The 72,089-nt window shown below is 32.6% G+C and overlaps 1 long non-coding RNA gene across 1 annotated transcript; it reads right to left on the bottom strand.

Moving 5' to 3' along the window:
* Window positions 1-42,231: 42,231 nt before the first annotated feature.
* LOC127729691 (uncharacterized) lies at window positions 42,232-44,735 on the bottom strand. The gene is made up of 3 exons (XR_007994765.1): window positions 44,479-44,735; window positions 43,219-43,304; window positions 42,232-42,351 (listed from the first exon to the last, which is right to left on the bottom strand). It is a non-coding gene; the product is annotated as an uncharacterized LOC127729691 (long non-coding RNA).
* Between the last annotated feature and the right edge of the window lie 27,354 nt (window positions 44,736-72,089).

A 72,089-nucleotide genomic window follows, 5' to 3' on the forward strand; every position in this document is an offset into this window, starting at 1 on the left:
CTGACATCAGACTCGGACTTCTCTTGAACTGAATTTTAATGTGCGTATTGTTATGCGTTTACTTTTCTACATTGGCTAGAGGTATAGGGGGAGGGTTGAGATCTCATAAACATGTTTAACCCCGCCGCATTTTAGTTTCTTGTGTACAATTTGGAGATAAGTATGGCGTTCATTATCACTGAACTAGTATATATATTTGTTTAGGGGCCAGCTGAAGGACGCCTCCGGGTGCGGGAATTTCTCGCTGAATTGAAGACCTGTTGGTGACCTTCTGCTGTTGTCTGTTTTATGGTCGGGTTGTTGTCTCTTTGACACATTCCCCATTTCCATTCTCAATTTTATATCCGATATCATCTGTGAAACGGTTATTCCATAACGGTCAACCAACTCCTGATGGCGTCCGTAAAATTTACGAAGGGATGATTTCAACTTCACCATTTGGAACTCTTGGTTTAATAGCTTCCTTGTGAGCAGCAATCTTCTATCAAGGAAATCATGATAGGAAATACAAGCCCGGGAATATCGTATCAATTGGGAGATATATACTCCGTATGCAGGCGCTGCTGGAATGTTGCTACATAGAAATGGAAAGTTCACAATTGGGAAGCTGAAATCATCTCTTTTGTCGTGAAGTTTTGTTTTCAACCGACTCTCATTGTCAATTTCTAGATGTAAGTCAAGATATGAGGCAGACTTAACTGTACCTGTAGTATCCTTTATCTCAAGTTCGATGGGATAGATTCGTTCAACATAGTCACCAAGTTTTGTATTATTTAGTGAGAGAACATCATCTATATAGCGGAACGTAAAGTTAAAGGATATTGCTAACTTCTTATCTTTCTTCCTAAGAAGTTCCTGTATGCAGTCAGCATCATAATAATAAAGAAACAAGTCGGTAAGAAGAGGGGCACAATAGGTTCCCATTGGAATTCCGACAGTCTGTTGAAAAACACGTCCTCAAAACGTTACAAATATGTTGTCAATCAGGAAATCAAGCATCTTGATAATGTCAGTTTCAGAGAATTTTTTGTTTGAATCAGAGTGATTCTTTACAAAGTAGGATTAATCCCTCCCCAAGACAAGATACTTGTATCTACGTTCGCCATTCCTCTTAATGAAACAAAGTAATACCAACTCTTTCAATTTGTCTTTTAGTTTGGAATGGGGAATACTTGTGTAAAGTGTAGAAAAGTCAAATGTTTTAATACTATTGCAAGATAAGAGAGTCTTAGATTGTATGTACTCTAAAAGATCTTTGGAATTTTTTATTATCCACATCTGATTCACGCCACCCCTAGAATAGGCAGTTTCACAATAACTTTGGAGCCCGGCTTTGATTGCTGATGAAATAGATGTTAATACTTTAGAAAGAGGTTTCGTGGAGCACTTGGAAGACCCAGCAATATACCGTTCTTTGTAAGGACACTTATGTAGTTTAGGTATCCAATACAGTGATGGAAGATCCAGTTCTTCATCTTTGGTTGTATTCTAAAGGAACATAGAACAGACCTATGATTATCCCGGATTTCCTCTTTGGTGAGTGTCGTGATGTTATATGTTGAGTTTCCAAATGAATTGTCAATACCTAATTCATTTATCAAGCAGTTTATGTAATGATATTTACACACAAAACGATGTTGTTTGGGGCTTTATCTGCGGGGACAACAACATATTTGTCATGGAGGTAGGACAAGTGTTTTGCAACATTTGGGTCTTTAAAAATTGACGTAGCGTGGGTATTGATAGACCCATTTAGTTTCTTAATTCGGATTTGTATCAACGACCTGACAGCCTTAATCCATTCGGAAAGAGTATCTACGTCTTCTTTCTCGCGTTTAGCCCATTGCCTGGCATAATCCTTGACTGAACCCATCAGTATTTTGAAGTTGTATTTCCAATTGATGGATTTAGGCTCACGATATTTCGGACCTTAGGATAACAAAGGACAAGGTACGATAAGGCCTGTTTTTGGCCCCCCATTTTCTCATTTTTCGAATTCTGTTTTGGAAAGCTACTTATTATGTTAAAACATTCCCTGAGGTTTGAAGTTTGTTTGGATGAACTTCAAAACCACTAATTTTAGCAACTGGGTGAAGTGAGGGGGGTTAACTTTCTGTTATTATTAAAATATTGTAATTATTATTCATTTTGCAGGTGATTTTACAACATTTTTTTATTTTTTTAGTGCCTGCGCCAACGTGACCCAGGAATTTTTTTATTCCAATGTCATGAAAACTGTTTTTGCTGTCTAAATCGCCATATTTTTTTCTGGGTCACGTAGGCGCACGGTATTAAATTTTAAGAAGCAATGGCCAAAAATCGTTATATATCCTTCTTTTGACGTTTTTGATACCCTTTTACCCCCCTAACCTCACCCATTTTCTGAAATTAATGGTTTTGAAGTTCATCCAAACAAACTTCAAACCTAAGGGAATATTTTAACGTGATAAGTAGCTTTCCAAAACAAAATTTAGAAAATGAGAAAATAGGGGGGCCAAAAACGGGCCTTATCGTACCTTGTCCTTTCGCAGTGAAGTGTTATTGACAATGTTGAGGTCTCCGGTAATAACGTGGCCGGCCGGATTATATGTGAATTGGGAACTAGCACAGGTGCAATCAGGAGGTTTAGACTTGAAGTCGTCAATGTTTAGATCCTGCAAAAAGTGTTTGTAATTGAAAATTTTAGTTGCAATTGGTTTGGTATAGGTATAAGAAATTATTGGTACAGACATATCTTTAAAATAAGGAGGTATTTTCGACTGAACTAATTTATGATGAAGGATATTGCCTAAGTTGACGCCATCGAGACCTTTGTTGGAAAGTTTAAGAAAAGATCTTTTCTCTTTTTCATCTTTTCCAATGCGAACTGGTTTGGAAAGTCTGTGACTAGCAATATCCGAAATGATAGCTGTAAGTTTGTATTGGTTTGAATGAGGGTTTGTAACAAGTGGTTTCCAAACATAAATTGAACAGAGAATGAAGTTTTGAAAGGGGTAATGAATAAAGTTGCGTGCGAATGTGATGAATACCTAACGGCTTTTGTATAAATGGCAGCAAGTCATTAATAGAGACATCATGCAAAGAAGGTGATGTATAATGACAATGACCATGACTGCGTCTACGTCGAGGAGTAGAGTTGAAAATATTCATCACATTCACCGAGCTACAAGAAGGACTAGATAGAATACCTATACCATCAATTTTGTCATTGCAACCATATGGTGTCGCAGTTCCCAATTGTCGAATCCACTAGTCCTCTTTTTGTCTACGGAGAGGCGTTGCAAGTTGAGGATTGTTAGTTTTGTGGTATATTATAAACTATACCTCCTCTTGTTTCTGTTTTTTAATGTTGAAAATCTTAATAAGATATCTGAAGATGCATTATTGTACAAAATTCAGCAATTTGAAGCATAAAAATGTTATTTTTTTATGTGTATTGCATACCAAAGTCTTGATTGAGAAATTTGATTTCGAACAGTGGAAAGAACTATCCATTTAGTTTATGCCAAAATGTAACATGAAACCTTTTAAAAATAACCATTTGATATATTCGCAAGAAAAAATACAAAGCGTTCAATACTAAGGCTTCTACATACAGTGAAATTCTTCAGTAGCAGGGGTTAAACCAATAGAGTACAAATATAAGCTTTTGGTCAAAATGTATAGTTTTGGTTGCTAAGGACTGTAAACAATAAAATTGACATGTATTGTCATTCTAAAACACTTTATATCCTCAGAAATTGATTTAGAATTTAAATATCAATAGATTTAGGGTATGAAAAGTCTCAAGTTATGCAATTCTGAGCTTTGTAAGTATGCCAAAAGGTAGCAATATACAGTTAGGAAATAAAATTAAAATTTAACCTCATGAATTTTAACATCCCCTTTTCCTTTCTTTCTCACAAATTAAGCTTACTGTTTGTGTCATATATGTGCATATTTATATAATCGGTATCTTCCATAGATTTGATATCTAGGAGTTAAAATGGTCAAATATAATTTCTTTTTGGTGTATCCATGGCAACAATCTGCCTTTGTTTGCAATAAAATATTGCAAAATTGGTGGTAAAGATGTCACATATTTGACCAAAATTTGGCCAAAATTAGAATTTCAATCCATTGGAGTGACACATTTTCTGAAACTGTATAAATATATCTTTGAAGAGATCAAATAAAAATCATATGTCTTTCGTCTCATTTTTTTTGTAAAATTGCGTCAAAAAGTTCGTGTGAAAAAAAAAGTGCTTGTAAACATTACAACAATTTCTGGACCTATGGCCTTCTGGCTATAAAAATATGGACAGTCAATCAGAAAATAGCCCATAAAACATGTAAACAATAATATTTATGTTCTTATAAACCCACTTTGAAGGCTAAATTACTCATCAGCTGTCTAACAATGAATCTTATTGCACAATAACTTTCATATTTGAAAAATCCACAGGGGCCAAAATGCGAAACCACACTCCTAACTGTGTATTGCTACCAAAACCATACGATGACACCATGTTACGGGTTCGCCGACTGGAACGGGCTCAATAACACCTAACCTGACGTCTTGATCTAAGGATGCTTTCACGTCGTCCTGTCAGTGGAAAGGAACTGGAACCGGAGTATGGCATGCAACTCCCGTCGCGTTAGGGTCGATTGCAAGTTTCAAAGGTAGACCTTCAATTAATGGCGGTTATTTATGTTGACAGGTATTAAAAGTGCTCGACTTGTAGTGTTCAAGTATAAAGTCTCTGATTTTCGGTACGTTCTCCTCTGTTGGTTGGAACGGAAGTTTCATTGGTATCGAAAGAGGTGTTTGCTCTGTAGACAGTTCCATTTAGCCTGTTCTTATCATTTGTCGGAAATAAAGTATCAGTGTCGCTTCCGGTATTTTTACACATAGGAGGGATGTTCCCAGATAGTATTAAAGTGTAATGCAAGTCTCTTTGCTGAGAAAGAACTTTTCTGAGCTGTTTGTGATGTACACAATTCGTCTAGTTTTAGTTCGTGGCTATCTCGGTCCTTTTCTGAAAGTCTGAAAATGACGGTCCGAAGTATAACAATGTCTTGTTGTTAATGACGTGAATCTGCATGATCACTGGTATGAGGTCACATTTTGTTCATCCAAATTTGCTAAGCATTGTAATCCCAACTAGACAACTTTGACAACCAGTGTTAGTCATTGCAAGGATGATTGTATTTTTCTGTTCACACATTAAAAAGTTTTGAAAACTAACGACATCATTAATAAGTATGTTGATGAACGTTTTCAAATGCATATCCTTATTGTTGTGTTTTTTATCTTTAATACTTGTAAAAACTGGAAAGGTATACATCTTCAAAAATATATATAAAACTTTATAAACTACCCTAAATAATGTCATTTATTAACTTAATATTGTATTTTTTATATTATTTTTGTTTGCCCACCGTTTTGTTATGTCCATGTATGTACTGTATTATGATGTTAATGTTATCTTAGTATGTAAATGTCAAATCATATATGTATGTTCATGTTAAATGTATTGTTATTTCGGTGTAATAATATCACTGTATAAACAAAATTCAAAAACGTTATATTTGTATTGTTCATGATAATATGGCATGTGCGGCGCAATAAATATTCTTGTCACGATCGAGTAAGCAAATTACTACAAACCTTTAATAGTGGTTACCGATTGTCTGCCACATGACATTTCTGATTGTAAATATACGAAGTGCTCTAATAATAAATTTGCGGGCAAACGCAAAACTATTTTTAAAATAATATATGAAAAATAAAAGTACTTTTAGTCAAACAAAACTCATATATGTTACGCCATTAAAAAAAGCAATTTAATTTTAGCGGATTAGGTTTAAAAAATAAATGCAATCGTATATTTCAACGGTTAAGTAATAGAAATAACGACATCATATGTTTACAAGAAACTCATTCTTGTAGAGAAACAACTGAATAATGGAAAAGGGAATGGAAGTGATGGCAATAGAACTTGGAACTGCAGTTCAAGTGACTCCCGTGGTATTGCTATATTATTGAAACAAAAATGCAGTTCAATTTTACCGAGTGCCTTCAAGTATTTAATGAAGAGATAAAATTATCATTACGATGTATTTATTACCCAAATAGCGAACTCAGAACACGTTTTTTTTTTTAAATCACTTTCATTTGATAATTCCACTGAAAATGGTATATTCTCGTAATGACATAGGTCACGATGAACTGAAATATTTCATTGATAAAAACAATTTATGTGACGATTGGAGAACCTCAAACCTTGAAGCTAAAAGGTATACCTTTAATAGGACTAATACGAAATCAAAAATTGATTATATGTTAGTCAGCAAAGATCTTCTTCATAAGATGACAAAGGTAAAAAAGTACTCACTTTCCGTTTAGGGACCATGATTTAGTAAGTGCTAAAATAAGTTTGAATGAAATAGAAAGGTGGCCAAGTGTATTGGTTTTGAATGAAAATACTATTAAGAGTGAAAAATTCAAAAACGCTTTTCTCACAATGTTGGAAGATCGTAAATCTGAAACTGTTCATTACAAAAATAATAAGAAATTGTAGGAGCGTGTTTAAGCACTATATACGGGCATTATGTATGGAGATATCCGCAAAATTAAATGTAAATGATAAAAAACTACTACAAATGGAATATGACATTGACCATCTCAAATCTGACACTGTCAATAACAAATTATCAAAGACTAATGAACTTGAAAAAAAACATTAAAGAAATTTACGAAAAGAAATCTGAAGACGCTTAGATAAGATCTAAATGTAAATGGTTTGAAAAAGGGGGAAAATCTACGAGATATTTCTTTGAATTAGAAAAATCTAACGGGCAAAGTAAATTATGAAATAGGACACAATGTGAAGATGGAACATTTTAAAATTGATCTCGATTCTATTCTAGATGAAGAGCCAAAAAATACGAAAAATTATTTAAAAGCGAAGGTTGGGACGAGAAAAAGGGTAACTGGCTACTACAGTTCGTTGAAAGCACATTAGATGAAAACGAAAACTCAAATTTAGAAAAATAGACTATTAAGAGATTTTGCAAACTGTAGAAAGTCTTAAAATCTACAAGTCATCTTGTGAAGATGGTATTATAGCCATCTTTTATCAGATATATTGGGATGTTTTAAGGAAAAATTAACTGATTTAGTAAATTCAAAATTTGAAAGTGGCTCGCTTTGTAAATCACAAATTAGAAGGATGATATCCTTTTACTTTTTAAAGGGGCGAACACAAGAACGTAGAATATTAGAGATCATTAACTGTACTTAAAAGAGGGGCGAAAGATACCAGAGGGTAATTCAAACTCATATGTCGAAAATAAACAGACAACGCCATGGCTAAAAAGAAACAAAACCAATAGACAATCAATAGTACACAAAACACAACATAGAAAACTAAAGACTGAGCAACACGAACCCCACCAAATCTGGGGGTGATCTCAGGTGCTCCGGAAGGGTAAGCAGATCCTGCTCCACATGTGGCACCCGTCGTGTTGCTCATGTTATTACAAACCCGGTCAGAAGTCTAATTCGATAGGTCAAATTCGGAAAATGGTACGGGATTGTAGTTACGACATTAGGAACATATCCGTTATCATCTGTGAAACGGATATTCCATAACGGTCAACCAACTCGTGATGGCGTCCATATAATTTTGACTATAAAATGAGAGCTATAATCTGTAATCTTACCTAATTTAATACATCCAGACCAAAACGGTTTCGTAGGAGTAGAAATATCAGTAAAACAAACAAACAAACAAACAAAGATACAATACATTACATTTATGTAGAAGACGAAGAGGATGTTATTTTTTCTTACATCGCGAAACGCTTTCGATCGAATAAATGGATATGGCTCATAGCTTGTTTGGAAAAATTCTATTTTGGACCGAAATTTTGTATGTGGATAAACATGTATTAAAACAAATGGATTTGTTTCTAAATATGTTACAATTTCACGATCAGCATGGCAAGACTGTCAAATAACATCTCTGATTTATGTTATTCAAGCTGACCCAATGGGTAGCACAATAAGGGCTAATAAAGACATTGAAGGAATGAAGATACCCGCCAATACATATACTCATGAAACAAAAATCAGTCTTTAAAATTAACTACGATAAAAAAAAAAAACAAAAAAAACCTGCTTATAGGGAGGTTAAAAAGCAAAAACCCTAGGTTTACTAAATTTAGATGGGTGAAACACATTGCAAAAACTCTAGAGGTCTAGATGGCTAAGATAATATGATTAAGAGTGATACAATAAATAAATAAAAAGTTTTCTGGAGGTCTGTAAAACCAGAAACCTGATCTTCACCGGCAAACACTCATTGTTAAATGTATGATTTTGTCCTTAATAGGGTTTGAAATTGACAGTCGTGGGATTTCAAAGCAATATTTAAACGAAATAAACAAACTTATTTCGGTGTTTATTTGGAATAATAAAGTTAGCCAAAAAGATAGGATCGTGTGTTGCTTCGATACTAAAAAGAGGGGATAGGTATGAATATTTTTTTTTCTTTTGTAAAGAGTAGACAAACAAAATTTTTATACAAGAAAATTCACTCGGATGAAGAAACTTGGAAATTTCTTTGTAAAACTGGTTAAAAAAATGACATAATAATCGATGAAGAGTACTCACTATGTAGATGCACAGATCTATCTAAATTTAGTCTGTTCATTCCATCATTCTATATATATATATATATGCCCTCTTTATCATAACTAGGAAAAAATATATACCGCTAATACGGAGGAAGAAATACTGAAAATAAACACATCATAGATACCAAGATTGTGTACGTCAGACGCTCGTTTCCTCTACAAAAGACACATCAGTGACGCTCGATTCAAAAAGTTTAAAGGACCAAATAAAGGATGAAGTTGAAGAGAATTGAGGACCCTAAATTTCGAAAACTAGACTTTTCTGTAACTCTGATATTAGATTTGAAAGAGAATCTCTATGTTTTAAATCGTTTACTAAGAGTAAAATAACAACTGTTGGTTACATATGGAATTTTGAAATGGCAACTTTCCAAAACTGTAATTCTATAAATAAACGACTTATTGATCAAAGGAATTGTGCAGCCGAATATTCAAAAATTAAAAATGCTATACATTAAAATAATATAAATATACTAAAGGGTGTACACATTTTACCCAACCAGCAGCCCAATTTGATAATAAAATTAGACAACTTAGATTACACAATTAAAGGTATTAAAATAATACAAAAAAAAAAAAAAATTAAAACCGAAAGATATTCGACACGTACCTTATCGAAATACCTTAACTTATAGCACAATTAAAATGGGAAACTGAGTTTATTGTACGTTTTGACTGGAAATCGGTTTTGGGGTAATTTATTAAATCTACGTATGTAGAATACAATTTGTGAATTCCATTGGAAGTCCATGCATTATTTACACCGAATCTAGACTACATCAATTTGAGCATTCTTTAGTTCAAGGTAACTGCCATTTTTGCAAAAATTTTTTTTTTATAACTGTAAACAGATCTACCCATTAATACATTGTAATAGTAGAATTGAAAAAGTATATTCACAAAAGTACACTTGACACAATCAATTCTATGAAAGAAATATGATCCTCGGTTTTTATGACAGGCAAAATCATATTTAGCATTATCCTAATATGCATGGCCAAAATGGATAATTTAGAAACTTCGAAATCAAATAAAATTTGAAAACATCACTTGCCATAATCAACGAATTGTTAGACAATTGTATTGTGAACTAAAAGAAAACATCGTTTTACGTTTAAATTATTTACAAAATAAAGAACCAGATATCAACAATGATGAGGTACACTTATTAGTTTAGATATGTAATTGTTAACGTTAACAGTTTTTAGTTAACGTATCGATATATTCAATTATAAATAAGATGGTAATTATATCCACCAACTTATTTACATTTACATTGATTATCTACAAAAGGGTATCACTGTTTAAAGATCTGGAGTAATCGAATTAAGTATTGTGCTAGGTGTATTTGACTTTTGTTTTAATTTGATATAAGAAAGTAGAGAAAGGAAAAAAAAAGAAAAAAAAGTTTATTGATCAACGGCTGCGGCTGTGATGGTCGTTTAACCCGTGTGTTATACATCTGCGAATAAAGATGATGGTCAAGTTGGATGAAACTTTTCCCTTGAGGGACACAGTTACCACAAAATCGAATACAAACACTTTTGGCTTACTGTTATTGCTACCACATACCGGTTTAAAGAGGTTTTCGGGTACACAGTTTTTGCAAGTATCTACTTATGATGCAATTCTTTCCTCCTTGTCTTTGGTGGAGCACTTTTTCCGTGTCCTTTTTACCACAGTAACCACACAATTAAACCTTGTTATCATGTTTTCGTGTCTTTTGCTATACTGGCATTTCGTCTTCGACAGTACGAAGTAGAGTGGGTTCAGTACCTTGCGAATCAAGAAGGTGTGATGCAGAACGCTTACCGGCTTCCTTAGCTTCAACGAATTTGAAGGCTTCATCTCGTGTCTTGTGCTGTTGTTTTGTCTCATAAGAGATCTAATGAATACCAGGGTCACTTTGTCCGCGGATAAGAACATCGAGTTAGATGGTTTCTGTGTAGATGATCACATCCTGGACATTGTAATGTGAATTTACAAACGCTGGCTTGGCCTCAAGGATTGGCTCCAAATGAACGAACTATCTTGTTGCGTTGATTGCAAGTACTCCCTGTTCAGATCACAACAATCAATTAGACGAATATCAAGGTTTTTTTATGATGACCTTAGTATCTTGAACGTAGTCTTTTTATAGAGAGACAAATTATGTCTTATCTTCACTGGAACTACTTTTTCCATTTCGATGAGACCAGTGGCTTCCAAATTAACTGTTGCCTGAGTTGTAAGTAACGCTTCAACCACACCAGCGTCGAGATCATCTGTATCGTACTTTCAATTCGGTACTGGGCAATTCACTACGAGCAAAAGACACCTCAATCATAAATGAGTATAACACTGATTTCTCATATCTTTTATTGACATCAAATGATAGAGAACTGAAACAAAAAATCAATCAATTAACAATACTGATATTGATATTCCTCTAATTGACTTATTTGTTTGACAGATAGTTTGATAAGTTTCAGGTGCATTGTAGACAACTGAAGCTCGACATTAGCTCAGTAATCAGTACTTTGGTACTGAAATTATAACAAACGTTTCTTAAATTGTCCATTTATAAATTAAAAAAATATTAAGAAAACAAGGTTTCAATTCCCATCGACAAATTTGACCTTATATGGATTTGGCTGTTATTTTTATGTCCCTTTTTGTCTTATGGATCTTCAACTGTTTCTTTTTTTTTTCAACTAAAAAGTTCATATTGAATCAAAAGACACACCACTTTTCTGGATCGGGGGTTGCGGCCAAAGTTTACTTCCAGTATTCTTAAAACTGTTATGGAAAATTGGACCAAAATTGAAATTACAGCACAAATAAGGCATTATTAAGGGGTTATATTAACTTTGCAATATATAATAGGATGCGCTATAAAAAGAAGTACGTTTATATAAATTGTTATATCACAACCATTTCTATGCAATATTGGAAGTATTCTGGCCAGATAAAAAAATATTAAAATCTTGTGGCAAACTGTAACCCTGCGTGAACCTATTCCGTTCATGAATTTGTATATTTAGTGGATTACTGTTGAAAATATCTTTCAAATAATGTGCCGTTTGGTCATCGGATACTTTTGCCAAACCCTACTGCATATAATAGTTGAAACACATATCTACACAATTACACAGTTGGTCGGCATTTGAATATCATTCATTATTTGTCTGAACATATTAGATCCGCAAGGTTTTGAATCGATTATCAATTATAAATAAGCCTGAATATCAAATATATTTAACTAATTATTAATTAAGTCTTGTATGTTTGTATTTTTAAAAGTCAAGACAACAGAAGATACAATTACATTCAAATTTATCGCACGTATATCTTTTTTAAACAAAATCTGTCTTTTGTAATAGAGTTGTATACAGAGTTATTGTCAATTTGAATAAGCTAACCTTCAAAAGAACATTAGCATACAACAATTCAAAATAACTTAAGACTATTCAAATAAAAATTGACATTGACATATATTTATCACTGGTTTAAACGACATACTAATCGGTGTAATTTTCAACCCCAATGCAAGCAAACAGTAGTCACTGTGATAGAAATATACACTCCAAAAAAAAAAAATGAAACACATAATGGATTTTTAAGAATTTCAGTACATGTATTTTTAATGGAAATTTTACAATTACTAATGAAGATATTCCCTTAAAACGTGTTTGATTGAGAAGAGGACAGTCTATTCCTTCGAGATTGATAAATAAAAGTCAATTTATCACAATTATAGTTACTTCCGGTGCCATTAAAGTACCGTGTATGACCACCTCTCTCTGCTAAGACTGCTACGCATCTCCTCGGCATGGATGCTATCAATGTTCTAATGTTGTTGCGTGGAATTGCTCGCCTTTTCTGTTGCAATATTTGTCGGAGCTGATCCAGGGTCTAAGGCGGGGGTTGACGCTGGCTCACACGTTTATCCAGTTGGTCTCGTAGATGCTCAATAGGATTCAAGTCCGGTGATTTGGAAGGCCAAAGTAGCACATTGATGTTATTCTGCTGAAGATGGTCCATTGTTAAACGCGCTGTGTGAGGCCTAGCATTGTCCTGCTGGAATAACTCTTCCTGACGGTCAATAGCATGCATAAGGTGAGGTTGGAGAATTTCGTCTCTGTACCTTTGAGCCGTTAAATTACCCGGAACATGTACCAATTTCGTTTAACGGTCATTAGAGATAGCCTCCCACATCATGACACTTCCTCCACCGAAGCTGTCCACTTCTTGGACACAGGAGGAAGCAAAACGTTCATTCATGCGCAGGTTACGAGTTCTTCCATCACGTTTCTTAAGCATAAAACGGGACTCATCACTGAACCAGATTCTGCGCCAGTTGCGGAATGTCCAGCCCCCGATCTGTTGCGCCATCGGACTCTATTCCGTCTATGTAACGGCCTCAAACGTGTCCAAAATACGACCTCCTTGGTCGAATGCCATGTTGTTGCAGTCGATTACGGACTGTTTGTGAGCTGATTCTTCTCAATCCTTTATCCCAACTGCAGTGGCTGTTGCGGCAACGGTTTCGTAGATAAAATACCCGGATGAAGCGATCTTGGCCAGGAGTTGTTTGGCGAGGTCGTCCGCTCCTCGAGCGGTCCTTAGTACAGACAGTCTGCTGGTAACTGTTCCAAAGTCGCGAAATTGTGCTCTGGTTAACATTTTCAGTTCTATCTACTTCTCATTGGGACACTCCGGCCTGGAGACGGCCGATGACGATATTTCGAAGAAAAGGGTCCAACCTTGGCATGACAGCGTTTTAAAATGTGATGAATTAAATCTTTAAACAAGGTCATTATATGCGCAAAAGTGTAACAGTTGAGTTGACCACAAAATTCTCGTGAATAAAGTTAGCAAAAGTTCTCGGGGAGAAAGGTCATATGCACTTTTAGCGACAGAGAGCTAAATCAAAACAACGGGCATTTATAGTTTAAAGCTTACCTGTAAAAATTCGAAGATGCAATTGACCGTTTCATTTTACCTTGTAAAATATATATTTTGGATTTTGAAAAATTCAACCCAGCTAGGCGTTTTATTTTTACAGTACACTTATACGACCATTATGAATTTAAAAGCGTAGTCGTATTTAATTAATATCAGTAAATAATAAATTTCTACAATTTAGTAATCCAAATAAAAGCTATCAAAGTATAACACTTAATTTTTGTTAAAGTATTAAAAACATGATAGAAAAAATAACTCTTTGTGCTAGCTATAGGATTATAACGATAATTGTTACATAGGTATGATATACTAAGGTGGTTAGGTTGTTGCCCTTTGTTATATTTCAATGTTGTTTTTTTTTTGTTTGTTATTTGTGTAATTCGGTGGTAACACAAGTTCTTTGATAGTTATCTATTCAATTATTCACAACTTTTACACCCGGGGCAATTTAAATGTTTACTTATGAAAAGACACCTTTCTATTGTTATTGACCGCAACTATGTTTACCTCTACATGTAAAATGTTCATTTATATGTCTTTTGATTTTATATCTCGTTTGTTTGCTGTCTAATGGACATATCCGCAAAATTTTTATTCATGTATCCGTATTAACACAAAAATGTCATGGTCTTTGAAAATGAAATCAGCCCAGAACAAAAGTATTACTTACAAGACATATAATGTTAAACACAATAATAACCCTTAATGTTCATGACCCCTTCTGTAGCCGTGTATATTTCGAAATTTTCAAAGAGCAATAGTATCAAAACAGCAAAGATAATGAATAATAGAGATGTGCCATTTTAGACATATACCAGAGTGAAACTTCGTTCAAACCAATATATTTTCTTGTTTTATTGACTTCAATAGAAAACGAGGATTTTGTGGCAAATAAAGCCAAGATTTTGCAGAAAATCCACCGACTTTAATACAGAGATTTTAGTTATAAAATTTAAAACAGATTACTCACTTGTTTTTTCATGATGTGCTAGCGTTTATTGTTTACCAAAAGTCCTAAACAACCTTTACATTCCAAAAATCCTCGTGTAGAGTGACTAAAGTCGAGATCACACTAGAAGGTGTACTTGAATTGGTCCATATTTATATTTTTTAACCAATATCTTAACTTATAAACTTGTTTTAAGGAAATCATTTCTAGCAATGCATGCAATAATACTCTATCTATCAAGCACCGGATTGTCAAAAATTAGGGTACAAGGGTAAAGGCTGTAGATTTTCTATAAAATTTCCATATGTTTAGCATTGAAACAACAGAATGGTACATTATCCTTAATAACTCTTTAATTTTAGCTTATGTACTTTGGCTATATGCCATTTAGTGTTTCTTTTTTGGAACAGTTATTTGTTTTTATAGTGATTAAAATTATACTACAATGTTGCCTGCTGTGTCTTAATTTATGACATTTTTACCTATTATGTCTGGTTGTTTTCAATATAATGGAATTCTATGCGACTGTCATACAAGTGAGAGGTTTAGCTAGCTAGCTATAAAACCAGGTTTAATCCACCATTTCCTACATAAGGAAATACCTGTACCAAGTTAGGAATAAGACAGTTGTTTTCCATTCATTAGATGTGTTTGAGCTTTTCATTTTGCCATTTTATAAAGGTCTTTCTGTTTTGAAATTCCCTGGGAGTTCAGTATTTTTGTTATTTTACCTCATATTACGCCTTCATGAATTAAAGGTGCAAATAGTACCTAAATGTGTTTGTTTTAAATCAAAAATTTATATCTAGATGGGGGTGCGTGACTGTGCTGTTGTAATTGTAGATAATTTTTTTAACATTGAATTGCAGCACAGCATTTCAGAAAAACCGTACTACTTTTCAAAACAAAATGTTTCATTGCTTTAAGGAATTCAGATGGAATGATCAAAGTGCTGTATAAAAGACGAAAAAGCTGACGATACAAGATTCAAGACACTGACAAAATGTCGACATTATCGGACAAAGAAGAAAATTATCTTCAATTGATCAGGCTGTTAAACAATTTTGCCATGCCAGCTTTGAGATTAAAATTTAATCAGTATTTTCCTCCATCATTACTGACTGCCATATTAAAAAGAGAAGAGTCTAGACTTAAAGCCATGAGAATATTAACTGGAAAGCAGATGAAACTATTGTATCCAGCAACAGGTATATATACTTTAAGTTATCTGATTAAAATCGTCCACCTGTGTCAATATTTAGGAAAAAATCAAATTATGAGGCAGACTTTTAAGTGTCGGTAATATCCTCTTAAATGCATTTGGTATAGGTTATTGAGTAACTGGACATTATCATTGTATCTGTAAAGGTAAATTCAAACACTTTGAAAGATTTGTTTTGTCATTGAGAAGGTTTTGTATGAATTCTGCTTCACATGAGTATAAAAAACAAGTTAGTCAGTAGGGGTACACAACGAGCACACATTGAAATACTTCTGTCTGTTGAAATATCAATCCATCATACACAAATATATTGTCGAAGAAGAATTCAAGAATTTTGATGGTACCCTGTATCATCTTCGGTGTATTTGCTTTTGGAATCGGTGCGGAAAGAAACTGCAACGTTTTAAAAAGATTGTGACTGAAAAATTTTGGGCGACCTTTTTTTTAGAATTTAAAGAATCCACATCTGATTGACACCACAGGTTGTATATACCTCATCACAAAATTCCCGACGGACATTTTTTTTACTATAGAAAGAATTGTGGAATGAACTTCAGGAAGATGTTTATTCGAACATATTGACGACATGGCTACATGTATATACTATTCTTTCTAAGGTTTTTGATAAGGGTTGAGGTTTAGGTACCAAGTATAAAGACAGGATTTTTATCGTCCTTTTTATGTTAAAACCAAAGGAAATGAGAAATGATTTGTGATTTTTGGTAAATCCTTACTTTCGTTAATTATATTGGAATCCCAGTTTGATGTGAATTCCCAGTTCTTATGATTCAAAATAATGATGCATGCATATTAAAACAATATTGTTGGAGTATTTGTCTGCTGGAACATCATCATATTCGTCCTAGATGCATTGGAGCATGAACAACCTAGGGTTTCTTAAAAGGGTATGTCGTATTTTTTTAATGTGCTTCTGAAAGAAGACCGAACAGCTTTGATCTTTTAAGATAAAGTGTCCAGTTTTGGTTCATCTGGCTTGCGCTTTTCCAATTTTCTAGCATCGTCATCAACAGCATCCATCATTAACCTAAAGTTCTTCTTCAAGTTGGATAACAACTCTCTAACTTGTTCGCTGTTTACGATACTAATGTATACAGTAATAACATGACCGGCGAGACTATATTTATTTGGGGACGAAGTATAAGAGCAAACAAGAGGTTTGGATTTTACATCCTTGAGGGTATAGGTCTCTTATAGCATTATTTAAGAGAAAGAATGGTCTCCTTGAAGGAGAATATTTAAAAAAAACTATTGTCCATTAAAGATAATTTTCTTTTAAGAGCTCTTAGTCTTAAAAAAACCAATGTAATCTTTAAAAAGAGAAGAACCACTCTTGGTGATATGATGGTATACATTATCATATGTATTCCATGTTTTGATACTATTACTTTTTATGGTTAGTAATTTGCGTGCGTTTTGTATTTTTGCAAGTTTGTTCGTCTTTTGTGTCAATAAAGATTTTTGTTTTGAAAAAAAAAACCAGTAACTCACTATGAGACCGATGTATGAAACACGACGTAAAACGATTACCATTTCTGACCAGATTTTTCTGATATTGACCATAATGTACGACAGGCGTTTCAACCTAATGCAATTGCCAGTAATTGAAAGAAAAATTAAGCGGTCAATAATTATTTCATGTTAAAGAAATCATTATTATACAGAAGGATAATATGGTAGGAACAAACTGCTGTTTAGGATAAAATAAATAAAAGTAAGAATTACTAGAATCGCGATCACAATTATAAAGCTCTTAATATAGGGTGCTCGGGGAAAACTATTTGCATTCAGTAAGCATCAGATCCTAAACTTTGTGATCAATTCATATTTACTTATTACTTCTGTCTCATTTAAAGGTGTGTCAGTTTCTGACGACTTCGACATCACACTAATGGTATGTCTCTTGCGTAATCTAACAAACATTGTACCACCAGTCAATGGATTTGATGTTCTTCCTCCAAATCATGATGTATGTGAAGGAGCAGACCTAGCAAGAATAAAATATTACCGGAATTTTGTATCCCATGAAAACAGAGGCAAACTTCCAACACACCAGTACAACGATATATGGGCAGATTTAGTGTCGGTATGTTTTGTCTGATATAAAGTGACACAAACAACAATATCAGTTGGCCTGTTATTGTCCTTTGATGTTTGTCCTCCAAAAAAAGTCCCTGGTGTAGACCGTGTATTTCTTTTTTTGTTTTTGTACACCTTCCTTATTTAATTCCAAATGTTTTATGCCTCGAAAAGCAAGTATGGGATGTAAGTACACTGTAAAAAACAATGGGTCATTGCCTTTTGGTTCTCATTGGTGGTTGTCTCAAACGTTACAATTAGAACTGATGTGATTGAAATATGCCCTATAACACGATTCCCCTGAGTTTGTTAGGTGTCCTCAACTAACAAATGACGAAAAAAAAAATCTTACATCCTTCTCCAAGTCAGAAGTGAGTATCGACAATATAAGCGTCTCCTTCTAGGCATATTCAACACCGATCTTATGTTTAATAGTTTAATGCATAACTATACTTGTATTGTTATCCAATTTTCAATACATATGGTCCTACATCCTGTCCATATTTTAGCATTGTATAAGGTTCTGGGTGGTACGACCAGTTTTGAATGAATTCTCTAACAGGGACTTGGTGAGCTGAATTTAAAATCAATTTTGGCATTTGGGTCAACTGTCTACTTCATGATTCAAATATTCAATTTTCAAAATGGCAAATATTTGTAAAACCTTTATCAGTAGATATATATAATTTTTGTCTGACCTTAAAAGTAAAGAACCACTAATTAGGGCCCAGTAAGAAAGAAGATACAAGAAAGTAGTACATATTGTAAACAAAATAGTTCCTGCGCATAGCTGTAACTTTGTCAAAATATTTGGGTAATCTTGGTATCAAATGAAAGCTTGAGGACTTGGGATCACTGTATAAATAAAGGCAACAGTAGTATACCGCTGTTCGAAATTCATAAATCGATTGAGACAAAAACAAATCCGGGTTACAAACTAAAACTGAGGGAAACACATCAAATATAAGAGGAGAACTACGACACAACAGAAACACAACATTAAAATGTAACACCCACAGAAACGAACTATAATATAACAATGGCCATTTTCCTGACTTGGTACAGGACATTTTAAAAAAAAAATGGTGGGTTGAAACAAGTACAAAGTTGAAGAGCATTGAGGACCAAAAGTTCCAAAAAGTTGTGACTAATACGGCTAAGGTTTTCTGTCTGAGATAAGAACATCCTTATTATCTAGAATAATTCATACTTTTGCAAACAGTAAATTTATAAAAATGACTATATAATAGATATACATGATAACACCGAAGTGGTGACTAACTACAGAATAAAAACGGATACATAAAACAACATAAACCAGCACATAAAAATTCACAGCCGAGTTAGCCAAAGAAACCAACGCACAAAGCGACGTCACATTTGAATTTCTAAAAATTTCCCCAAAATAGGATAAAATTAGGATAGAATTCAAGATTAGGTTTGTAATACTCATATAACATTTATTATTAACAATGAAAATTACAATACTAATTAATATAAAATTGTGGTAGTAATTAGATAATTAATTGTATTATCTAGCTATGTCGGTGTTTCTTCTAAATCAAACTGTAAACCAAATATATCGTATAAGTTTAGTTGACCCAAACTAAAATCTAATAAATGAACTGGGTGATTAATTATCTTTACCATAACACCCGAATACAACAGAAGAAAATAAGATTTACAACTACAAACGATAAGACAATTGACAAAATCCGATGAGAATAACAAATATAACATCAAAACTAAATACATGAATTTTGGATAGAAAAGTACCGTGACACGTACCCGCGTCTTATAGCAATGCGAATTCACACTCAGCAAAACAGTCACAATCGGGAATAAGTCACGTTCGGTAATTAAAAGATCAGACGACGTAATGTCAAACCACAATCTAACACGTGGTAAAAATGTCCTTAGTTAGTTTGGACAAAGACAAATCGTATGGATCAACCTATTCGTGATGGTGTCCGTAAAATTTACGGAGTGTCATTTTTAATCTGTCCTCCTCATAACTTTGTTGGAGCAGTTTCTGCGTTAGGAGCACACTCCTGTATATGAAGTCCGTATAGTGTGAACATGCACGAGCATAACGTATCAACTGAGATATGTAAACACCATACGAAGGGGCAGAGGGTATGTTACTGCTGAGAAATGGGAAATTGATAATTGGGAAGTTGAAATCGTCCCGTTTATCATAGATTTTCGTGTAAAGTCGTCCATCTGTGTCAATATTGAGGAAAAGATCAAGGTATGAAGCAGTCCTTCTTGTATCAGTAGTATCCTTAATTTCAAGTTCACTGGGATATATGAGATGTAAGTATTTCGCAAGGTGCTTTTTCTTTTTGCCTTTTAGAAGGTTCTGAATGAATTCTGCTTCATACGAGTACAAAAACAAACCGGCCAGTAGGGGTGCACAATTAGTACCCATTGGAATACCGACTGTCTGTTGAAATATAAATCCTCCAAACTCAACAAATATATTGTCGATCAAAAAGTCCAGCATTTTGATAATATAATCTTCAGTATATTTTCTGGTAGATTCAGTGTGGTTCTTCACAAAATATGAATTATTGTAACCGAAAACAAGAAATTTGTATCTACGATTCCCATTTTTTATAGAAAAAGCTCTGTTTAATGAGATGGTGAAGTCGATCTTTCAATTGAGCATGGGGAATAGTAGTGTAAAGCGTAGAAAAATCAAAAGTCTTTATGTTGCTGCAAAATTGCAAAGATTGTGATAGAAAATTAAGCAGTAGATCTTTCGAATTTTTGAGAATCCACATCTGGTTAACACCACTATACACATCACAATATTTTTGAAGCCCATATTTAACTGTAGAAAGAATAGTACTTTAGAAAGATGTTTAGTCGAACATTTTGATGACCTAGCTATGTATCGTTCTTTATATGGAGTTTTGTGAAGTTTTGGTATCCAGTATAATGATGGTAAATTTTCTTCGTTTTCTTTGATGTTGATACCCCTTGTTGAAAGTTTGTTTTGATAATGAAAAATATATAAAATCTTAATAGTAGGGTACATTTTCCCTGTTGTTTAGATCGGAAGTACATGTTTTTGTACTACCAAACTTCCAGGAACCAGTGCGCTCTAATATGCATTTAAAGCAAATTAAAGGTATGTTGAATTTTCCAGCACAAGCCATTAATAAGGTATAGTTTTGAAATGAAATGACTGCCACTTTATTTGAACTTAACGAGTCTTGTGTAGACAAAAGGCACGTTTGTAATTATATCTTTTATATTATTGTCAAATAATGTGTTTAATCTAGATAGAGATTTATGAAACCTACTACATGTAGGTACTATTTCAATCGTTTAATATGTAAACAGAATAATGTTTAAAGTCCTTCACTGCAAATGCTTGGTCTATGTCTGACTTCAAACAATTAAGATCATAGTGGAGAGTTTAACGGAAATTTTGGGAATTTTAAAACAGAAACGAAATCCATTTGCATACATGTTTATTTAGATTGATAGTCTTTATGTTTTAACAAATTAAATATATACATAAATAACTTGAAACAAAATGGAGCGGCGTCACTAAAATGAGATAATTTTTAAAAAGCAAAATAAAATATGCTATTTTTATGGAAAACGAATGATTTCCTTTTGTGACAAAGTATGTTAAGATTGTGTCGTATTTTATACACTAGTTTTCATCAATTATGAAACATGTACTTATAGGCTGTGGCTCGTCTCAATCCTACTATGCAAGTACTTTGTGATAGGTTGAAATTAGAGAAGCTGAAAACAGAGTGTCAGTGTCATGGTAAGAAATATATAGCTTGAAAACAACAACAAAATTAAACACGTCGATAAAGTTTCGCTTATTGAGACCTGCCGAATTGCATTTCGGGAACTCAATTTGATTTCCGTTACTTTCCCTAATTTTCCGACGCCTGTGCCAATCATGTTTTCTAGATTTATGTTGATTTATGGTAAGAAAAAAGACATTCATAAATCTTCGGTTATATGATGCATAACTTCCTTCTGATGACTTACCGAGGTAGTTTTACATAGGTGTCATTTGTAGTAAAAGAACTGCTGAATGCACTCTGATGTTGTTGGTGGTGCTTGTGTTATTCACAGTCTAGTTTTTTGTGGAATGCTGATTGTCTTTCCGTAGTTTTACTTTTAAGCAATCCAGTCGTTTGTTTTGATACGGCTTATGGTTCTTTTTGTGTTTCCTCCCTTGGGATATTATACTTTTTAGGGGTTCAACTTGGGATTTGATTGACCGATGAATTGTATGGTCATCTCATGATTCGAAGTATTATGGGGCGCTTTGTATACAAAGATCTGTAATTCAATGTATACTTGGCAGTGACTCATAAATTACATGCTTAAAGAATAGAATAAAAAAGGATATTTAATGCTTTTCTACGACATTAACGAAGAATTACAAATTTGTCCTCTAACCGATGATAATATACTCTTAGCACACAGTCTATCATAAAACCATTGCAAAACAGTCCACAAGGGTATCATCCGATTTGATTGAAACTTAGTGTGCTTAAACGACATTATGAAATAAGTCCATTAAACAAATGTTTCATCTGGTTCCCATCACTGGAAGTTTAGAGATGCTATAAAGCATCAGGAACCAGTTTATCCCTGTTGAAAAAAGTATTGACAAACCCACCAAACTCCAAGGTAAATTCAAAAAGGGGAAGCCTATAAAACCCGACACAATCAAAAGTTAGGTAATATCAACCAACGGAACGAATGGAAAACAACTGCCATATTCCTGATGACTAGGTACATGTATTTTTCGAAGAAATGTTTTGTTAATCCTGAATATATAGCTAGCTAAACTTTCCACTCGTATGTCAGTTGTTTATATTTCTAATTATAATAACAATCTTTATTGTCATATAAACAAATGAAACATGTTAGTGACAAAAACATACATATATATATATATGAATGCAATATAAATTGAACATGGATTATTAATCATTAATGCAGTCAAGAAATATATATATATATATATATATATATTTAAAATATACTTTTTCACTTTTTTGGTGTTTTGGAAAATGTTTTTTGTGCTGTATTTAGATATATATATATATAAAACATGAAAAATTAAGCTGCTTCTGTCCTCAGTTCTAATGACTGTTTAACAAAATAGCCGATTAGTTTCACATGTTCTGTAGATATAGGGTTTAATATTTTAATAACTTTTTGGTCTTTTGGAAGTGACATAAATTCGTTTTCCCATTTTAATTTTGTAAACAGATCCAATCTTAATTTATTATTTATTCAACACTCCACAACTCTAAATTTTACAAAAGTTTAAATGAACTTTTTCAGTGGGAGTTTTGTCTATAAAATAGAATGGATCCAAATTTTTCCCACTTTTTTCAGCCCGAATTGTAGCCCTGTGATAGGTCAAATAACTATTCATATATGAAATTTCTGAGTTGTAAGTCAACACAGGGCGTACTAATGTGTCAAAAAGATTATTTGACACATGCATAGGAAGATTTGCCAGAGAGGAAGATTTAGCTTTTATAGAAAACACGTCAAGACTATTTTGGCCTTTCTAGCAGATCCTCTAAACTATGATTCAGGGTACCATTACTTTTAAGTAGCGAACCTAAAAACTTGTATTCAGTAACATTTTGTAAAAAAATATTTTTATAATTAATAAATGATTCCACATTACTATTACTGTAATGTTGAATAACCATACTTTTGTTTTTTTTAATATTGAGCGTGAGCTTCCAGTTATCACAAAAAACACTCAGGTTATTTACACTGTTTTGAAGACCTTCTTTACTCTCTGAGAGTAAAATTAAATCATCAGCAAATAAAAGGGATCCAACGTTTAAATCAACTAATTTAGGTGGCTTAGAGTCTTCATTTGTAGTGACTTGCACTTAATCATTAATAAAAATATTGAAAAGAGTGGTACTGATAGAGTCCCCCTGTTTGACTCCTCTGAATGTTTTAAATGAGCTTGTACAAAGATTATTCAGTTTCAGAGCTGTTTCAGTTCTAGAAAATTGATTTTTTATTACATTAAATAAATTCTTCCAAACCCCAATTTTTGCTAATTTATTAAGCAATCGATTTCTCCATACTGAATCAAATGCTTTTTGTAAATCTATAAAGCATATAAAAAGTTTTCTTTTATTCTGATGTATATATCTATTAATGATAGTTTTCAAAATCAATAAACTGTCTGAGGTTTTGTGATCTTTCCTGAATCCAAACTGAGAGTTTGAATATTTATCTTTCATTAAAGATGTTAGCCTCTTATTCATGACAGCACTAAATAATTTTGAAATACAATTCACAAGTGATATTCCTCTATAATTAGATGGGTCAGACTTACTCCCAGACTTATGAAGAAGAGTTAAATAAGATTTATTCCACTGTGCTGGATAAATTCCAGTTTTCAATATCAAGCTAAATAATTTTGAAATAGAAGTCAATGTAACAAGCCTGCTGTGTTTAATTATTTCATTTATGATGCAATCTGGTCCACTGGTTTTCCCTTTCTTTAATTTATTCAATACAAGCTTAATTTCCATTATTGTTATAGATTTATCTGTCTCAGAATTGTATGAGAGACTTTTTTCAAAGTTAAGTAAACTATCATTTATAGTAATTTCAAAATTTTTATTTTCATCAACACAAATTCCTTGATCTTGAACATGTTTTATAGTTTTATCAATATCTTCAAGTAATTCTTTTATACCGTCCTCTTGGTCTTCATCTTTATCTTCAAGAGATCTCAAAATTTTCCAAAATTCTGCGGAATTGCTCTGTAGAGTATTTAAAGGTTTAGCACACTACAGTTCTTTATATTCCCTCTTTTTCTGTTTAACATTTTTCTTGAAAGACTAAGTTATAAAAGTATCTCTGTTTTAGATTGTTATTAAATGGCTCTATCCTTATTTGGCTTGAAAGTGAGTTAGGAACTTTCTTTTGTTCATAAATAGAATAATTTGACCATTTTTGTTTTATTATTTTCCTTTTCTTTTCTTTTTTCTTTTAGGTCTTACCATTTTACAAGACTCATCCGCTATATCACAAAACAATTAATTTAGATCTTCTGTAGCTTCGTCGACTCCTTTTTGATTTTCAGAAAAAGAATTATTTTCAAAATCAATAATTTTTCATTGCATATTTTCACTAGAAAGTGCATCAATAATTTTATAACTTGATTCATTTGACCACTTATAACCTTTGGTTGCATTCCAGCCAGTAAAAATTTAGTGTTTAAAATTTTCTTGTTTGAAATTGCATTTTACCATCACTTTAATTTGAGCATGGTCGGACAAATAGTTAAAATCTTGAGTAATAAAATAAAGAACTGAGGAAAGAAGACTTTCACTTATTATGGCATAATCAACACTACTTAAGCCATTTTGAGTCAAACAAGTTAAAAATCCTAATGAGTCACCTAAATACCTGCCATTTAGTATTCTGAGTCTAGAAGACACACACATATCTAATAAATGTTTACCATGATTATTAAATTTTTTGTCTTGATTATTTCTTTTCAGGACTTAATCTATAAGATAATTTTGCGGTAATACATTTCTTTCACAAAAATCATTTAAATCTATAGAATCATTTGTGATATAACCAGGATTTAGACTTGTTCGTGAATTAAAATCACCAATGAAGAGAATTTTCCCTCTATTTGCAAAAAAAACCTAATTTCATTTTCTAAAGATTCGAAATAATTTTCATAATGATTTGAATTTGATGGGGGTATGTAAACTGTACATAAATATAAATCTTTATCAAAACCAAAAATGTTTCTATCAAGTTTTAACCAAAGTCTATTTTCAGATGTGGTTCCTTTTTCTACATATGTTATACCTTTAGATAATGTTTTTCTGTATAATACAATTATACCACTACTATTCCTTCTTGCTTTCTTTTTTTTTCTTTCTACATTTAGATATTGAAACATAATCTGGTAGATTAGTTTTTTGATTAACTCCAGTCCATGTTTCTGTAAGAATATTAATATCACTGTTTAATTTTTCCAAAAATAATTGATCATTCATTTTATCACCCAAACCACGAACATTCCAGGCAGATATAGATAGCTGACTCAAGTTTGTATTCATATTTAAACGATTTAGTATTAAACTTGTAATGGACAAGAAATCAAATATGACTGAAATCTATTAACCTATTAATTTTTTGTATACATTCATTTTTATACATATAAAGAGAGATAACTCTGTTTTTCTATTTGTTAAGTAACTTGGTATGTTTTGAGTAATTTATGAATATTTTTTTTAATTAAACAATTAACCATAAAAGAAATGTGATTACAAAATTATAAAATACAAACACTTTGAAAGAGGTTTTCCTACATTTCAAATCATCATGATCATACCATGGTGATTATTTCCTCTCAAGCTAAAATGCTATAAAAATATATATGTTTTTTTTATTTATTTCTCAATTCGAACATCTATTATTATGTAATTTTCTTCCCTGAAATATTTTTGTTCTGCTCTTTCAGAGCCGTCTCTGGATATAAACATAGTATGTTCTAAATTGTTGAAAATGGGGAGTACAGTGTATTTATTAAAACAAAGCAAAATAATGTTAATACAAATGTCTATACCTTTACACATATAAACTACATTTACTTGTTATTTCTATATTGGGTTTCTTAAAACAATTATTTAAGCATCAATCCCTGAAAAAGTTATCAAATTTATAAAATGACATGTTTAAATGTTTAAAGAAAATTAACTACTAACAAAACTGTCTTGTAACACATCTTAAACACAAGCAAAACTATAATTTTCTATCTTGACCCATGCCATTTTCTGTCATGTAATAATATTTGAAGTAAGTTATAAATGTTATCATCGTTACTACTTCCCGAATACTGATTTCTAGTGTCATACGTGTTCCTCCAATTCTGGTGATTTTAGCTCCTACTAGATAGCGGCACTTGTTTTAGCCTATTATCATATGTAGTGTAGCCTTTGTCTGCAAAGTTCTGATTTGTATAATTGTTTGCATAGAAGAATGGCTTTCCATAGCTTTTTGAGTTCTTGGTTTGGTTTACCACAGACTTCAAGTTTCTAACATAGTTTTTTATACCATTTTCATTTAGGTGAATTCCATCATAGTAGTCCCTTTGATGCATGTCTTCAAAATATATCAGTTTCAAATCCCTATCATGACATTTTTTTAACAGGATATTAAATTGACATCGTTTAATTTCATATTCTTCTGTTTTGTAATGTTCCCTATAAAAACGGTGTAAAATTTGTCCAAGAACAATTTTGGACTCTGGATAATTTCTAGTTATTTGTTCCACTAAGTCTTCATATTGACCAATTACCTCTTCAACGTCACCTTCTTCCGGGTCATTTGACCCTATCTGTAGCATTATAACACTTGTCTCATTGTTTATTATTATAGTTCCGTTTCATTGACAAAATTGGATGAGAAACCCAAACCAACAAAAGGTAATATTTTACATGAACACTACCAATTTATGAACCTTTAAATTCATGAATGAGGAAACCAAAAAAATGTGAGTTATTTAAAGGGAGGTAATCCAGTAAAAAATAATTTAAGAAAATCGCAAAAGTACATAGTTTTGAAACTAACCAGTCTTTGGTCCATTAAACATACAAAAATTATACATCCATTTGTTTTTTTTAAGAAGAGTTAATAATACATGTACCTAATAAAATGTGTGTGCTCTAGTTTAAGTACTTTCTAGAATTTTCCTTATAAAATGCCTAAAGTTACAATTTCACTCGATGAATAAATAAATTTATATCAATCTGTAGATAATTTTGGAAATGTAAGTGTAACTTGCTCAAACGCATTGTTTAATTAACCAGGTTAGTCAAAGCAACAATGAACATATTACAATAGCAATATCTGATGCAATACATATTGATTTTCTATGGTACATTGGATCAATCAATTAATCGTAACCGCAATTCTGTCCTCTTTTTTTCGAATGTGACCTATCGATTTGACTTAATATCAGGTTTGTACTCAAATAAGCAACACGATGGATGCCACATATAAAGCAAAATTAGCATTCCTTTCCGGATTACCAGAGATCACCAGCGGATTTCGGTAGGGTTCGTGTTTCTCTGTCTTTAGTTTTCGTTGTTGTATTAAGCTATATAAAGTGTTCTGTTGTTTGTCGTTTGGTCGGTTTTCGTTTTTTGCAATAGCATTGTCGGTTTGTTTTCAACTTATGAGCTTGAATATCCCTTTCGATACTTTCTCCATTTATTTATTAAAATTCATACATTTACAATTTCTCTAAATGAATCATGAATTTAAAATATCAATTTGTAGATAATTTTGGAAATGAAATGTTATTTTTTTTTAATCATTTGAGTATTTAACAAGGTCAAAGAACCTTTATTTGTTGATCTTGTGTTCCCAATGATTTTTGAGGTTATAGTTTCTGACTTTTTATATAGTTTTTCATTCAATATGATAAGCAAATAGAATACACTTCGTTTCAATTCGTCATCTAATGAGTCAATTTATGGTGTTCGTTATATCGTCGTTGTTGCAGATGTACTGCTGGTCACATTTCGTTTATTTGTTAATAAGATTGGTGTTTAATTTCTTAAAAATGGTTTTAATGTAAAATGGCAAAAACTTCAAATTGATTAAAATTACACATTTATGTGCAATGAATCTAACAAGAAGTCGTCTGAAAGTTTGCTAAAATAAAAAGTTGGTTTGAGCAAAATATTACGTCAAATTTATATGTATATTCGTCTCAGCAATGTGAGTACATTATTATAATCATCATTAAAGCAATTATTTTGTTTTTATTTACAGATTCCCATCAAGTAGAAATTAACGCCTGGGAAATTAAAGATAAGTGCTTTGTTCCAACGTCTGCAGTTGAATATATATGTAATCATTTGCAAGTGAAAAATTGTATAACCGTCACAGGATTAAGAGGAATTGGAAAATCTGTTACAATACATCATGTAGCATTAAAACTCCGAGATACAAAAGATTACATAATCATTCCTTGTCGTAGTCCTACCGAGATTCCACTTCATTTTAGAAAGGAGAGAAAAACACTTTTTGTAGTGGACGATATCTGTGGAAAATATAATATTGATATTAAGGAGGTCAATGAATGGCAAAAACATATATCAGACGAATTATCTATTGTAAATTCAGGTGATATAAAAATTTTGACGTCAAACTGTTATAATGTCATTCAAGACCCTAGCTTCAAAACATTAAAAGTCTTAAATGACTATGTCTATGATTTGTCTATTTCTGTTGAGGAAAAAGAAAATATTGCATTAAAATACTTACCACAAGATACTTATGAAGAAATTAAAGAATATATAGGACAGCTGGATTATTTTCCTCTTATGTGTGAGCAGTATACAACACGTCCGATAACTGATGCATTACATTTCTTTACTTATCCTTTCGACATTTTTGAAAAAGAAATATCTGCTATGAGAGAAGAGGACAATCTGAAATATTGTGCATTGTTTATATGTGTTCTTTTGAATGGTTTCATAAGAAAAGCAGATGTATTTTTGGATGGTTATACTTTTGCTGATGATGTTAACGCTCACAAAACAGAAATTTACGGAGCTCATTATGGAATTTCAAGAAATAAACTCCAAACACTGTTCGATCTATGTGAGCTCAATCGAGGAACATCCACTGAACGTTTATTTAAGCAATATGATTGTCTATTAAATACATACATGAAAAAGACGGGTATTTATTACCAATGTGTGCATGACAAAATGTTTGAATTTCTGTGCTTCTACTTTGGAAAACATATGCAAAAGGATGTAATTTTACATTCCGACAGTAAAGTTATTAGGGACCATACACATATATTTTCCCTGAATGAAAATCATGATTTGTTTTCGATTTCAGTAGAACCAGATAATGAAAACCTATTTTTCTCCAGGATTATTAATGACATATCACAGGGAACAATTTATGATGTTTTCTGTAATAATCAAATGCAATTTAGTAGCTTTAGATCAAAATTTATAAATTTTCTTCAGTCCAATCATCAGCCAAATCTAAAAGCGTTATTGATGAACAAACAAGAAATACGGGACAACAGAACGGAACCAGTTACATCATTATATATAGTATGCAATAAAGGTTACCTGGATTTGGCTGTATTCATATTAGACCAGACGGATAATTATTTTGACCAAAAGTTTTATCCTCTGAATGCTGCGGCTTCCGCTGGTCATTGTCATTTGATTGAGTTGATGATATCTAATGGAGCAGATGTTAATTACCGGGATCAAAGTGGCCATACCCCTATGACTATTGCATGCATAAATAAACACAAAACAGCAGTGAAACTGCTCATCGACAAAGGAGCTGACTTAAACAAAAGAACAAACAAAGGCCCAACTCCTTTGATGTGGGCATGCTCAAATGGTAACAAAACAATTGCCGAATTGCTTCTTACCCATGGCGCTGATATCGACAAATCTGATTACGAAGGGAAAACACCTGTGATGTGGTCCCGTAAACGCGCTGTGCATAACTTGTTCGGTTTTTTAATTTATAAAGGGGCTGATCTAAATAAATGCGACAATAATAGATGGACAACTTTGATGTGGGTATGCTTTTACGGGCTAACTGACATTGTAGACATTCTTATCTTAAATAATGCTGATATTTTCCAGGTCAGCAACGAAGGCTGGACATCTTTCATGATAGCGTGTAAAAGTGACAAAGTTGATATTATAAAACTTCTAATTACAAAAGGAGTTGATATAAACATGAGAGATAACTTTGGTCAAACAGCATTAATGATGGCATGCACGGAAGGACACGTTAATGTAGTCAATATTTTAATTGAAAACAAAGTCGATATAGACTGTTGTGATAAATATGGAGTTACTCCATTGATTGCAGTATGCTCTCAAGGACAATTACTTTTAGCAAGTATACTATTAAAGGGCAAGGCTGATTGCAATAAAGCTGATAATGAAGGCTGGACTCCTCTAATGGCATCCTGTTTTAGTAATAATTACAAACTCACAAAGTTATTAGTTCAACATGGAGCTTATCTTAATCAAAGCAACAAGGACGGTGAAAGTGCTCTTTTGGTTGCATGCATGGGTGTTATAAACAGAAAAATTGCGTTTTTCGTTGACACAGGAGTTTACCTGAAGTCTTACGACAATGTTGATAAACGTGACCCCTGCAATAACGATGTTGCACTGTCAATTATCAAATTTCTACTAAAAAGAGGGGCCAATATAGATCAAGCAGATAAGGACGGTTGGTCACCATTAATGTGGGCTTGCAAAAACAATTATTTAGAGATAGCGTCTTTGCTCATTGAAAAGGGGGCTGATATGAATAATGTTTCTTCTGATGGAAACACGGGGACGTCGATTCTACAAATGGCATTAGACGAAGAAAAAATGGATATGGTTAAATTGCTCTTTAATAGAGAGATAAATGAACTGAAAGAGCTCATACAAGCAATCAAAAGCAACGACATGAACACGCTCGAGTTTTTAATTGATGATAAAATAAGATGCTTTCAAGAAAATTATGAGAATGCTAGATTTTGGTGTCAATTAAACCTTGTTAACAAGAAAAGTTTGAATTTGATAAACGGGTGTGATGATCAAGGTAACAGCCCTCTTTATATATCTTGTCGAGAAGGAAATATTGAAATAACAGAGTTCTTAATCAACAGAGGGGCCAACGTTAACTTGTCTTTCTGTGACGGCTCAACAGCTCTGGGAGCTGTGTATTCACAAAATACAGAACTTGTAGAACTTTTGATAAAAGCCGGGGCACATGTATACCCAGCGCTAGTACGTGCATTTAAATTACAACAAACAGCCAAAATCAACCTCTTACTTGACAAAATGCCTAAAATATGTTTGAATGATATGGTCGATAAATATTGTAAATATCACAAAACTGGTTCTGATGATTCGTTAATAGAAAACGGAACAGATATTGACTACAGCATTGTAAAAAAAATACACTGGTTAGCAGAGTCCATTGAACCCTCAACATGTTCAACAGCTCTAATATTATCATGTCAAAATAGTAAAATAAATGTTACCAGAGCTCTGATCGAATTTGGAGCAGATGTTAATATTTCGTCAGAAAATAAAATAACTCCATTAATGTATGCAAGTTGTTATTCAAATGAAGCTATTGTACGTATGCTTGTAGAAAGACAGGCGAATGTCAATGACATTGATTCGAATGGCTGGAATGTTTTAAGATGGGCATTTCAAGGACAAAATATGTATAATGTGGATTACTTAATTGATAGTGGTGCCAATATTGAAACAACTTTTATATGTGCAATAAGAAACCAGGATTCGTGGATCATTGATACGTTAGTGAAAAGAGGTACGCATTTAGACAGATTACTAGCTATCTCATGTGAATATGGAGATACAAGTTTGGTTGATTTATTACTTTGTAATGGTGCTAATATTCATTATCAAAATGACAACATGATGACACCTTTAATGACAGCTTGTAAGTTCGGAAACAAAGCCATCATTGACATATTGGTTGAACGAGGGTCTTCTGTTAATAACGCTCTTCTGACTGCAGTTAGATTAGGAGAAAGTTCCTTAGCAAAATGTTTAATTGAAAGTGGTGGAGATTTAAATTACATTTTTCTTGAATTGTGTGACAGAAAAGACAGAAGAGCACAAAACCAACTACTTTCACACGGTGTAAATATAAATAAAGTTCTCCATACCGCATGTTGCTCTAATGATGTCCATGCTGTGAAACAAGTTCTGACTTTTGAAATTGACATCAATAAATGCAATAAAGAAGGTTTCACTCCTTTAATGACAGCTTGTTGGTATTCAACCGACGAAATATTTCAGATTTTAGTGAGGGATGGTTACGCCAACATTTTTCAATCACTTGTTTGTGCTTATGATAAAAAAGGGTTTTCCTTTTGTAAAATACTATGTGCAAAATGCAAAAATGAAGATTTGGTCAAAACACTATTTGAGGCATCAGAAATTGGACATTATGAAATCATGCAGCTTCTAATTGAAAAGAAAATTAACTTGAATCAAAACAATGAAAAGGATGATTCGCCTTTAACGATAGCATGTAGAATCGAGTATAACGCTCTTGTAGAATTACTGATAAAAAATGGAGCGGACACTGGTATGGCATTTATATCGGCTTTCAGACTAAATAAAGTGAGCACAGCTAAGTTATTGATAGAATGTGGTGCTGATGTAAACAAAGTTGATCCTATTGAATGGAGTCCGCTGATATGGGCATGTTTTATCAGACAAGAATACATTACGAATGGCGAGAGTGTGTCGTCAGATTTTGATAGTATAATCGATCTTCTTATTTCACATGGCGCGGACGTTAACCTTGCTCTAAAAAAAGTATGTGAGAAAAAATTCGAAATTGATAGAGACAGCACTATCGAGTTACTTATTAACAAAGGAGCTGACATAAACCACCGTGACGAAAATGGTTGCAAACTGCTGACATTGTTGAAAAGAGATGGCAATGAACAATGTTTGAAACTTCTTGCGTTATACGGACGAAAAAAGAAAACATGCATCATAATGTAAAATAGAAACCTAACTATTTTATGATTTTAGTATTTTAATATCATTATATAATAGCATTTGTTTTTGAGATAGGGATTAAGTCATTTTTTTTTAGTTAACATTTCATTGATTGATAATATATAATTACTTTTTTATTAACGTTATTTTCGAGGCAAAATAGAATACGAACATGAAGAGCATTGCTGAAACATAATCCTAATGGTTTAAAAAAAAAGAACAGTGACATCCGCATTTTTTTAATAGTTCACGTGTGTTTCATTTTAATTATCACCGAGACCAAGCAGTGACTATTAAGTGTTACAATTCAAATTGAGACAGTAACCGAAAAGGTACCGCCATTTGATATAATATGCTGATACAAATGAAATAAAATATACACATACAAAATAAGGAGAGGTGGTTTACATGCCGATTAGACAACTATCCATCTACCAAAAACAAAGATGAAAACAATACCAGCCTGGGCCTTAGCCGGTCAACAAGTCATATACCTGCTCCGATTTGAAAAATAAATGACAAGGACTTGTCAGGACTGAGACGTTGTTATTGGTAACGTTGCTTTACGTTTTGTTTTAACTTTGGTTTTATGATGTTATGTCATTGTTAAGAGTATAATTGTAGTGATACTTAGCATCAAGGTAAAATGCTTCAATAAAGAAGTGCTCCATGTCTTCCCGGTTTAAATCTCTTTCTTTGTAACATTGAAATATAAAATAAGGAGATTTGGTATGATTGCAAATGATACAACTCCTAAGCAGATACCAATGACGTAGATGATAGCAACTATAGGTCACCTTACGGCCTTCAACAATGACCCAAACTAATACCACATAGCAATCTATAATAGGCCTCGACATAAACAAAATGTGAACAATCTAATTAAGAAAACCAATTTCCTGATTTATGTACAAAACAACTAACGAAAAACAAATATAATATATAGCAACAAACGAAAACCACTGCATAACATTACTTGACTTTTTGTGCTTTTGCTATGCATGTACTGATGTTGTGTCATATACTTCCTTTCTATTATATATGCTAAATACGTAAAGAGGCGCCTCCCCTCATCTGGGAAAGTGATGCAATAACACACCATTAGAACAAACTATAGAAATCAATTGAAAAGGGCTCAACTCATCAGATCGATACAAAGCATAAAACCAACTATAAATGACGTTAGCAGTTACTGAAAGCTAGTTCCAGAGCAATAACAACAAATAAGACAGGTGATGAGCTGTCAAATTGAAATCAAACTGGGTTTTCTCTTTTTGGAAGGCGCTTGCAGGTTTTTGTGACCATCCGAATTTTATACATATCAAATCTATCCAGGACCATAACTCCTGAACAGCAAAAATGAAATCGTCACACTTGACTACCATTTTGTCATCATTAACAGCATGTTGAAATTTAAAAATTGTATGAGTATTGATTGAACGGTTCATAAGTTATTACACCAAAATGACATACAGTGCCATTTTTCTATGTATCAAAAACCATAACTTCTGGACAGCGAACCTGAAAATCATCAATATCAAACTTGACCTCCATTTTGTCATCATGATCAGTAACAATATATTAAAATTTTGGAAGCATTGGTCATGAGGAACTACTTGAAGTGTCATTGTCCAATGGATAGAGGACCACAACTCCTGAACGGTAGACAGGAAAATCGTCAATACTAAACTTGACATCCATTTTGTTATCATTAACAACATATCACAATTTGAAAACCATTGTAAGAAGAGCTCGTTTGTACGTTATTGAGGGAAAACGGAAACTGTTGGAAGTTCCCGGCTCACCCGCCCGCCTTACTTCACCTATTTAATAAATGGATTTTAATTACTTCGGAAACCCCATTTAAAAGTCATGCATCCAAGACAAAATATCAATCAGTTCGAATCCAATGAATTTAATGTAATGACGTCATAAACTGTCTAGGAAAATGCAATTTTATGCAATGCCTAAATATAAATATCTACAGAATGTAGAACTATAAGCGTTAATAGCTGTATAGCAATACAAAATAAGTTATGTTTTAATTTATTTATGAGAAAATCCAAGAACGAAATGATCTAAAATTTTCCATTTTCACAGCAATCCTAGTGGAATTTTCCGATATTATGCATGTTCGGTTTGTTCTTTGTGGACACGAAACCCTTCACAAACATAATTGGTCTGACCTAGATAATATTTTTGGCAATTCAAACAATTAATGCAATATACAAAATGAATAACTTACAGGTCATATTTGCGTTTCTATGGAATGTTGTCCACATGCACTCAGAACACGTCTGTACTGCCAGTTTCTTATAATTGTAAAATAAACTACACATTACTTTAAATTACTTTTCAATTTGTAATTAATTACATGTAATTGTAAATACATTTTTTTAATACCCCAGGTTTGGTCGAAGACGTATGGCATAAACCTGTACGACTGAGAAGATAAAACACGGAATTGAGATCAAATTACAACGGAATGACCTTTTTTTTTTTAAATTGTTAGATGGAGTAAGTTCCTTTATAGCAACAATAGATAATCAGTTCAAGGTGAAATTTGGGTCCTCAATGCACTTCAACTTTATCCTTTTTGTCCTTTTAATTTTTTTTTATTCGAGCCTTACAAATGAGTCCTTTCTAGACAAAACGCGCGTCTGATGTACAAATGTTTTAGCCTGTTATGTTTAATGAGTTTATTGTCCTTGAAGGGTTATTATATTCATCTTCTGCTACACCAGTCGTTTTGGCCACATGTGAAGATCCACATTGAGTCAAACAAGTTGAAGCTTGAAAAATATGAACATTATATAAACTACACAAAGCTGAGAGGCTGATAGAGCAGATTGTTACCCAGAGAAAACATTGTCAACTGAGGCGAAGCCGAGGTTGACAATGCTTTTTCGAGGGGAACCAATCTGCTCAATCACCCTCTCAGCTATGTGCTATTTGATTTATTATACTGAATGTTCAATCATTATTGTCTTTTACTGTTACATTTTATATTGAAAGTATGTAACTATGACGTCAAGTACACAACAACGTAACAGTTATTAGAAAAACAACAGAAGTGAAGCAAGACATTTTTTTTTTAATTTGACAGTCTATGAAAAAGTTCTTCTGAGGCCAAAACGTAGACCTTGAGCATTGTCTTTAATTTATTGATGTTAATTCAATTCATTGTCCTTCAAATTATCGATTTTTGATTGGTCTGCACTAGAGGATGACATTCAAAAAATTGTCTCCCGCTGAGCCATGGGATAGAGTTAATTATCACCCTCGTATTATTCAACCAAAATCTTGCATTTTGACGTGAAATATAATAAATTTCAATTATCGCACATTAATTTGATATACAATAACCATTGTGACTGTTAACCGTGTGTAGGTAGTAAAATATTGTAGGCAGAATACATTGCACAAAGGGCATAACACTCTCTTAATTAGTATAGAATCGATCCTGCTTATAAATATCTCTATGTTTTTCTTTTTGTTTTGATTATATATAATAAATATCTAAGGGAATCATTCAAAATCGATCCTGCTTATAAATTTCTCTATGTTTTTCTTTTTGTTTTGATTATATATAATAAATATCTAAGGGAATCATTCAAACTTCAATAGTTTAACCCTATTAGGTTGTTTTATGTTCAGATGAGCTTTCAATACTTGGCGTACTGAATGAAAAATCTTCTTTGAAACATTTCGCGCTAATTATTTAAATCAATATGATATGCAAAAATATAAAACAAGATGTGTTGGAACAACAGGAATGGTCCAGCTGGCAAAAAAGTCGTGAAGCCATTTTTAGGAGTGTAAATTTGAGAATTAAAGTCTGTATAACTGTTCCACAAAATTTTAAAAGTCCAAAGCCCGTAATTTCAGCAAAGATCAGCAGAGAGGAACCAAACGTGAACTCGATCTGTAACTCATCATAGAAGACTCACATACTAAAAGTCAGCTCAACATGTGAAGGCAATTAGAAAACAAGTCCGTATATCTGTTTGTTGTGGAATGACGGAATGACGGATACGGGGAAAACTATATAGCCCTGACACTGTGTGGCGGGGCCTTAGCAATGATAACATACATATATAGGTTGCAATTCTGTAAATATAGACAATGCTATTTCCCATAGGAACTCTCTTTGTGGCTAAAACTATGACACTTTTACTATGAAGTTTCGTGAAAAATAATATCCCAGAACATAAAGTTTATATGCACTACCATTTAATTCAAAGGTCAAAATATAGGGCTGTGCGGCATATTTTCAACATTTATATGCCCTGAACTTCTAGGAGTTTAAACTTATACTAAAATTCTATACTACCCTTACCTTCATATTTTGACCTCCTAAGAATTAAAATTTAGGCGCTACCATGTTTTTTTATACTGGTTACATTCCCAAGTGATGTCTCTATGAGATGAAACACAGAGATCATAAATGGGAACCAGTACATTAACAAATTAACATATCTATGAATATTATATATCTCCCCAAAAGAGGCGTGGTTTGAGAAACAGCTGTATTTACAAAGTGCAACCTATAATCATTACAAAAATCTGAAGTGAAGCATTCATTGCTCTCATTTACTAGAGAACAATCCTGAAAAAGATGCAATGCAGTATCAGCTATTGCTAATGGAAGGGTGATTTAGTATTTATTTGTTTATACAACAATTGTCATTCAACCTACTTTTAGACCAAAATTGTATTGTTTGGTCCCTTTATTCATTACGATATCTCTTCATTCAAAAATAACAATCAATATTGACTATTTGCAATGGTATAGTTCATATACTAGTATTAACTTTGATAGAGTCGATTATCTGACAGGAATGTTTCTTAAATTTATGTAGAATGAGAACATATTAAATCATATGTAGTCTAACAGATGCAGTAACGTTATGACATGAATATTTGTGGCGTTTAAAAACGGTTTTAAACGTATGGTTTAATAAGTTGATAAAACGTTTAAGTGCTTGTCTCACTAACAAGGAAAACATCTTCATCTCGAAGACTGTATAGTTATCGGTTGTCGGCAAAAGGGGAATAATTTTATTTTAGATTTTTTTGTTACCAGTGACTAAAAGATTCCGGATAGCCATGCTTTTTCGGCCCTAGGTGGTTTATCAATAACATCGAGGACGGACATACAGTTGTGAAAAGGACTGATTATGAAATTGTAAAAGTAAAGTTAATGAAAATGTATCAATATATATCAATATATATATCACCGAGTTAAGCTTTGCCTATTAAATTCATCTTTCAAATTGGCACGCATTTACCACAAACATTAGAAAACTATCGTTTTTTTTCCACACAGGATAACTTGCCTTAACAAAGCTTAAACGTTAAAATATTTTTCCTAATTTGTTTACTTGGATGCCTTCTCTTGCAACAGTTTTATTCGTTAAAACCGAATTTTTTCTGTCTTTAATGTAATGAACATCAAGAGTTGCAACTGGTACATTATGTCAAGCTCAGGACTTATAAATATGCTTGAGTAAATTTGAGTTGTCTCCCCTAAAGAACAGTTTGTGTGGTTGTAAAATTTTTTGTAAGCTATATTTTCATCAGATAACTGTAAAGCTTCTTCAATGTAACTTTATACAGGTATAACGGTCTAATAAATGAACCTGCTCCGAAAAATGCTGTTTATGTTTTATTTCATAATCGAAAAGTACGGTTCTCGGTCAAGGTGTTTTCGTAAAATATTCTCGACCAATCGATAACGTCCGATACAATCATGCAATATCATTTATGAAATCGTCAACTGTTATAATCTACTCTTGTTCTACCAATATTAATGTATTATCTAACATCATATTCTTCACATCCGGATTTGTAATTCAGCCTCTTGGAAAATCTGTTGATGTATTGGCTTACTGTGCAAGACTAAAAGGATTCAAAAAAAAGATCCGAATTAACTAAGCAGACAAAATGACATAACTTGAATAATATTTATGTGTAATCAATTATTACATTTTTTACCTAGATATCTGTGTAAATTTAGCGTGGCGAACAAAATTTTAATCCTGGTTTCTATTAAGAATTTTTTTATGAAAGTATTTGCTCAAAAATGAGTTTATGGTTCTCGACAATTAATACAGGATTCGAATAGACATTTGACATACACTCATTAACAAAGTAAGAACTCATCAAAGATACCAGGCGTATAATTGTGTACGCCAGGCTTGCGTTTTGTCTACATAAGTCTCATCAGTGACGCCAGATAAGAGTTAAAAGGCCAATTCAAATACGAACTTGAAGAGCATATAAATACCGAAAATTCCAAAAAGTTGTTCCAAAAAACTTAAAGGCTGAGGCAGAAAAACCTAAGTATTTCGAAAAGTTCAGCATTTTCGAAACAGTAAATTTATAGAAGATATCAGTTAAAAACGTAGAACACCACGAACAAATGAACAAAATGCGACAAAACGAAAAAAATTTATAAAAAAAATCGCTTTAACATTATATATAGAGAACTTGTTCCCATCTTAAAAATTATGGCGGATTTATTTTTTGAGTTGAAAATGAAAATGCGGTGGTAAGTTGCACCTGTTCGCAGCCAACATGTATTGTGTAATTTAGAACCAATGATTATAAGTTATATGGTTCGATACTGACCCCTACGGATCCATAGAGGGTTAGTAAAATTCATAGGGGTGAGACCGAAGGCCGAATCTCCTATGGATTTTACTCACCCTCTATGGTCCGTATAGGGTCAGTAGTGGACCGTATAACGAATTTATTGCACGCGGGATTTTTCCTGCTGCGTTTTGTAAAACAAAAACAATGAAATACAACAACCCCAATAGATGACGTCACCATTGAAGGTAGACGTGACGTCATGAACCCCCTATGCAATTTACTAACCCCCTACGGATCCATAGGGGTCACGACGTGACGGCGTTAAACCATAACTTACCCGCGGTGCGATAAGCAGTCTTATTCTTGTCCTAAACATATTAGTCGAAAGGAAAAAAAACAGGACCACGACCAACAAACAACAGACCAACACATCACTTTATAAAAAATTAACGGTTGGGCAAAACAACCCCCCCCCCCCCTCCCCCATAGAAAAAAAAAGAAAACAAACATTGGTTAACAACTCAGTGTTACGGCCAGAAATCACCTTTAAATGATAGCCAACAAAAGACACAAATCAATAATAAAATTTAACAAGATTTATTATACACAAGTTAACAAGTAGTATTACACAAATAGAAATGTCAACTTTACTGACAAAATATAAGTCGGATCCTTTATCTTTTCTATATCCAGAATCCTTCTCGTAACTGTACGGAAATCCAAACAGAATATTACGTCCAATAAGTCACAATCTAGTATGATGTTGTTCGTAAATAAAAGTGTTTAACAACTCCAGAGAACTTCTGAGAATCCAATGTCTATAGATATAGGAAGATGTGGTATGAGTGCCAATGAGACAACTCTCCATTCAAGTTACAATTTATAAAAGTAAACCATTATATGTCTGAAAGTTTAACTTTAGTGTCTGTATATATATACCTAGCAAACATAAAAACATCTTTAAAATGTTTTTAAAATGTTGTGTCTAATGTCATGAAAATATCACAAAAAACGTGAGAAAAATATTAAATGTATGGTAGAATATATATCGCTAAAACGTTTTCTAATATATTTTCTAAAAATATTTGCATAATATAATTAAAATGTTGTAAAGAAATATCATGATAATGTGAAAAACAATGGCGTATAAAACATTTTGATAATCTTTTAAACAATATTTTCTAGAAATATTTTCTGAACGTTGAAAAACATCATGAACATCAAATAATGTTATAAAAATGTTTTTTGGATGTTTTCTTGCAAATGAGACTGTGCCTAAAAAATGTTTTCAAAATGTTTTAAGAAGATGTTTTTGGTTGATATCTAGATCATATCAATATAAAAATTTCTGTACTTTTGATTGAGTTTCCTGCTTTTTTAAATAACAAATCATTAGTTAAATTAATTTATACACAGTGATTAATTCTTTATACAAACAAGAATAAATCAGTTGTTTTGCTAAGCATATGAAATTCACAATTCAAAGTCTCTAAAAACAAGAAGTATCTACAAATGTTGACGCATCCAAAAATGGCAGACACAACTCATCATGGTCAAGCCGCTTACCAAATATGAAGTCATTCTGTTCATCAGCGTTACTAATTAAAGTAATGAAAAATTTGAGAACATTCAACATTTTGAAATACAATGTATAAGCAAACAGGAAACAGGTGCCAGATACAAAAATGTTTACACATCACATTTCATCACTATCAAGCAGCTCATTAAATATGAACTCATCTTTATCAGCAGTTTTGGGAAAAACAGTGATGAAAATATTTGTTGGACAAAATCCGACAAATATAGGTGGACAGACGACAGACAGTGCAAGAAAGCCCACATTCCAACCACAATGGTATAATGTTTAGTTTTTCACTCTCAACTTTTATTACCTATCTTATACACATCATGCATATGTCAACCTGAACATGCATGACATATATGCCATTGGACATTATGCAAACATTATACACATTTTTAAGTTCAAGTTACACTGACTAAAACTTGTGTCCTAAATTCAGATTTTTCAATACAACTTCTCTTTCTAAACTAAAACGCTACACTTCTAATAGGGTTACATCTTAAGTCAATAATCATTGATAATTGGCTGAAGAGATGAGAACAAAACACCATTTTACATCAACTATTTGATTTATTTAAGAATACATTGAAAAAGTCAATCAATTGTCTTATTCAAAATCACTTGGAATGTCTTGTAGTGTCTTGTATCTTTTTCTTGCTGTGCCATGCTTCTGAAAAACAAATTAATCTTACATTCATATATAAACTTCTTGCACATTCCTTTATTATAGAACGATTCACGTTGCCTGAAGGATATACATCCCCTCCCCTTTAAAGTTTTGAAACAAATAACGATGATAGTCTGTCGGAAGGGGACAATAAATGGCTGACCGTGTTAAGAGAGAGCAATATGCCACGCTGAACTTCATTTAGTTATTAAAAAAAAAAACACATAAAATACTTTAGACTAGATATGTGTCCAGTCAAGAGTCTTATTTCATTATACTCGTAGATTGTTGTCTATCATATTTTTTTTCTTTTATTGTTTTGTATAAATCAGGCTGTTGTTTTTCTTGTTTTTTTTAGTTTTCATTAAATGCATTGTATCATGTAGGGGCCTTTAAAAGCCCTGCTACATAATGTCATTAAACATCTTATTGTCCTTTTTAAGTGTTAAACTCTGTAGAGTGACATAGTTTATAACTTGTCATTTGTATCTAAGGGCATATGATACAGTCCTAGTAGTATACTATAGGCACATAATAACTTATCGAAGTGTTACGCATTGTTTTCGCAATGATGATAATAATATAACTTAACTTCCGAGAAACACACAGATGTCATTAAATGAGTTGTTTATATGTATTTGAAATACTTCAAAGGAAAGCAAATATGTTGTTTATGTAAGCACACTGTTGAACTAAAAGATTGATTCAAATAAACAACTTGTTTCTATTTTGTCACAAAAAAAATAATTTATTCAAATTTCCAGATATCTTTTCTGTATTGTATGCCCTCAATCTTGAATGTAATGCATTGTTTATGCTAAATATTTGAATTAAATTTGGAATAACAGTAATTCTGTATAAAAATCTTACTTCAAAAAAAAATTCTCCTGAAAGGTTGTAGACATTCCAAAGAACCTGCATATTGAAGTTGTCTTTTGTGGCTTTTCTTTTAGCCCCTGTTGAAAAAATAAAAGATACATTGTATGTACATTGTGTGTATGAAGCAATAAATATAATTTTAAGCAACAGTTTATATTATCTTGCTTGTACTGAAGTCTTACATAGTCTTTGTAATGTTCATAAAGCTGTTAAGGGAAATTTAATTTACTGTTTTGTAAATACATACTCATACACTGATTTTACTAGAAAAAAAATATCCATATTCAAATGGTGCTTATATTAGTGTTATTGTAACTTGTTTGTGTGCCTCGGAGACAAGGTAATGAGTCATGCTTATTGCAATAGTTGTTGGTTTAAGTCTGTCAAATTTCTTTTTCATAATGTGTATTTACTGTAGGCAGTTAGTTGTTTTGTTTCAATCGTGTTGAGACAAATTTAACATTTGTTTGTCAAGGCTTCAAAGTGGACTATATGTTATTGGTTTTCTCAGTTTTGAAAGCCGTACAGCGACCTATAATTTCTTTTATCCAAGTCATTTAAATTTTGGTGGATAGCTGTCTCATACACCTTATTTCGAAATCTGTCCCGCTTGAACTTTTTACGTCAGCATACGTCATACAATAATACACCTTATCGCTATTCCCGCTTGACCCGAGAATCTATCCTGCTTGAACTTTTGACGTCAAACAACAATCACTTTTCCATTGTGGCATCAGATATTTTTTATGATGACATCAAAATTTTAAGGGAACTTGTGACAGTTGTGTGATGTCCAGTAATGGCGGACAAATAGCAATAAGGTGTATTACTTTCAATTGTGGTGTCAAATATTTTCTAATATGACGTCAACATTTTACAGGAACTTTTGTAATGTCCATGGCCAGTAATGGCGGACAAATAGCGATAAGGTGTATTGGCAATCAAACACATAAGCCACATATCCTTATAATTTTTTTATATCAATGAACAAATTCATAATTGGTGTACGTAGATGCTTGAACAGTGGTGGATTTAGGGGCCCCGACCCCCTTATGGAGCTACTTATAAGATAAATGCATAGACTATTTACAAGTATCACTCCAAACGTTTGCTTGCCTTGGGCAGGGCCCCCTTTTTTCAAAACCTTGATCCGCACCTCCAGAAACAGATGTAATTTGGTTCCGATTATGATTGAACACACACAATGAATGCACAAGTTTCATCTTAACAGATTATAGTAATCATTCTTACCAAGTGAGTATATATCGCGTAACAAACAATTTTCTTGGCTCTCTTTGTTGATATCCTGTCTTCGTTTCGAAATTCAAATTTCAAAATCATTTCCGGTGATAAAACAAAAGTCGATTCCGGAAAAGGTCGGTTTTCCGTAAGGCATATAAACGATACGAAAATTGAACTTAGTACAGTTACAGTTTTCATTTCTTAATTTCTAAAATATACACGAACGAAATGAATAAACATTAAAGAAAGGTGATTGTTTATTAATACATTATTGCTTAATTTAATGTTGACTCTTTTGAATATTAATATAAGAAGGAATAAAATTTGACTTCAAGGATCTTCAAGATATCAATTAAGGATTTCAACCATAGTATCTTGCTTGTCATGATATTGATGAAATGTAGTACTATATCTTATCCTGAAAAGAACGAGCTAATTCCACAAATCGTTGTTTGTGGGGTTTTGAATCAAGTTTAAATAAAATGTTATTTTTATATCCGTAAAATGTTGAATAAAATATCAGTAAGACTATTAAGTAATGTGTATGTCAGAATATTTTATAGAAAACATTTAGCTGATATTTTTATTTTATTTAGATTCAAATTGAGATAGCTTTGCTTATAATCTCTAATTGCGAGATATAAGCTGTAGTGAATTTCTTTGGTGTAATATAGTTAATAATCAATCTCCTTTTTTAGAAGTTTTTTTTACCGATTGCGAAAAAAATCTTCTCAGAGATGATACCTATAAGTGTGTCTATTTGGTATCTTTTAATTATACATTGATCTCGTTTTTAGAAGTTTTTTTCTATTTCGAAAAAAATCCTCTCAGAGATGATGTCTATAAGCAATAATCTTATTTCTTTGAAATTTGCTACATCGGTCTCGTTTTTTAGAAGTTTTTTTCTATTTCGAAAAAAATCCTCTCAGAGATGATGTCTATATGCAATAATCTTGTTTCTTTGAAATTTGCTAAGCACTTACGAGTACGCTAACATTGCGCGGGATAAGAACGTGTATATACGTGTTGGCTTGTGATTGGTTCGTGAAATATATTCATAAATTGTTGTAGAGCAAAGGAGAAAGTTGATTGGTTAATGAAAAAGCATCATATGTTGAACAGAACTACGTCACACAGCGTATGACCTAACCTCTCAAATACTGAAATATTTCGTCATGTAATGTAATTTCCAAATATCTTAAATTATATCTAATAAAGATGCAAGCATAGTAGTATTTTATATAATTTAATGCAATAATATGAATTAGTAACAGTAATATTACATGTGAATATAAATATATCAGCTCTTAAAGAATCTCACATCTGCGTACTAGTTGGTAAAAATTAACAAATTGTCCGAGACGGACATAATCTTGAAACTTTATAGTCTTTATAAAAATAAAATAGAATGTAATACTAGTATCATTACCTGCTGAGTTAAACTAATTATGAATTCCAGATATTTTAGTACCAGCTGTGTCCATAAATTAATCCAGTTTTCATAAATATTATATATAATTATGTCGTAATGTTCCCTGAATTTTAATTTTGAGCACTTTGAGCACTGAGTATTGTTGTGTAAGTGTAATAATATGCAGTGTAGTTAATATTCGAAGTGGCGACGTCTTCCTCTGAACGATCCTCTGTTGTTTCTGCTGTTTCTATTGTCTCTCATACTGTTTTTTAACTCATCCATTTCCCTTCTGAGTTTTGCAAGTTCTGTTTCTTCTTCCCTCTGGGATTTCCTTTTTATCTGACCAACTTCATTTTTTAACTTCTGTACATCTCCTCCTCTCTCGTTTTTGATTTCCTCTTTACTAATTGGTTTTAGCGCTGCCTCTCTATATTTTTCTGCCCACTTTTCTTTGACTTCTTGCACTTGATTATTCAGTTTAGTAATATTTTTTCCGTTTTTGATTTTTGTACAGGCTTCCCTCCATATCTGTTCGCTATTAGTTTGCATTTTTTCCGAATGCTCCGTGGCTGCTTGTAACATTGTTTCCCGGAAACTTGTTCTAATGTTTTTATTGAGATCCTGAATTTTGCCTCAAAAGAAAAGTTCAGTGTCACTAGATCCTAGCTGTGGATTAAATGATGCCTTTTGTATCCTGGCATAGTCTGGTAATTCATCTCCTTTAAAACGTCTAAGGTCCCTTGTCAAGGTGGCGGTGTTGTGTCTCCTCGATAGCATTCCGTTAATGTTTCTAATACAGTTATTTATTTCTTGACTGTCATTGTCGTTCTCAAATTCTTCATCAAGATTCCCAAGATTGAAGTTGATTAGTATTATCTGGGGTAGAGTTATTCTTTGTCCCGATGGTATCTCGTCATTCATGTTCCCTAATTCCAGGTCGGACTCTGTGTTTGACATGTTGTTCTGGTTACTAGGTTTTTTCTTTAGAGTCAGTTTGCTTCTATCCATGTGAATTCAGTAGAGTATTCTGTCAGATATAGTCACTGTCTAGGCGTATTTGTATTGCATCAAAGGTTTCCGCTGCATTGTTTTAGCACAAAGGACATTTCCTAAATGGTTTTACAGATTCCCATCAATGTTGTACCCATCAATAAATCTACATTTGATACGTTTTTGCGGTAGGTATATAGAACTTTGCAAGTGTGCTTTTATGGCTCAAATTATAAATTGACCATTTAATAATGTGATTTTAATTCCATAATTACTTGTATTCTTTCCGTCTCCGAGGTCTGCATTAAATATGCGAATCGACGTTATATTTAAAAAAAAACCAAACCATATTTTTTATAGATTGCTTTTTAAATAGAATTATTTTAACTTCAATTTTCATCTGTAATGTAGTATTTAGGATATTATTTCAGTTCATATCACATCCCATTGTTCAATAATGCTGATTATCAGTATAATAGAGACAATGCATTAATAAGTCTACTAGGAGATTACCAAGATTCACAAAATCAAGGCAATACGGAGGTTGGACAACGTGTGAAGCAGAGACTTCGAACATACAATTTATAAATAGCCGTGTCCATTACCAATCCCAGCAAAACATTTGTCAATAGGTGAAATATATCGATTTCTGTATAGACTTTTCTAAAGTTATGCTGCGTATACTATACATTTATTTTGTGGTTATTTCTATCGTAGCCTGATTTGACCTTTTATAAATAGCCGTGTCCATTACCAATCCCAGCAACACATATTAACACCTTTGTCAATAGGTGAATTATATATCGATATCTGTACAGACTTTTCTAAAGAAGTTATGCTGCATATATATTTATTTTGTGGTTATTTCTATCGTAGCCTGATTTGACCTTTCTTATGTAAAATAATTACTGTTAGAAAGGTGTGTGTCTGTGAGAAGATTATCTGGTTTTACTCATTTGCATATAGGCAATGGTTATTCATCTGTAATGATGTGTGGTAATTAAGTAGAAGTCTTCGATTTTCAATGATTTAAAAATGATTAAGCTGCACCTGGTGTTTCGGATATCATTTAGGTCATTTTTGACCAAGGCCGTAAATCTTCATCAGGTACCCTAGCCTTGTATAATTATAATTACTATGTAATTACAATTCGATTAGTTCTTGCTGTGGTAACATATCAAATGTAGTAGTATTTTTAGGGCACGACACCTGGTGAATCTGCAATATCATTATTATTTTTGTGTCCTTTCTTATCTAATTACTATTTAATTGTTTACAGTGATTATAATTTTGCCGAGGTCAAGTACTCCTTCACGTTCTTATGTTTACCATAAGCAATCATAGGTGGTCTGGGAAATAAATTCTTAGCAATTATATCATTTTCAATTAAATGCCAATGTTTTCTTATTCGTCTTCCCAATTGTTTAAAGAGTGGATTGAATTTAGTTGCTAGTACTAGTGGTGGACAGTTTTGTTTATTTCTTTTTTTATAACATAATGTATTCTGTCTGTTTTTTCTCAGTGTTTTATCTATCAACGGATTAATTTCAGTTTCCAAGTATCCTCTTAGTGTAAGTTTTTGTTTGAATACTTCTATCTGTGTGTCGAGGTCATCTCTGTTACAACACGATCTAATGAACCTTGTAATTTCACCAATTATAAATCCTTTGAATACAGATGCTGGGTGAGCAGACGATTTTTCTAAGTATTGGTAATTATCTGTAGGTTTGCGATATAATTTGACATCTAATATCTTTTCTGTTTCAAATCGGGTTCCTTTAAATATTGTTACATCCAAAAACTGTATTTGATTATTAGAGATTTCATGAGTAAATTTTAATAGTGGGTGAATACTATTTGCAATTTGGTAAAATTCCTTAAGAGATTGTTCGCTTCCTTTAAATAATAAGAATCCGTCATCTCTGTAGACAGAAAGAAGAGAAATGTCCGACGAGTATGGAAAGCGTTTCAATATTTCAGAAACGATTTCGTATATTCTTATATCTGTTAAACTAGGCGACATTGGGGATACCATTGGAACCCCAATTTTCTGTTTGAAAATTTGCCCGTTGAATTCAAATTCATTATTTGCAAGGGCAATTTTAAGTAATTCCAGTAAAGCCTTTTTGGGTGGCACTGGGATGTCAAATTTACACTGCATTATTAGTGGCCATGCTCTGTCAATTGCATTAATAATTTCAGTATGATGTAGATTGGTGTACATACTTGAAATGTCAAATGAGCTCATTAATATGTCCGCAGGTGCTCTTATTTTTTCCAATTTGTTTATGAAGGAAGTTGTATCTTGTGTGTATGTCCAAAATTTATTGACAACTGGTTTAATAAAATAATCGATCTATTGTGCAATTTTTTCCAATGGGCTATTACATAAGGATACGATCGGTCTTCCTGGAACGTTTACATTCTGTAAATGATTGATATCAGTTTTAATCTTTTGTTTATCCGATTGATTAATTTTATGAAGTTTTGGTAGGAAGTATAGTCTCCCTAATCTATTTCCCTGGTCATTTATTAAAAACTTAAATGTAACTTCATCAATGTAGGATTCATTGTGTAGACGATGAATAATAGTGTTGATACTTTCTAGTATTTCCGTTGTATGAGATTCGTTAATTCTTTCATAGTGTACATTGTCATTTAATTGGTCTTTTGCCATTTTTATATATAGCTCTTTATCAAGAACAACTGTTGAGGAGTTTTTATCTGCCTTTTTGATAATGATACGATCATTTGAACGTAGTGATTGTAATGCTTTTCTTTCATTTTTAGGCAGGTTGTCCTTAAATGATTTAATTTGTATTTTTTCCAATTCAATTCTTGTCGAAAATAAGTAATTTTTAATTGCATTATTAGCCCAGTTTGGCTTATAACCACTTTTGGAAAGAAATGGATGACGATTGTATTGGTGAGATCCATCATCAAAATGATATTTGCATCTCATTTTACGGGCTAGTTCATTGAAGTCATTTATGAGAGTTTTCTTAGCGTTTCGAAGATTTGGACTAGGAATGAATTTAAGTCCTTTCGCTAGAACTAGAATTTCAGCATTACATAACTTTTCTTTTGTGAATATATCAACATATTTTGCAGCTCTCTGTACTTTTTCCGTGTGTTTATATTGTCGTCTCTTATGTTGTCGGTTTATATTGTATATTTTCCTTTTTTCTTTATTTTTAGTAATTTTGCGTTTCTTATCACTAGCTTTGAACGATCTATTCTTTCTATTAGACATGATTGGATGATTAGTCTTCCTTGTGTGCTTCTTCTTATATATATAATAATTTACGTCTTTGAGTTTGAATTGATATGCTTAGTTCAGATTCAAATTGAGATAGCTTTGCTTATAATCTCTAATTGCGAGATATAAGCTGAAGTGAATTTCTTTGGTGTAATATAGTTAATAATCAATCTACTTTTTTAGAAGTTTTTTTTAGGCTATTTATAAATTGTATGTTCGAAGTCTCTGCTTCACACGTTGTCCAACCTCCGTATTGCCTTGATTTTGTGAATCTTGGTAATCTCCTAGTAGACTTATTAATGCATTGTCTCTATTATACTGATAATCAGCATTATTGAACAATGGGATGTGATATGAACTGAAATAATATCCTAAATACTACATTACAGATGAAAATTGAAGTTAAAATAATTCTATTTAAAAAGCAATCTATAAAAAATATGGTTTGGTTTTTTTTTAAATATAACGTCGATTCGCATATTTAATGCAGACCTCGGAGACGGAAAGAATACAAGTAATTATGGAATTAAAATCACATTATTAAATGGTCAATTTATAATTTGAGCCATAAAAGCACACTTTCAAAGTTCGGTATACCTACCGCAAAAACGTATCAAATGTAGATTTATTGATGGGTACAACATTGATGGGAATCTGTAAAACCATTTAGGAAATGTCCTTTGTGCTAAAACAATGCAGCGGAAACCTTTGATGCAATACAAATACGCCTAGACAGTGACTATATCTGACAGAATACTCTACTGAATTCACATGGATAAAAGCAAACTGACTCTAAAGAAAAAACCTAGTAACCAGAACAACATGTCAAACACAGAGTCCGACCTGGAATTAGGGAACATGAATGACGAGATACCATCGGGACAAAGAATAACTCTACCCCAGTTAATACCAATCAACTTCAATCTTGGGAATCTTGATGAAGAATTTGAGAACGACAATGACAGTCAAGAAATAAATAACTGTATTAGAAACATTAACGAAATGCTATCGAGGAAACACTACACCGCCACCTTGACAAGGGACCTTAGACGTTTTAAAGGAGATGAATTACCAGACTATGCCAGGATACAAAAGGCATCATTTAATCCACAGCTAGGATCTAGTGACACTGAACTTTTCTTTCGAGGCAAAATTCAGGATTTCAATAAAAACATTAGAACAAGTTTCCGGGAAACAATGTTACAAGCAGCCACGGAGCATTCGGAAAAAATGCAAACTAATAGCGAACAGATATGGAGGGATGCCTGTACAAAAATCAAAAACGGAAAAAATATTACTAAACTGAATAATCAAGTGCAAGAAGTCAAAGAAAAGTGGGCAGAAAAATATAGAGAGGCAGCGCTAAAACCGATTAGTAAAGAGGAAATCAAAAACGAGAGAGGAGGAGATGTACAGAAGTTAAAAAATGAAGTTGGTCAGATAAAAAGGAAATCCCAGAGGGAAGAAGAAACAGAACTTGCAAAACTCAGAAGGGAAATGGATGAGTTAAAAAACAGTATGAGAGACAATAGAAACAGCAGAAACAACAGAGGATCGTTCAGAGGAAGACGTCGCCACTTCGAATATTAACTACACTGCATATTATTACACTTACACAACAATACTCAGTGCTCAAAGTGCTCAAAATTAAAATTCAGGGAACATTACGACATAATTATATATAATATTTATGATAGCGATATATTTATAAAAACTGGATTAATTTATGGACACAGCTGGTACTAAAATATCTGGAATTCATAATTAGTTTAACTCAGCAGGTAATGATACTAGTATTACATTCTATTTTATTTTTATCAAGACTATAAAGTTTCAAGATTATGTCCGTCTCGGACAATTTGTTAATTTTTACCAACTAGTACGCAGATGTGAGATTCTTTAAGAGCTGATATATTTATATTCACATGTAATATTACTGTTACTTATTCATATTATTGCATTAAATTATATAAAATACTACTATGCTTGCATCTTTATTAGATATAATTTAAGATATTTGGAAATTACATTACATGACGAATAATTTCAGTATTTGAGAGGTTAGGTCATACGCTGTGTGACGTAGTTCTGTTCAACATATGATGCTTTTTCATTAACCAATCAACTTTCTCCTTTGCTCTACAACAATTCATGAATATATTTCACGAACCAATCACAAGCCAACACGTATATACACGTTCTTATCCCGCGCAATGTTAGCGTACTCTTAAGTGCTTAGCAAATTTCAAAGAAACAAGATTATTGCATATAGACATCATCTCTGAGAGGATTTTTTTCGAAATAGAAAAAAACTTCTAAAAAACGAGACCGATGTAGCAAATTTCAAAGAAATAAGATTATTGCTTATAGACATCATCTCTGAGAGGATTTTTTTCGAAATAGAAAAAAACTTCTAAAAACGAGATCAATGTATAATTAAAAGATACCAAATAGACACATTTATAGGTATCATCTCTGAGAAGATTTTTTTCGCAATCGGTAAAAAAAACTTCTAAAAAAGGAGATTGATTATTAACTATATTACACCAAAGAAATTCACTACAGCTTATATCTCGCAATTAGAGATTATAAGCAAAGCTATCTCAATTTGAATCTGAACTAAGCATATCAATTCAAACTCAAAGACGTAAATTATTATATATATAAGAAGAAGCACACAAAGAAGACTAATCATCCAATCATGTCTACTAGAAAGAATAGATCGTTCAAAGCTAGGGATAAGAAACGCAAAATTGCTAAAAATAAAGAAAAAAGGAAAATATACAATATAAACCGACAACATAAGAGACGACAATATAAACACACGGAAAAAGTACAGAGAGCTGCAAAATATGTTGATATATTCACAAAAGAAAAGTTATGTAATGCTGAAATTCTAGTTCTAGCGAAAGGACTTAAATTCATTCCTAGTCCAAATCTTCGAAACGCTAAGAAAACTCTCATAAATGACTTCAATGAACTAGCCCGTAAAATGAGATGCAAATATCATTTTGATGATGGATCTCACCAACACAATCGTCATCCATTTCTTTCCAAAAGTGGTTATAAGCCAAACTGGGCTAATAATGCAATTGAAAATTACTTATTTTCGACAAGAATTGAATTGGAAAAAATACAAATTAAATCATTTAAGGACAACCTGCCTAAAAATGAAAGAAAAGCATTACAATCACTACGTTCAAATGATCGTATCATTATCAAAAAGGCAGATAAAAACTCCTCAACAGTTGTTCTTGATAAAGAGCTATATATAAAAATGGCAAAAGACCAATTAAATGACAATGTACACTATGAAAGAATTAACGAATCTCATACAACGGAAATACTAGAAAGTATCAACACTATTATTCATCGTCTACACAATGAATCCTACATTGATGAAGTTACATTTAAGTTTTTAATAAATGACCAGGGAAATAGATTAGGGAGACTATACTTCCTACCAAACCTTCATAAAATTAATCAATCGGATAAACAAAAGATTAAAACTGATATCAATCATTTACAGAATGTAAACGTCCCAGGAAGACCGATCGTATCCTTATGTAATAGCAACATTGGAAAAAATTGCACAATATATCGATTATTTTATTAAACCAGAGGTCAATAAATTTTGGACATACACACAAGATACAACTTCCTTCATAAACAAATTGGAAAAAATAAGTGCACCTGCGGACATATTAATGAGCTCATTTGACATTTCAAGTATGTACACCAATCTACATCATACTGAAATTATTAATGCAATTGACAGAGCATGGCCACTAATAATACAGTGTAAATTTGACATCCCAGTGCCACCCAAAAAGGCTTTACTGGAATTACTTAAAATTGCCCTTGCAAATAATGAATTTGAATTCAACGGGCAAATTTTCAAACAGGAAATTGGGGTTCCAATGGGATCCCCAATGTCGCCTAGTTTAACAGATATAAGAATATACGAAATCGTTTCTGAAATATTGAAACGCTTTCCATACTCGTCGGACATTTCTCTTCTTTCTGTCTACAGAGATGACGGATTCTTATTATTTAAAGGAAGCGAACAATCTCTTAAGGAATTTTACCAAATTGCAAATAGTATTCACCCACTATTAAAATTTACTCATGAAATCTCTAATAATCAAATACAGTTTTTGGATGTAACAATATTTAAAGGAACCCGATTTGAAACAGAAAAGATATTAGATGTCAAATTATATCGCAAACCTACAGATAATTACCAATACTTAGAAAAATCGTCTGCTCACCCAGCATCTGTATTCAAAGGATTTATAATTGGTGAAATTACAAGGTTCATTAGATCGTGTTGTAACAGAGATGACCTCGACACACAGATAGAAGTATTCAAACAAAAACTTACACTAAGAGGATACTTGGAAACTGAAATTAATCCGTTGATAGATAAAACACTGAGAAAAAACAGACAGAATACATTATGTTATAAAAAAAGAAATAAACAAAACTGTCCACCACAAGTACTAGCAACTGAATTCAATCCACTCTTTAAACAATTGGGAAGACGAATAAGAAAACATTGGCATTTAATTGAAAATGATATAATTGCTAAGAATTTATTTCCCAGACCACCTATGATTGCTTATCGTAAACATAAGAACGTGAAGGAGTACTTGATCTCGGCAAAATTATAATCACTGTAAACAATTAAATAGTAATTAGATAAGAAAGGACACAAAAATAATAATGATATTGCAGATTCACCAGGTGTCGTGCCCTAAAAATACTACTACATTTGATATGTTACCACAGTAAGAACTAATCGAATTGTAATTACATAGTAATTATAATTATACAAGGCTAGGGTACCTGATGAGGATTTACGGCCTTGGTAAAAAATGACCTAAATGATATCCGAAACACCAGGTGCAGCTTAATCATTTTTAAATCATTGAAAATCGAAGACTTCTACTTAATTACCACACATCATTACAGATGAATAACCATTGCCTATATGCAAATGAGTAAAACCAGATAATCTTCTCACAGACACACACCTTTCTAACAGTAATTATTTTACATAAGAAAGGTCAAATCAGGCTACGATAGAAATAACCACAAAATAAATATATACGCAGCATAACTTCTTTAGAAAAGTCTGTACAGATATCGATATATAATTCACCTATTGACAAAGGTGTTAATATGTGTTGCTGGGATTGGTAATGGACACGGCTATTTATAAAAGATCAAATCAGGCTACGAAAGAAATAACCACAAAATAAATGTATAGTATACGCAGCATAACTTTAGAAAAGTCTATACAGAAATCGATATATTTCACCTATTGACAAAGGTTTTAATATGTTTTGCTGGGATTGGTAATGGACACGGCTATTTATAAAAAGTAAACTCCTAGAAAACTTAGGAACGGAAGCTTCTAGAATACGATAGAAGTTTGAATTACACATCGTAGATTATGATCATTCCAGAATTATTATGTAAGTCAAAAAAAGAAAGTTCTAATCATTTCATCAGTCTCTATGATTGTTCCAGTGATTTCTAAACTACACAGTTACAATATTTTATTTTGTAAACAACTATAAGGCCATACAAAACAAATTAGGCCAATATAAATAAATATAATAATTACAATATCATAACATCAGGTATGCATTGAAAGTAACAACTGCATACCTCATCACACAATTACGTTAAAAAAAGGTAAAATACAAATTTGCCTGATAACCCCTACTTTTCTTTTCTTAATTTTATAACAAATAGTTTAAAAAAAACATATTTGAAAATCTAAGTTAATCCTTGTTATTTTTCATAGTTTTTGAAAGAAAAAAGGTGCCATTAGACTAAATTTGAACACAGATTGTTCTGAAGGATAATAGTTCCGGTCATACTAGGAGAACCTGTTGTGCTACTAACTGCATGCAAAAACTACATGTATGATAATTGTTACAATAAAGGAGAAGATAGCTACGACAAGTATAGCATTTCCTTGTCATCTTCCCCAAAAATATTCCGTAACGGTTATTTAAATCATGATTGCATCCGTAAAACTTGCGTTTATATCATTGTGATCTTGTGATTCAAAAGAATTCTTTAATGCAGCAAAGCTGTACAAAGGAAATCTTTACAAGAAACAAAACATCTAGAATATTGTAACAGCTGGAAGATATATACTCCATAACAATTTTGTAGGCGGAACTTGAAGAAACTACAAATGTTTGCAAAGTATGGTAGGTACACGTACGCGTCCTTTTGTTACATTTTGTAACACTGTTTATGAGTGTATGGTGGTTATTTTTTTTTATGGAACAAAAGCACTTACTGTACTAGTACGCAGGAGGGTTAACGTACTGATTTTATGGAATCATCACCATTACGTCATTTTTCAATCTATGCTTAATCTGATTTGCTAGATCAGGTATGTATAGAATTTTATTGCCATCGAATGTTATATTCATATATGTGCAATAATGGTAATTTTGTCGCATCTATGCACAGAAAGTAGAACATAACGAAAGTATTTATCTATGACAATTGTTCCGTCTACGTCAATGTTGAGCTTTATACGCCATAGCATGACCAAAACCTGATCTAGCAACTTTGCCTTGATGGAAGTGTCTATTGAAAATATCCCGTTGAAAAAAATAAATTTCCGTAGATAATAAGGTAAGTTTGTTGAAAATTATTACCTTTTACTGCCGAAGTACGCATTTTTTCAGAAGTATTTTTTTCTTTAAAAGGGATTGCTTCTTTGTTACTTGTCTTGCTGCAACAAAACGCCAAAGGATACACTTTTGAATACGTTTAAGTAACCTAAAGTTGTTTTATTCCTGTTAAAGATAATAACAGAAAGGATCAAGAGAAAATATCATAATTATGTATAAAGGTATCCTGAAAATTTAAAATGATTCCTAAAAATTTAGAGCATTTATCTTTATATATGAGATGTAAAAAGTAGTAAATTATTATTTTTTATAGCCTTTTGTAAACACAATCCTATATTCTTAAATCTGATATCATTATTGTAAATTAAATATTTCTTTTGTTACGAATAACAGTATTTGAATATGATTTTTTATGGATAATGTTTACATTACTAGGTATTTGATTTTTCTGCAAGTTTTTATTACGTTGTATTGCAAATTATAGAAACATTTTTGTTAAGCAAACGACACTTTTCTCTATGGTTCATGGTTTTGACATGTTTAATGTTAAAAAAGGATAATATGCAACATGTTTTAATTCTTTTTACTATATGATGCGTAATACGCATGCAACTTATATTGGCTAATTTTTATTTATTATTGTTTTTTTCATTTGCAGAATGCTTTATCAGCCAACATTAAAAAATTCTTTTCTTCAGCTCAGACGAAGAAACAAATTTTAATAATACCAAACATTCACATCACACCTAGGGTAAATAATTTTACAATGAACATGAACTCTTAGAGGTTCATCCAAATAACTGTCTATTAAATATAGAACTATTCTACTCGGGTAGTGGTGTATTTTCTCAGGAGCAAAATGAAAATATCTTCAAACATGTGCTTAAGTTTTTTAGAGGGTCGAAGAAATTCCTTATTGTTTAGATAATAAAACATGACCACACGTACATCATCATCTAAGTTTAATTTTTCATTTTGTGTATTTGTTGGTTTTTATTTTGGTTTTTGCGTTTTTGTTGTAATTTTGGCTCTCCGGCTACTCCACCAATAAATACTGAACGCCATGAAATAGCGGAAGGGTACTGAAAGTGGCATTAAACAGCAATCAATTTTTAAAATCAATCAATCGGATAAAGAACTGATAATGTTTTAAACGCATTTTGCCATTTAGAAACATAAAATTAGATCGTGTTGCTCAGTCTTTAGCTTTCTATGTTGTGTTTTGTATACTGTTGTTTGTCTTTAGGCCCTTTTCTTTTTTTTGACATTTTGTTGTCAGTTTATTTTCGACTTATGAGTTTAAATGTCCCTTTGGTAACTTTTGCCTCTATTCAACAAGTTTGAGTGAATTTTGTTGAAGGCCGTACGGTTGCCTATAATTGCTTACATCCACTTCATTTGAACTTTCGTCGATAGTTGTCTCATTGGCAATCATACCACATCTCCTTATTTTTATATTGAAAGGCGGAGATGCATTCATATGAGTAAGCGCGCGCTTAACCAGGCAATATGCCCTATTTCGCTCCGTTTTAGTTCATGCAATCCCCTCATATTTCTTTCCTTTTCGATAGTGGGGTCCATGGCGTTGTCAGTTTATTTTCGACTTATGAGTTTGAATGTCCCTTTGGTATCTTTCTCCTCTCTTTTACCAAGCGCAAATCGTGAAAATATTTATTATTGTTCCTAACCTATAATCTTGACGTGAACGAATAATTTGCACTTATCAGATAATACAATCTAGAAGTTACTGAACCCAGGAGTCTAAAAACAAAACTTAAAAGAAATGTTGCATAACACTATAATTGAAAATAGCAAAGATTCTACGAATGATTTAGGAGCAAGGTCGTCATACCTTTAATTATACTGAATTGTGAGTGCGAACTACAACTGCATATCAGGGCTATTGAGCCTTAAGTAAGACGAAAAGCTAAGATACCCTATATCTTTGGTTAAGTGAGTAAATGGATTTTATGTCCTAAATTAATACGCTATTTCATTTCTCTGCAATTGTTATCTTACATTGAAGTACTTAAAACGGACAAATATATAAACTCATCAAAGATACTAGAATTAATATTTTGTGCGCCAGACGCACGTTTCGTCTATAAAAGACTCATTAGTGACGTTCGAATAAAAAAAGTTAAAAAGGCCAAATAAAGACATTGTTGAAAAGCATTGAGGACCCAAAATTCCGATTTTAACACACCGATTACCGACATCCAGTTGTTCTTTATCTTACATACGTGACATAATGTTAAATTGTTGCCGTTCGAATTCGTTCGGGAAATGACATGAGTACAAGAAATATAAAATCAAAGCCTAAGTTGAATGTATTTGATACAGGTGTATACGGAAATTAACCTTTGGCAAAAGTAACTAGAATGATAAAAGTAGAATAAGAAAAATGATAACTACATACCTGACCTTTGGGGCATAAGGTTATCTGGTTACAATGTTCTGGATGATCAGTTACAGCACAATGAAAACAAAAATGGCCGCCACTTAAATGTAGCTCTGCATTAATAAACAGAAGTTAAGCATATAAGTATATAACCAAAACAGTTCAGATTCAAATATTGAAAATGTATTTAGAAAAGAGGGTAAACGATTAATTTTTTCTTAAATTCCAACAATATGACTGTACATGCACTGATGTTTTTCTTTTCGTTCTAATGCACTACACTGCGTTTTGACTGTTATGCGTTTATCTGTGTCAGAAACGATCAAAGATAAATTCCACTTGTCATTGCGACAATTCCTTCCTGTTTCCTCTAATGTTACATTACCGAATAAAAGTCATCACCAAATTTTACTTGCCATGAACATCACCACTGGTGTCACAAGAAGTTCAAGAACTGCCGACCTTGCCGCCAGACGTATGTTCACTCATAGTTTTATTTTAAACGGTTTAGCGATTTTCTATAGGATCTGTCTCACATTAGCAACTATTTGTACGTTATGTTTGTATGGTATAACTCATAAATCGTGTTTTGTAAATACCTAAGATTACTGACATCGGATGTTATTGTTAGTTTCTAAATTATTATTGTTACACTACTCGAATATCTTAGAAATAAGTATTATACTACAACTTCTTAAATGTGTTACGGTAAATTGACATCATGATATACATTTTAAATTGGTGAAATCTTCTGCATATAGTCAATAAAATGAATGAAAACTTACATCGATATCTCTACATCCCAAAGAAAAATATTTATATCCATCAGGTGTAACAAATCTTATCTACAAAGCAATCCTGTAAAATATAATGTACAATCTCATCTGAAATGCAGTTTAAATTATTACTATGTCGTGGTTTTGATTCATCTGCTGTTTTCATTAATCTTTATTTAGATGTGAATTAATTTTTTGTAATTATCATGAGTATCTTGATATGTCATGAGAGGCAAAGCAAAAAAAACCACACAATTAGCAAAGGAACAGCGGTTTGTATGCTGTTCTTCATCTCAAAGTCACAGTAAGGCCTTCAATACGGAGCAAATAAAAAATTAAAAAAACTCTAACCTCAATAATTGTTTCTATTGTATTTTGCGTATATACATGACACATTGATCTGTTTATAAGTCATGCAATACATTAACTTACCCAAATTGTTTCAACAATGTTAAGCAACAATTAACATACTTGAATTGATGTGAACCAATACATGTATTGAAAAAGTCCGACATTAATGATAGTTTTAAAAATGATAACATCTGGAATAAGAATTAAGCTTACCAAAGTAAAACAACGAATCCTTTCTACTTTAATCTCAAACAAATATTTTTCAATGTTCTTGACTCACCATTTATCCCACTATAACTCACATCTTTTTGTAATTACAAATGTCAAATGTTTGATAAACCAACTTATAAGGTAATCAAATTACAACAACTATCGCTATATTTTGCGAGATAGTAATTTATAATACTTGCGTCAACAAAATATAACACCATCAATTATCAAATAGGTTCTTTGCTATGTGTATATAGTACTAACCTCGCGGGTTCCACACCTAATAACACGTCAACATTTCTGCGGGGTTGTCACATGGTCACAACATAAACACAGATTTCCACCTTCCGCTGACGAAATTAATGATACGGTAATAAGAAATCGGAATATTTTCCTGAAGTGAATGATATTGTTTGTTATCTGAAAAGCATACTTGTTTTATTGGAATGAACACAAGGTTTGGCTTTTCTGAAGATATTGTGCATTATACACGGATATGCTAAACACAATCTTTATTCTGTCTCACTTATTTAGAATGCAATCCTTTAGCCACCCTTCCAATTAAAAAGTAAAGCACCAGATTCCCAAAAAAATACCGGAGATGAACTAAGGTCAGCTCTCGAATGGTTTAATGCTTCATTTTCAACACCGGTACTGTTGTGTTGCCCATTAAAAGTAAAAATCCGTTAATCAGTCGGAAGTTGCATTCGATGAAAAGCCATACATAAGGAAATGAAGTGGAATTTAGTTATTTTTTTAATCATTGTAACTCAGTAGACCGAAGACAAAATCATTGTAACTGGAAAAAAACTTTTATAAATTTTGTCCATCCTGCGCACTTCACTAGATAAACCCTTATCAGGAACGCTTAAACATAAACATTTGAAAGCCAGGGATGTTTAAAGATGTTGGAATGTTTATTTTTGATCTTTGACCTTGATTTAACGACAATTGCATCGTACAATTTTCGGGCAAAACAGAAATTGCAGCTTTCCAATGGTATATAATACAGCCGTGTATTAGGTAGGTGTATTGCTTTTTGAAAAAAATGTCACTCGCCTATCCCGAAGCGCTTATCTGGATTTACTTTGTTTAGGTATGCTTAAATAACGCTTAAATATAATCACATAAAAGCCAGGAAAATAAGAAATGTGAAAGTCGAACACAGAAAAGGAAGAAATATGAAAAGATAAACAAATCCACGGACAACTAAAAATATCTAAATATTGAGCAAGATAAGTCCCATAAACTAGAGGCTCTCAAGAGCCTGTGTCGCTCACCTGTATTTACTGATGCTTTGGAAATCATGTAAAATAAGGTTAAAATCATAATTAATAGTATTAGATATTAGATATTATAATGATATCTAAGATATTAACAAAAAACTGCAAAATTTCTGTAAAATTACTAACTCAGAGGCAGCAACCCAACAACAGGTTGTCGGATTCGTCTGAAATTTTCAGGGCAGATAAATCTAAATCTGATGAACATTTTTGCCACCCGTCAGATTTGCACTAAATGCTTTAGTTTCAGAGATATAAACCAAAAACTGCATTTTACCCCTATGTTCTATTTTTAACCATGTCGGCCATGATGGTTGGAAGGCGGGGTCATCGGACAAATTTTTTAAACTAGATCCCCTAAAAATGATTAAGGTCAAGTATGGTAAAATTTGTCTCAGCAGTTTCAGAGAAGAAGATTTTTGTAAAAGATTACAAAAATTTACGAAAAATTGTTAAAAATTGACTATAAAGGGCAATTACTCCTAAAGGGACCGACTGGCAATTTTGGTCATCACGACTTATTTGTAGATCTTACTTTCCTGAACATTATTGCTGTTTACAATTTATCTCTATCTGTAATAATATTCAAGATAATAACCAAAAACTGCAAAATTTCCTTAAAATTACCAATTCAGTGGCAGCAACCCAACAACGGGTTGTCAGATTTGTCTGAAAATTTCAGGGCATATTTCTTGACCTGATAATGAGTTTTACCCATAACAGATTTACTCTAAATGCTTTGGTTTCAGAGATATAAGCCAAAATCTACATTTTACCCGTATGTTCTTTTTTAAGCCATTGTGGCCATCTTGGTTGGTTGGCGAGGTCATCGGACACATTTTTTAAACTAGATACCCTAATGATGATTGTGGCCAAGTTTGGTTAAATTTGGCCCAGTGGTTTCAGAGGAGAAGATTTTTGTAAAAGTTTACGGACGACGGACGACGGACGATGTACGCCAAGTGATGAGAAAAGCTCACTTGGCCCTTTGCGTCAGGTGAGCTAAAAAACTAGGTGTTAATTACCACTTTTTATCACATTCCTGCAGGTGGAATTGTTCTTCCACAATATATCTTAATATTTGTGATTAAAAGTATTTTGATCAAATGATGATCTTTAAAATTAATGTGGATAGTGTCCACATGTGGACACAGATGATGCCCCCGCTTGCATATCATATAGTTATAAAGGGACATAACTGAAGAACGATAAAAGTGACGCTACCCAAATTTGAACTTGATCTGAGTTTTGTGGTAATAAGCATTGTGTGTAAGTCTCATAACATTTGGTTGAGGCTAACTTAAGTAGAGAACAGAAACTAAAAATTCAGCAATTTTTCTATTTGTAAACACGCATAGAACGGTTGTGTATAAGTTTTATAACATTTGGTTGAGACAAACTAAAGTTAGAGAAATGAAACGAAAAATTCAGAAATTTTTATGTTTTAAAGGGACATAACTCAAGAATGGTAAAAGTGTTGCCACCAAATTTCGTACTTTCTGTATTATGTAGTAATAAGCATTGTGTATAAGTTTCATAATATTTGGTGGAGGCAAACTAAAGTTAGAAATCGGAAACAAAAAATGTGTACTTGATCTTAGTTTTGTGGTAATGAATATTGTGTATAGGTTTCATAATGTTTGGTTGAGGAAAACTTAAGTTACAGAATGGAAACTAAAAATTAAGCAATCTTTCGATTTATAAAGGGGCATAACTCAATAATGGTTAAAGTGACACTACCTAAATTCAACTTGATCTGTGTTTTATCAGTGGAAGTTAAAATTAAACATTGCATTGTATAAAGCATTGATTGTAGTGGATTCAACTGTCATCATGGACAAAGGAAGATAACTCCAATTTTAAAAATTACTTGATATTTAGAAGAAAATAAAAATTTAGCAATTTTTCCATTTATAAAGGGGCATAACTCTAGAACGGTAAAGGAGACGCCACCAAAATTAAAACTTGATCTGTGTTTTGTAGTAATAAGCATTATGTATAAGTTTCATAACATTTGGTTGAGGCAAACTAAAGTTAGAACACGGAAACGATAAATTCAGCAATTTTCCATTTGTAAAGGGCATAACTCTAGAACAGTGAAAGTGACGCCACCAAAATTCAAACTTGATCTGTGTTTTGTGGTAATAAGCATTGTGTATAAGTTTCATAACATTTGGTTGAGTCAAACTTAAGTTAGAGAACAGAAACGAAAAATTCAGCAATTTTTCCATTTGTAAAGGGGCATAACTCTAGAACGGTAAAAGTGACGCCACCAAAATTCAAATTTGATCTGTTTTTTTTTGTGGTAATAAGCATTGTGTATCAGTTTCATAACATTTGGTTGAGGCAAACTAAAGTTAGAGAACAGAAACTAAAAATTCAGCAATTTTTCCATTTGTAAAGGGGCATAACTCTAGAACGGTAAAAGTGACGCCACCAAATATCAAACTTGATCTGTTTTTTTGTGGTAATATTACTAATAAACATTGTGTATAAGTTTCATAACATTTGGTTGAGGCAAACTAAAGTTAGAGAACGGAAACGATAAATTCAGCAATTTTCCATTTGTAAAGGAACATAACTCTAGAACGGTAAAAGTGACGCCACCAAAATTCAAACTTGATCTGTGTTTTGTGGTAATAAGCATTGTGTATAAGTTTCATAATATTTGGTTGAGGCAAACTTAAGTTAGAGAACAGAAACCAATTTTGGGACGTACGTACGTACGTACAGACTGACAAGGGTAAAACTTAATGCCCCCTCCGCTACGGCGGGGGCATAAAAAACATTTTCTGATCATTACTACTAGCTTAATACAATTCAAAGGTTGTTAGATTAAAGTAATATGCAAAACTAGATAGTAAAATGTGGTATCAAAACCCAAAAGTAAAATGTGGCATCAAAACTAAAAAGTTTAATGTGGCAACAAAACTAAAAAGTTTAATGTGGCAACAAAACTAAAAAATGAAATGTGGCATCAAAACCAAACAGTAAAATGTGGCATCAAAACCAAACAGTTAAATGTGGCATCAAGCCAAATATAAAATATGGAATCAAAACTAAACAGTAAAATGTGCAATCAAATCCAAAAAGTAAAATGTGGCAACAAATTCAAACAGTTAGAGTGGCATCAAAACCAACTATAAAATGTGCCATCAAAACCAAACAGTAAATCAATCATGTTGTTTGACATTTCTTGAGGTAAAGGAGAAGGTTTGATAAGGTCGCTCTTTTTGGCACTTTAAATTAAACAAGAGTGCACACGCTGAAATGTCTCGCCTGTTTTACTTCTCATTGAATTCATGTTGAAAGTCTGTATCACATAAACTTAACATTTTCAATGTTTTATGAAAATGAGGTCACCATGTCAGACAGACATGTACAATTTATAATCATTCCATACACCAAATATAGTGGTTCTATTGCTAATAGTACCTTAGAAAAAGATCAAACCACAAAATCTTAGCAATGACCAATGAACCATGAAAATGAGGTCAAGGTCATATGAACCCTGCAAGACAGACATGTACACCTTACAATCATGCTATACACCAAATATAGTTGACCTATTTCTTATAGTGTCTGATAAACTGACAAAATTACAACAACTTATCATTGACCAATGAGCCATGAAAATGAGGTCAAGATCATATGAACACTGCCAGACAGACATGTACACCTCACAATTGTTTCAATACACTAAACATAATGACCGACTTTAATTTGACCTATTGCTTAAAATATCTGAGAAATAGAACAAACCACAAAAACTAAAAATTGTCCAATGAACCAAGAAAATGAGGTTGAGGTCAGATGAACCTACAAGACGGACATGTTCACCTGACAATCATTCCATACACCAAATATTGTGGCCCTATTGCTTATAGTATTTGAGAAAAAGACCAAACCACAAAAACTAAACATTGTCCAATGAACCATGAAATTGAGGTCAAGGTCAGATGAAACCTGTCATTCGGCCATGTACACCCTACAATCATTCCATATACCAATTATAGTTGACCTATTGCTTATTGTATCTGAGATACTCGACCACGTACCTTTGACCTTGATCACTGATTTATGGAATAAGGTCAAGGTCATGTGAACCTTACCTGACAGACTTGTAGACATTGCAAGGAACCCAAAAGTGACAAAACCCAAATTTGTACTTGATTTGAGTTTTGTGGTAATAAGCATTGTGTTTTCATAACATTTCGTTGATGGAAACTTAAGTTTGAGAATGGAAACGAAAAATTCAGCATTTTTTCCATTTTAAAAGGGGCATAACTCTAAAACGGTAAATGTGACGCAACCAAAATCGAAACTTGATCTGTGTTTTGTGGTCATAAGCATTGTGTATAAAATTCATAACATTTGGTTGAGGCAAACTCAAATTACATGAATTAGAGAACAGAAACCAATTTCAGCAATTTTTCCATTTGTAAAGGGGCATAACTCTAGAAATGTGAAAGTGACGCCACCCAAATTCAAACTTGATCTGTGTTTTGTGGTAATCAGCATTGTGTATAAGTTTCATAACATTTGGTTAAGGCAAACTTAAGTGAGAGAACGGAAAAGAAAAGTTCAGCAATTTTTCCATTTGTAAAGGGCCATAACTCTAGAACAGTAAAAGTGACGACAACAAAATTCAAACTTGTTCTGTGTTTTGTGGTAATAAGCATTGTGTTTATATTTCATAACATTCGTTTGAGGAAAACTTAAGTTTGAGAACGAAAACCAATTTCAGGACGTACAGACGTATGGACGGACAGATTGACAAGGGTAAAACTTAATACCCCTCCGCGAAGGTGCGGGCATAAAAAACTTATTATTTTTCAAGCAGTCACTGAACTGTGAAAACAACATGGTTAGATTCAGCATATAAAATAAAATGCTCCGCTGGGCGCAGCTTGATACGACAGCAGAGGTCGAACCCTGAACAGTTGGGGCAAGTATGGACACAACATTCAAGCTTAATACAGCACTGAATTTGGATTGTGATTAAATATTTGACACAGCATAGGTTTCTGACACAGAATGAATGTGGTCTAAGAACTTAAAAAATTTTAATTTACCTATTCAAACCATATCATTATTATTTGCTTTTATATATAAATCAGAAATATCCAATTTAAAATGGAAAATTTTAAAGAAAAAAAAAATCCCCCCCGAAATTTTTTGAACCCCCTTATGATTCATCACCCCCAAACTCAATCCCAGCCTTCCCTTTGTGGTATGGTACCTGCAGTACAATTTCAGAGAGATCCATACACTTGAACACAAGTTATTGTCTGGAAACTAGAAAAATGCTTGTTTTTTGGCCCCTTTATGGCCCCAAATTCCTAAACGTTTAAGGCAATTACCCCCAAACTCAAACCCAGCTTTCCCTTTGTGATATGGAACCTTGTAGTACAATTTCATAAAGATCCATACACTTACACACAAGTTATTGTCCTGAAACTAGAAAAATGCTTGTTTTTTGCCCCTTTTTTGGCCTACAATTCCTAAAATTTGAAGCAATTACCCCCCAAAATCAATCCCAGCCTTCCCTTTGTGGTATGGTACCTTGCAGTACAATTTCAGAGAGATCCATACACTTGAACACAAGTTATTGTCTGGAAACTAGAAAAATGCTTATTTTTGGCCCCTTTTTGGCCCCTTATTCCTAAACGTTTTGGGTAATTACCCCAAAACTCAATTCCATCTTTCCCTTTGTGATATGAAACCTTGTAGTACAATTTCAGAAAGATCCATACACTAATACACAAGTTATTGTCATGAAACTAGAAAAATGCTTGTTTTTGCCCCTTTTTTTGCCCCTAATTCCTAATATTTTGAGGCAATTACCCCCAAAATAAATCCTAGCATTCCCTGTGTGATATGGAACCTTGTGGTACATTGTCAGAGAGATCCATACACTAACACACAAGTTATGTCTGGAAGTTACAAAAATGCTTATTTTTGGCCCCTTTTTGGCCCCTTTTTCCTTAACTGATGGTACCATAACCCCCAAAATCAATCCCAACCTTCCTTTTGTAGTATTGAACCTTATGGTAAAATTTCATAGAGATCCATTCACTTAAACTAAAGTTAGAGTGCGAAAACCAATGTGTCTTCGGACGACGACGACGACGACGACGACGACGACGACGCCAACGTCATACCAATATACGACCGCAAAAATTTTTTGACCTCAATGTAGACCAATTTAAAAATGGGGCCCAATATCCAAAAAAAATATACAAGGTTAGAACCCCCAAAAATTAAAAACTTAATTAATCCCATCTAAATTGGTTAAAACATTTGTATTTGTTTTCAATTGAAGATTTCTTGCTATTGCGCAATACTGTGCAGTTGAAGATTTCTTGCTATTGTGCAATACTGTGCTATTGCCCAATACTGTGCAATTGAAGATTTCTTTCTATTGTGCAATACTGTGCAATTGAAGATTTTTTGCTATTGCGCAATACTGTGCAATTGAAGATTTCTTGCTATTGATCAATACTGTGCAGTTGAAGGTTTCTTGCTATTGCGCAATACTGTGCTATTGTGCAATACTCTGCAATTTGAAGATCTTATTTTGCTGAACATTATTGCTGCTTACAGTTTATATATATCTTTAGTAATATTCAAAATAATAACAAAAAACTGCAAAATTTTGTTAAAACTACCAATTCGGTGGCAGCAACCCAACAATGGGTTGTTTGATTCGTCTGAAAATTTCAGAGCTGATAGATCTTGACCAATTGAACAATTTTATCCCATATCAGATTTGCTCTAAAAGCTTTAGTTTTTGAGATATAAGCCAAAAACTGCATTTGACCCCTATGTTCTATTTTTAGCCATGGCGGCCATGTTTGTCGATGGATCAAAACTTCGGATACAATTTATAAACAAGATACCCTAAGGAACATTTAGTTAAAGTTTGAAGGTATTTGGCCAAGTAGTTTCAGAGGAGAAGATTTTTGAAATAGTTTACGACGACAGACGACGACGACGACAGATGACGGACGACGACGACGGACGACGACGACAGATGACGGACGACGACGACGGACGACGACGACAGACGACGGACGACGACGGACGCCAAGTGATGGCATAAGCTCACATGGGACCCTTCGGTATGGAACGCCACAGCTGTCTTATGTGGAACTCTGATATTACTTTATGTTGTTTTATTATTACTTGATGATATTTTGTCTTTACTTAATATGGTTTTGACATTACGTAATGATGTTTTGATATAACTCAATATGGAATAGTCATTACTTAATGATATTTCGATATTACACGATATGGTTTCGTATTGACTTCATATAGTTTTGTCATTACTCAATATGGTTTTGTCATCACTCGATGTGGTTTCACCATTATTTAATGTGGTTGTGTCATTAGTCAATGTGGTTTTAACATTACTTGATGTGAATGTGACTTAACGTTATGTAGTTGTTTCATTACATGATGTGGTTTTGTTATTTCGTAATGATGATTTGCCTATTCTTTATATGGTTTTAACATTACGTAATGATATTTCAAAATTTGACGATTTTACACTACATGATGTGTTTGTTTCATTATTTGATGTGGTCCTGTCATTCTTTGATGTTGTTATCCCATTACTTGATGAGGTAAAATCACGTGACCAATTCGGAAAAAATATGTTCTATTTTTAAACAGATTTCAATATATCATTTGTTTAATGTGCTTTGGATGGGTATCGCTATCCATTGAGTTAATTAAAAGTTCAAATTAAAGTTCGAGTGGTTGTTCAGAGTTAGTTGGTATGAAAAAGGGGAACGGCAGACAATAATAAGAAAAAAAGTATTAAAAAGTTTACAGTATTTCGGACATAATTGGGATATCCCCAAACCACTTGGACTTGTTGTTTTTATCCTAAGTTCTCAAACGGAAGCAGTATTTTTGTAACAAATTTGTAAAATGTTCCAAGGAACCCTGATATTGATGCTGTAAGTGTAAAAGCGTCATGTCGATCGGCTGTACATTTATCTATACATTTATCGGTAAAAACAAAATTAAACAAAAAAATGTTTTTCTGTAGATGCTTTTTCTTGAAATTGAGGAATAACTCCTATACAAGTTTTAAAACACTTCATGGAGGTTTACAAATTTATCATGTCAAAACAGTTTAATTCGGTTTTATTTAACTAAAACAAAACTGTATGGTTTTCAACAATAAGCAAAACCTATACCCAATAGTAAGCTATAAAAGGTCCTGAAATGAAAAATGTAAAAAACTAGAAACCTAACGATCTATAGATAGATAGATAGATACTTTATTCTCTAAAAACTAATTACAAGTTTACAGAGAAACATACAATATAAATACAGATACAATAGTTGAGGTAAACAAATACAGTATGATATTCTAAAAGTACAAAATTATGATGGCATACATGTTTAGTAACATGTATAATGAAAGGTTAAACTCAATAGAAATAAAAAAAAAATGGAGATGGAGACGCCGACGCCACTATCGACGACGAAATATAGGTTTGTTGTGTCTCACTGCCGCTACATTGATGTCGCAGGCTCGACACAAATCAAAAGACTTGAACTTTATTGTTAACAAATGAAACACTTCAAATCAACTCACACTAAAGTTACAGGGAAACGGGGGAGGGGGGCTCGAACTTAGCGACAAAGCATAAATACTCCGAATTTTTTTTTTTAGCGTAAATGATCATTTGAACTTATATGAATATCAATCTTTTATTTGTAATCAATTGAATTCCCTGATCTACCTCGCACTAATTGAAAAATAAACTTTTTGGAATATCTGTTTCACATGTGACGACGGACAAGTTTCAGTGGTCTTAACCATAATACCGTCATCTTTTTCTTGAATGTGAACTACCAAATAAAACCAAATCACTGGGTTTGTACTTTCTCGAATAACACGACGGGTGCCTTTCGAGATCACCCCGATGGATTTATATTACCCGGTCATACCGATCTATTGAGTCAGCCAAATGAAACTGTTTTTTATGCCACCGCAACTGAAAGTTGGGGGGCATATTGTTTTACCCCTGTCCGTCCCTCCGTCTCTCCGTCCCATTATGGATATATAGTTTTTCCGCATAACTCCTCCTACAGTTTGAATCCTAGGAAGTTTTCTCTTTACTGTCTGTTTGTACATATATTGAAGGTGTGCATGTGGTCAGGGTTTAATGTTTATTAATATTTGCTCTTTTGGGAGATAGTTGAACTTTTTTTTTTTGTAATTTTTTGGGAAATTTACTTGCATAAGAAGAGCGTTTCCAGATAACTCCTCCTACAGTTTGAATGCTAGTTTTCACTCTGCTGGCTGTTTGTTCCATTATTGAAGGTGTGCATGTGGTCAGGGTTTTTATATTTATTATCTTTTGCTCTTTTGGGAGATAATTGAACTTTTTTTTTATCATTTTTGGGGTATAAGCGGTTAAATCACTTTGTCTAGTTTACATTTTTTTCTCATTTTGTGCTGCTACACAACTGTAACACTCCGATGTAAGGTTCGGATTTAGCGCTCACATACATGTTAAACTCCGCCACGTGCACTTACTTTATGTACCTGCCCCAAGTCAGGAGCATGAAGTTCAATTGTTGTCGTTGTATAACATTTTTGTTCGCTTTAGAGATTCCGTATATCGTCAAGTTATCGGAATTTCAATGGGGACTAACTGTGCACCACTTATTGCGGACCTGTTTTTGTATTGTTATGAGTTACAATTTATGACTAAAATCAGCAAAGACCCATCGAAACAACATCGGATACAAAAATTTAACAATACTTTTAGATATTTGGATGATATATTGGCTCTCAATAATGACGACATCAGTATGTATACTAAATAAATTTATCCTGTTGAACTTACTTTAAATAAAGCTAATACTAACAATGACCACTGTCCTTTCCTCGATCTTGATATCTATATCATTAACGGGAAGCTTAATATAAAAATTTATGATAAAAGAGATGATTTTTCATTTCCTATCGTTAATTATCCATTTTTAGATGGTGACGTTCCCTTGTCGCCATCTTATGGTGTTTATATATCTCAACTTGTACGATTCGCTCGTGTATGTAACAACGTATTAGATTTCAGCAAGATAAATTTATGTATTACTGCAAAAATTATTACACCAGGGTTTTCGATATCATAAACTAGTCAAAACATTTACTAAATTTTATCATCGGTATAAGGACATCATTCGTAATTATAACTCAACATGCAGACATCTTATACGTTCGGGTATTTCACATCCAA

This window comes from Mytilus californianus, unplaced genomic scaffold (assembly GCF_021869535.1).
Source record: "Mytilus californianus isolate M0D057914Y unplaced genomic scaffold, xbMytCali1.0.p SCAF_2, whole genome shotgun sequence".
NCBI lineage: Eukaryota > Metazoa > Mollusca > Bivalvia > Mytilida > Mytilidae > Mytilus > Mytilus californianus.